This window comes from Vicia villosa, unplaced genomic scaffold, assembly GCF_029867415.1.
Source record: "Vicia villosa cultivar HV-30 ecotype Madison, WI unplaced genomic scaffold, Vvil1.0 ctg.000677F_1_1, whole genome shotgun sequence".
In the NCBI taxonomy this organism is placed as follows: domain Eukaryota; kingdom Viridiplantae; phylum Streptophyta; class Magnoliopsida; order Fabales; family Fabaceae; genus Vicia; species Vicia villosa.
The window spans coordinates 196,804-268,892 of record NW_026705301.1 but is presented as its reverse complement, the minus strand read 5'-3'; the positions used below and the strand labels follow the sequence as shown (position 1 = coordinate 268,892).

At 30.7% G+C, this 72,089-nt stretch overlaps 3 protein-coding genes and 1 non-coding gene across 4 annotated transcripts; all 4 read left to right on the top strand.

Annotated features, from left to right (window-relative positions):
• The first annotated feature begins 16,628 nt into the window (after positions 1–16,628).
• On the top strand, positions 16,629–17,697 carry LOC131630391 (large ribosomal subunit protein P1-like). Its single transcript, XM_058901176.1, has 3 exons — positions 16,629–16,786; positions 16,879–17,091; positions 17,463–17,697. Exons 1-3 carry the CDS (start codon positions 16,718–16,720, stop codon positions 17,514–17,516), a joined length of 336 nt encoding a protein of 111 aa, XP_058757159.1. The 5' UTR covers positions 16,629–16,717; the 3' UTR covers positions 17,517–17,697.
• Positions 17,698–21,669: 3,972 nt separating this feature from the next.
• LOC131630380 (protein EMBRYO SAC DEVELOPMENT ARREST 30-like) lies at positions 21,670–29,326 on the top strand. Its single transcript, XM_058901167.1, has 11 exons — positions 21,670–22,120; positions 22,259–22,488; positions 22,570–22,654; positions 23,470–23,540; positions 23,633–23,721; positions 24,111–24,354; positions 24,636–24,748; positions 25,218–25,308; positions 25,520–25,648; positions 27,252–27,805; positions 28,501–29,326. The coding sequence occupies exons 2-11, from the start codon at positions 22,321–22,323 to the stop codon at positions 28,943–28,945; spliced, it is 1,989 nt and encodes a 662-aa protein (XP_058757150.1). The 5' UTR covers positions 21,670–22,120; positions 22,259–22,320; the 3' UTR covers positions 28,946–29,326.
• Positions 29,327–30,111: 785 nt separating this feature from the next.
• TRNAY-GUA (transfer RNA tyrosine (anticodon GUA)) lies at positions 30,112–30,202 on the top strand. Its single transcript is given in 2 exon segments — positions 30,112–30,148; positions 30,167–30,202. It is a non-coding gene; the product is annotated as a tRNA-Tyr (tRNA).
• Positions 30,203–53,294: 23,092 nt separating this feature from the next.
• Positions 53,295–53,849, top strand: LOC131630386 (putative protein FAR1-RELATED SEQUENCE 10). The gene has a single exon (XM_058901171.1). It carries the CDS (start codon positions 53,295–53,297, stop codon positions 53,847–53,849), a length of 555 nt encoding a protein of 184 aa, XP_058757154.1.
• Positions 53,850–72,089: the final 18,240 nt, after the last annotated feature.

The window sequence follows — 72,089 nt, the reverse complement described above, 5'->3', positions numbered from 1 at the left end:
CCGTTAATAATCATTATTTTGATCAATAACTTCGTGTTCCCGTTAATATTCTAAATTTGTTCCCGTTAATATTCAAAAAAATTATCAGTAACTTTGTGTTCTCGTTAATATTCAATATTTTGTCAATAACTCCGCGTTCCTGTTAATATTTATTATTTTGATCAGTAACTTTGTGTTCCCGTTAATATTCAAAATTTGTTTCTGTTAATATTCAAATATTAGATCATTAACTTAATGTTTCCGATAATATTCAAATTTTTTATCAGTAACTTCGTACTCCCGTAAATATTCAATATTTTAATTAATAACTCTATGCTTTTGTTAATGTTTAATATTTTGAATATTAACGGGATACTCGTGCATTCGCACGGGTACCAGTGTAGTACGCCCATTTGTTTTAAATAATTTATTTTACATAGAAAATTAAATAGGATAGTTAAATAAAAATTATATGAAAAAATAAATATGAAGATATGAAGGAAAAATGATACGCTCATTTGTTCAAAAAATAGAATAAAAATAAAATGGGATTTTTTAAAAGATATGATAAATCGGTGCCTATAATTCTTTCATTATATAAAAATATTTGAATCAATAATATATATATATATATACATATATATATATATATATATATATATATATATATATATATATATATATATATATAAATATTATTTTTGTTTTGGAATTATTGTCAAAAATATTTAAACCAATAGTAAAGTTGTTCTATTATTATTCAATATTTTTATGAAAAGCTAAAAAATAACAAATTTTTTCGTATTTGAATTCATACATTTTTAAAATATTTTTATTATTTTAAATTTTACAAAGAAAATATAATAAATCGTGGATTCAAATTCCGATCTAGATACTCGTGCGTTCGTATGGGTACTGAGATGATTCTAAATTGTACAAAAAAACAGAATAACCAGTCAGTTTGCATGAATTTTAATATGAATATCCGTGTGTTTGTAGGAGTATTATTGGTGTGTTCGTTCTATTATTATTTGTGTTTAAGTTCATGTAATTCATTTAATTTATAAAGTATATATTATTATAAAATTCACACAATAATGAAATAAAATATATCACATAAAATATATCACACAAATTCACACCGAATTATTATGAATTGTTTTATTTTTAATGGTCATAAAATAATTATGAATTATTTATATTAGTATATAATTATAATGTTATTTAACTAATATATTACTTATGTGTGTTTTTCTAGTATTTTTTACTTATAAATATTTGTTTCATTTATTTCTATATTAGTAACATAAATAATGATAAAAAAATTAAAACATTTTACCCGTGCTACATTTAAATAAATTTATTTTTAAACTTCAAAAGAAGAGAAAAACTCGTTGATAGCGGTAATATATATATATATATATATATATATATATATATATATATATATATATATATATATATATATATATATATATATATATATATATATATATATATATATATATATATATATATATATATATATATATATATATATATATATTAAAATTGCATGTTACAACTTACAAGATTATGTAAAGAAAATATACATAAAATATTATACTACTAAAGATTGAGATTGATATTTAATAGGGTTAAATAAGTGTTTAGTCCCTATAAATATGACAACTTTCAATTTTAGTCCCTGCAAAATTTTTCTTCAAACAATGATCCTCGCAACATTTTCCGTCCCTATTTTTAGTCTCTCCCGTTAAATTTCACTAACGGAGGCTTACGTGGCACGCCACGTGTAACGCCACGTCAATTAAATTCAATACGAATTAAAAATAGATAGATTGCGGGGGTTTTAAACCCCCTTTAAATAACTTAAAAAACCAAAAAAGATTTAGGAGCAATTAATCAAATTTTCATGTCTTATATTTCAGCTTGATTGCATTTCTACTTAAATTTTATTAAGGGTTTAGGCAAGGCACGGAGAATTGATGAAGCTTTTCAATTGCTTGAATCTGTTGAAAATGGTACTGCTGTGGGAAGTCCAAAGTTGTCAGCACCATTGGTCTTTGGTTTGCTAAATGCGTTAATAGAAGCAGGTGAGTCGGACATTTCATTCTCACTGGTACTTGCCCCAGTTGAGTGGTACTAGAGTTGTTTTTAATGTTTTAAGATATTAGAAGGTCTTCTTTTATGAGTTCTCTGGCCTTGCAACATATATCTTTCTTTTGATTTTGTCGTGATCTTTTTTTGCATTTGCATGCATGATTTTACATGCAAAAATGTATAAAGTAACTGAAATTTATTAAAAATTTATTAAAAATTCACGTTGACTGGTGATGTTTTACTTGCAATGTTATAGTGCAGTAGACTTGCGTCGTGCAAATGGCCTTCTTGCCTGTTATGGTTTTGTGCTTCGTAAAGGCGAATATTTTTCAGTCTCAATATACAACATACTAATGAACCACATATCAAGTGCGCAGTTGAACCACATATCAAGTTAAAACATTTGGTATATGGGTGTTGCACAAAAAGAACGATGTTAAACATAATAAAAGAATGCAAATCTACTGTTATGAATTTCAATAACTATTTCATTTTTTAAAGAAGCTTGAATAGATACTATTAGTATTTTTATTTAATAACTACTCTATTAGTGCATATACCACTGAATGAATTAAACTTGTTATTGATTTTTATGTGGTGTTTGGAGATCTGGATCTCTAAAAGCTTTATATACATGGGATATACCTAAAAAAGGAAACAGAATAATATGTAAGAATTTTAGCAGATAACTCTTAGTCTTCAATAGTCATATGTTCATAAATAGTATAAAAGAAATCAACAAAATTAAGTATAGATACAATATCATCTTGGTTAGGAAATTGGTTATTTAATATTCAAGAATGAGGGTAACGAATATTTCTCTACCAATTGTTTGATTAATTACTTGTGAAAAATTATTGTTTTTAAAGTTATTTAAAGGGGGTTTAAAACCCTCGCAACATGTCTCTTTTTTATTAGTATTTACTTTAACTAACGTGGCGTGCCACCTAAGTCCCCGTTAGTGGAATCTAACAGGAGGGACCAAAAATAGGGACGGAAAATATTGCGAGGACCATTATTTGAAGAAAAATTTTGTAGGGACGAAAACCGAAAATCACTATATTTATAGGGACTTCAAGCATATTTAACCCTATTTTATATATATATATATATATATATATATATATATATATATATATATATATATATATATATATATATATATATATATATATATATATATATATATATATATATATATATATAGAGAGAGAGAGAGAGAGAGAGAGAGAGAGGAGGGTTATATTTACTCCACATCTTGACCATTTATTCTTTTTAATCTAATGGTTAAAAATAATAAGGAATAGTTTTCTCTCTCCACATTTAATTATTTATTATTTTTAACCATTAGATTTAAAATAATAAATGGTCAAGATGTGGAGTAAGTTATAATAACTTACTCTTGGAGTAAATATAACCCTCCTCATATATATACATATATATATATATATATATATATATATATATATATATATATATATATATATATATATATATATAATTATATTGAGTTAATAATCATAATTAAGTGATCATTTTAAAATCAAATGACAAATGATCATTTTATTTTATGTTTATTAAAATGTATTGATATTTTACCCAAAAATTTATAATAATAAATAGAAAATAATTTGATAGATTTAAAATTAATTTTATTAAAAATATATGGCTTAATATTTATAAATTTAATTATTTTATTTAAAGCTATTAAATTGATTTAAACTACTATATTAAAATTTAACAAAAAGAGCACAATGAATATTTTAGATCATGCGTGTCCCTTACTTTTAGAACTATTCTATAGAATAAGTATTTACATAAATTCAAATTTCATCATTAATTTAAATTTAAATATTATATTATAAGTTATATGTAATGTGTAATAAAAATATCCATAATTGTAGTTAATTTATAATATATTTTTAAATCATTTTAATAAATATCAATAAGTTATTCATCTATAAGGTTTAATCATTTTTATTACATTTTAATGGACTTGATTTCATCATTTTTGTAAATATAACAACCAATAAAATTTTCAAACTTGTCATTATTTCAAAATGCATTAATTTAAATTTTAATATTATAAATTATATTCAATGTATAATAAAAATATTCATAATTGTAGTTAATGTGTAATATATTTTTAAATCATTTTAGCAAATATCAATAAGTTATTCAAAGTTTAATCATTTTTATTACATTTTAATGTACTTGATTTCATCATTTTTTTAAATATAACAACCAATAAATTAATAGTATTAATAAGCAATGTTATTGAAATTGTTGAGTATTTTTATATAATTTTTTTATATTATAAAAAAAATCATTGAGACTTATATTCAACTTCTTAGTTTTTTAAAAAAATTATTGTAATATGTCATTAAATCATTTTGACTTTAATTCAAACTTTAAAATTTTAGCGATATTATAATCATTGAAGGAAAAGAGAAAGATAAATATAATCTTATAAAGAATATTAAAATTTATCAATATTATAATAATCACCGTATAGTATAAAGGATCCAAAATAATAAAACATAAATTTAAAACTTAATAAAAATTATTATATTTTAATAAGTAATAAGTAGTATTTATAATAGTGGTTTAATAAGTAATAGGTATAATTATATTCCCAACAACGGATAAAATAAAATAAATATATATTGTATTTTGTTGATGTTATTTGTACAATTTTATCTATTAGTGGTTACATATGGTTTACTATTAGCTTTATTACAAGACTATTATCACTGACATGTCTGAGGCCTTTCACTTCTGTCAGCCACTTTTTTTCACGTGTCCTTCTGGCATTCGAGCAAAGATCATTATTACTCCTCGTCTTTCCAGCAAAAATCATTATTACTCCCCGTCTCTCTTCTCAGGCTACATATGTGTTGCCTCCTTATTGGTCTTCTTCATATTCTCACTTATTTATCCTCATTTAACCAAAAAATATATAATAGAGAACAAAAACTTACCGTACCATAAACATTCCTAAGATAAACATTCCCGCATAAAATAAAAGAATTTTTTAACAGTTCATAATAAATAAAATGAGTATAAATCAAATCACAAATTTTGGACCTGTTATTGCCTTCAAATCTAAAATGTCATCCACAATATTTTCTAAATCTGAAGAAGAAAATAAAAGACAAACAAATACATGAGATTCAATCTATGAAATAACAAACTAATTTAAAATTTTGAAAGGAAAAGATATAGAAATTAGTAAGAAATCCTATAAATAGAAACTTTTAACAACACTAAAGAAGATAAAGTTGTAACACTTAAAGTGTTGAAGAAACGCTAAATCAGATCTATCTTCAACCTGAAAAACAAAGGGGAAAATATGTTAAAAACATGAGAAACTTTGAGATTTGAAATGAAACATTAACAATGTTAAATATGCAAAAAGAATATAAAACCTTAATTAAAACACAAAAAAAACCAAAACCTGAATTAAAACACAAAATACCAAAACTAAAATCACAAAACAAAACACCGCCAACAATAACCATTACGAAGAAGAATATAAAATACAAAAAAAAGGAAGAAGAATAAGAGGTAGTGAGATTTTTATAGCAGATAATAAACCGTTCTTCGAAACCGTCATAGAAGGAGAACGATGCACAAATTTATAACCTTTGTGGAATTGGGAGCAATTGGAATAAGAATATGCTAATAGATGAAAGAGAGAGAAAGAAAGGAAGAATAAAAAAATGAAACGTTTCAAAACAAAATGGTGGAATGTTAGGCTGTATACCTCAAGGGTGCTAGACGTCATCCTATCCACTGGGTTGTGACCCAGCTTTGATATACTACTTCATACTTATTTTGTTATATTAGCACATAACCTTGTTCTACCAATAAAGCTTTAACAGAATTCCTCCAAAGTCCAACCTCAACATCATCATCAGTTCTTACCAATAACCTTGTTCATTCTCAAATCAAAAGGTTAATTCTTAAACCAAATACACATACTGAGAAAACAACATAACACACCCACAAGTAGGGGTGGAAAACGGACATGCCTGCCCCGTTTAGGTCCACCACACAAAAGCCCATAAGAAGGGGACAGAACGAAGCAGTCATAGTTAAGGGTGCAGGTCTAAAACTTTATACCTCCCTGCAAAAAAGTGAGGACAGGGCGAGCTAAGCTTGCGGGCACTACACGTTTTAAGCCTAAAAATGCAAAATTTATGTAAATCCTTGTGCCCGCAAAAGCCCATATAAAAAACAGGGCGGACGGAGATATCACCTAGGAGGTGAGGGCCTAAAATCTTAGCCTACCCCGCACAAAAGTGCAGGCAAAATGGGAATGCCCAACGAGCCGAGCCCGTTTTGCCACCGCTACCCACAAGTAGATTTCTCATTCTATCTTATTCACATAACAAATAATACAATATCATAATAAACATTCATTCCCCTCTTGATTCTTAATCTTCCATAAAACAAACACAACAACAAACAAGTGTGAGATTGCAACAAACACTACAATACAAAAAAAAAAAAAGGAAATGGGAATGTCAAAGCGAATCAGGCGACGATGGTGGATACGGTCGATTGTTTGGACAGTGGAGTGCCATGTGGACGTCCAAGTTGCACACAATAAGGTATCTTTAGTGAAATAGTGCGTTTGGGGGTCTTATTGTCGTAATCTTAACATTACAAGGGGGATCTAAATTTTCTTTACTGAGATTAAATCAAAACTTGTTAATATTACAGTGGATTTGTTTATTTAACCCTATTTATAATAATTTAATCTTTGTTATTCATACAAAATATTGATTTTATTTCTTTAAGTAAAGAACATGAATAAAAAAAATATTTTTAAAATGTATAATACAAAGTCAAGAAAAAAAATTATGTGAACTAAAAGAATAAAAAATAGTAAATTTGTAAAGAATAGTTACATATTTATTTTAACAGTTTAAATATGAAGTTGGTTTCTGCAAATATATATTTTTTATTTTGTATTTTTGTAACTGTTTTTATTTTGTTTGGTTTTTTTCAAATATTTTTCTATTTTACTTTCACTTTTATTAAAATTAAAATTAACTTTTGTATTTTGTATTATGTAAAATATTTGATTTTTATCCATCTAATATTTGTGAGATAAAACTAAAATTAATTTCATTCCCCCTCTTGATTATATTTTGTTTTTAATGATGAATTATAGTGAAATTAAAAGAGAAATAGAGAGGATGGAGAGGCAAATATTAAAAGCAATTTTTTTCGTTGAATGGGGTATTTCAAATAAGAAGTGTTAGTTTAATTAAATGAGTTTAATATGTTGGTATATGGCTTATGTTTTTATCCTCAACATTTTTTTATATGTATGTATTAATGTAAATATGTTATTGATATTTACTAATAGTTAATTTATAAAAAACAAAATAAATAAAAGATAATGCAGGTCTAGTTAATATTTAAATTAATTTTGCTTTATGTAATTTTTTTGTATTTTTTATACAAAAGTTTATCAATTTCGACTATAAATTTGATGATCAATCTTATTTTTTAATTTGTTTTTCCAAAGGTTTTAAGTTGACAAATTTAAAACTTATTTATGAAGAATAATATTGATAACTTTTTCGAGAAAGATGAAGACTAGCAGTTATTTGGGTTTGCACGGTGATGTTGGGTGGAGAGGATGAAGGTTTAGAGCGGTGTTCATATTGTTCTTCGTAAGCATGTTAGAAAGTTAGACCGAGGAAAAAAAATAAACTGTTCACTCTTTAAAGGAATTCGATAAACTATAAGAGTAATGTAGTTAAAGAGGTAAAACTATTTTTACCTTTAGAATTGGAAGGTAGGAATTTGAAAGGTGTGTATTTTTCAACTAAGGAGATATAAATATATGATTTTCAAGAAATAAAATATAATTATTTCCAATAATCAAGGATCATAATAGATACAGGTCATCAATGAGGTGAAACCTAAACAATATAAGACATGATAGAGGGGAAGATAATGGAGTAAGACAAAATAAATAGGTTGGACCAATTGTGTTTTGATAATTGTTTTGCTAGCATAAGTTTACATCAAAGGAAACTCGTATTTAAGCATTCTTCCATTAGTTTATTTGATACAGGTTTATGGGGAGATCTTACTCACGCCACTGACGGATACAGTTGTGCCAGCTAAATATTATTAAGCGATTATTATAATAGAACTATTAGCACTAGTAACATTAATCAATTGACAAATAAATGATCATAATAGATACTTTTTATAAGATATTGTCTTATTATCAATGATATTGAGGTTAATATAACTACAGTCACTATTGAATGGAAAAAATCACCTCAATCACAATAACATATTGTTTCTTTCGTTGCTAATAGATTTTTCTGAATAATAACAAATGCATAAAACAACTAATACAAAATTATGATATGAATAAAAAAAGAGATATATTAGGATATGCACAAAACCAAACCCTTATTAGAAGCAGGAACAACAAAAAATTTGGATTAACACTGTATTAACAAATCAGTTAAGAAGTACAGACAAATAATCAAAATTATGCTATATCTAGATAGTGATTTAAACTAATATAATTATTGTGATTACATGTGATTTTGTTAACGTCAACCCTTGTGTTGTAACCAGGGACGGATCCAGACCATGCATACTGATGTGGCTAAATATAATTGAATTTATAAATTATATATTTAAAAAATAATAATATTGTTTAAAACAATACAATTATAATGAAAATTGTTTATTAAATATAAAAGATTAATAAGCATAAAAGTGAGAGAGAAATTTGAGAGGAGGTGATAGTGTTTCAAAAATTGAACTGTAACTACTAGTAGAATCGGAAATTAGAAGGGTCATTGTTCTGCTTTTTTTTATTGGATCAGATAAGCTATTAAACCAATGAGAGCCGACCAGAACCGACCAAAACTAATAAAATCCGATGAATCGATGATTTTGGAAAATCGACGAGTAGACTATGAAATTAAAATATAAGTAGAGTTTGTTTATAACTTATTTGAAACTATTTTTTCTCCTTGAAGTTAAATTTATTAGACACTTCATTTATATTATTATTTAGTTTATGTTTCAATTAGATTTGGTTCAAAATTTATTTTAATTTATATTTTGTATTATTTTTTTATGTCCGATGAATATGTTTAGAATTTGAATTTAAAGACTGGATTTATAAAATTATGATATTTTTGAAAATTTGAAATTTGTTAGGTGTCGTGATTTTTTTAGATATTGAGTTATCTGGTTTGACCAGCTTAATAACTATATAGTTTTACTATACAGACTGATTTATTCGAGTGAATTATCCAATTTATTCAATTAAGTTATTTGATTTAATATATTTTAATCATGAGGTTTAACCACTAATCTAATAATTCGATCAATTAATCAGTGACTTGTCCTCGTCAATTTAATGACCAATCTAATTTTTAAAAAAATGAAAAGATAAAAATTATATATATATATATATATATATATGAAAAGATAATTTTTTTTGGTGTGGCTATAGCCACACTATGCCTCTATGTAGGTCCGCCCTTGGTTGTAACACATGATACATATATATCAATCTCAATTTCTTGTTCTTCCTACAAACGGATCGATGGTGTGAACTAGAAATGCACTACCACAAAATACGCTTCTAACATCGGAAGTGAACTACATTTTACCTCGGCAAAAGAATCGAGGTAACGAAGGGTGTCATGAAAAGTAATGACTTAACACCTAGGTTTTTAAAACACCGGGGTAATGGTTTATTATGACAAGGGTTTGAACCCCAGTTTCTACACTTTTATTATTTACAAAAACTAGTGTCCTTTTTATCTCAGTTTATCATAAAAACCGATGGGTCATTAGTTTTTTTTTAATAAATCTCGTTACAATGTTTACCATAATATTAAATTTATTTAATAAAACTAGTTACAGTGTTTACAAAGAATATTACATTAATTGTCCATGAAGATCATATGTTGAATCTTCAATTCCTTGATATTCTGGGAAACTCTTTCATGTACGGATCTTGCAAGTAATTGATTATGGTGAAAAAAAATGGTAAGATAATTAAAATCTAAAATCTAAAATATTTTTGGTACAAATAAAAATTTAATAGAACAAACCTTGAACCCATATGATTTTCTGCTCTTGCAATCCATCGAAGGGAACTTTTCCAGCTTTCCTTAGGTTTCATATGTTTCATTTAGATTTCTAAAATTGTAAGAGAACTTATATAATGGGAGTCCCTTAGGTTCCACGCGAATCACTAATGGTGGATTCATAAGCATTGATAACCTTTAAATGGACGACAAAGAATTGTTTAAGGCTTAACTTCTAAGCTCCTAGCTACTGAAGGCCCAACTTTTGAATATTCTTCATAAACTTATATATCTGCAAAACTTTCAACTAACTCTGACATTTTATAGTCATACTCTTTTTCATCAAATTTTACATGTATATACTCCTCAAACATTCTGGTTTCAAAGTTATACACTATGTATGCTTTAGAACGTTCAGAATATCCTATAAGTATACATTTCTGAGCCTTAACATCAAATTTCTTTAGATATACTTTATTATTTAGAATGTAACAAGTACAACTAAATAGATGAAAATAAGATATGATGATTGGCTTTCTTCCTTTAAATAACTCATATGATGTTTTGTTCAGAATTGGTCTGATATAAATTTTGTTCTGAACATAGCATGAAGTATTAACAACTTTTGCACATAAGTACTTTAGAATATGTTTCTCATGGATCATGGTTATGGACATTTCTTACAAAGATATGTTCTTTCTCTCTACAACTCTATTTTGTTGTGGAGTTCTAGGAGAGGAGAACTCGTGGATAATTCCATGTTTTTCACAAAAGGTTTAAAATGGATCGTTTATAAATTCTCCACCATGATCATTTCTGACTTTTAAAATCTTTAATTCCTTTTCAGACTGTACTCATGTACAAAAGGTGTTGAATATTCCATATGATTCATTTTTAAATCTAAGGAATTTAACCCAAGTCCATCTCATATAATCAACAACAATGACTAAACCATATTTCTTTCCATTGATTAAAGTAGTCCCAACAGGACAATGTGAAGTAATTCTAAGGGTTTAGAGGTAGAGACAAAAAATTTAGATTTCAAAGAGATTTTTTTTTAATATTTCCTACTTGACATGCTCCACAAAGAGCATCTGAGTGATAATCAAGATTTAGAAGCCCTTTAACGAGTTTCTGCTTGCAAAGTTTAGAGATTAGTCTTGAGTTAACATTACCTAACCTTTAGTGCCAGGCCCATTTCTCATCATTCACAAACATTAGGCAACCTACCTTTTGATCAGTCAGTTCAGAAAGATTTATTTTATAAATATTTCTATTCCTCTTCCCTTTGAATAAGACATATTTGTCACATTTATTGATGACTGAGCATATGTTCTTATGAAACAAAACATCATAACCACTTTCATAAAATTGACTGTTGCTCACCAGATTATATTTGAGTCCATCCACTAACCAAACATTGTTGATAGAGATTAGATAATGACCAATACTACGTAGACCAATTATCTTCCCTTTATGTCATCCTCTAAACCCCACACTTTTTTCCTCTTTCAGAGTTAGGGTTCAGAACATATGCATTTCTCCGGTCATATGTCGTGAGCAGCCATTGTCCAAGTACCATGATTGCTTCTTTGTTTCTCCCTTTAGGTATATCTGCAACAAACACAATCTCATATTTAGGTACTCTTATGGGTCCTATTGTGTTATTTATAACATGTTTTTTCTTGTTTTATCCTTTTGCCTAATACTAATTCCTAGGCTTAATCCATACTTTTTGTTTATAAGAGTTTTGTCTTGGATGAGTCTTGACTTTTGTTTCAGATCCCTTAAGAACCTTTAGTCCATAGGTCATTGGTTTTAGTTTCTTCAAAACCTTTGACCTATAAACCTTAGTATTTGTTCTGATTTGAACCTTCAATTATTAAATCTTAGGACTTTGAAGTCTTAGGTGCTGATTTGTTCAGATCCTTTGATTTAGTTATCTTGGGTTCTGACTGTGTTAGATTCCTTGCTTAAACACTCAGTATGAGACTTTACAACTTCTAAAGAAAATGTTTAGGATTTACAACAACATGTACTTGATATACGATCAAAGGTACGAAGAGCACTATACAAACAAAGACCTTATTACTTGAGATTTCAAAGATATACAAGTGTAAGAAATCTCAAGTATGTGTGCAATACAACAACTATATACAAAAGCCCGGTGATCAAATCAATTCTAATTTGTTGTTGTAGTTTCTTGTTTTCTGACGGTGTATCTTCCTTTGAATATTCAGCTCCTTATACAGAGGTAACAAAAGAGTCATTGGAGGATAACTTGCCCAAGTATATTTGCTGAAGAAGTAGTTTTCAAGAGAGAGACACATTGAGAGTTGGCACGATTAGGATTTTCAAACAAAAAAAATATAGAAAAAAAAAAAATAATAATAATGTTTTCCCCTCGGTTAATATTACAAACCTAGGTAAAAATATTGTTCTATTACCTCAGTTTTATTTTTAACAAAGAGCAAATATTGGGCGTGCCATCCTGATTTAAAAATAATAAAAATGTATTTGTTGGGGATCAAACCCATGTGTAGAAAAATTTACCCCTCGATTAATCAAAAACTGGAGGGAAAGTGGCGAGTTTTCATGACGCCTTTCGTTACCTCATTTGTGTAACCGATGTTAAACCGCCTCCGCACTCGAGGTTAAATGTGTTTTTTGTAGTAGTGCAAGCTTGAGAAAAATTGAAATTTTATAAAAAAAATAAAACAAGACTCGTTGCGAAAGGGTAATATCAACATCATTACATAGATTTTGATCAAACATATGCCCATGTAGCTAGATTAGAAGCTATAAGAAAGTTTTCAGTTTTTGTTATGCATTTTAAATTTCAAACTCTTCCAAACGGATGTAAATAGTGTGTTTTTGAACAAATGCGTCCAAGAGGAAATGCATGTTGATCAATCTCCTAGGTTTCTAAACTTCTCTTTTTCTAATCACGTGTTCGAGATAAAAAAGGATTTATATGATCTGAATTAAGCCCATAGAGCCTTGTATGAACTTTCAAGCAATTTTTTTGCTTGAAAACAATTTTCAAAGAGGGAATGTTGATACAATATTTTCTATTAAGAAAACCAAACATGACATTTTACTTATGTAAATATAGGTTTATTATATTATATTTGGTGCTACTAATAAGTCCTTATGCAATAATTTTCTAATATGTGTAGAATGAAATGTCTATGATGGGAGAGCTTCAGTACTTTCTCGAGTTACAAATTCCTCAATCAAAGGAAGGCACCTTCATTAATCAATCTCAACATTTTAAAGAGCTATGAAAAATATTTGACATGGAAAAACCAAAGCCAAACTCAACCCTAATGGATATTTCATATATTTAGATAAAGATGAAGAAGAAAAATCAGTTAAAGAAAGAAAATATTGAGTTATGACATGTTCTCTTCTTTATCTTACTGCATCTTATCCCAATATTATGTTTGTCTATTGTTAGTGAGCTCATTTTCAAGAAAACCCCAAAGAATCAAACCTCTATGTGGTAAAATGCATTGTCAGGTGTCTCACTAGCACACCTTTTATGGGTTGATGATATCCCAAATGGACAAATTATACTTTAGTTGGGCAACCTGACTTTGATTTCTTTGATTGTAGATTGCATAGAAAAGTATCAGCTATACATGTTATTTGCTTGGAAATTTTCTTTTATCGAAGCATAGCAGGAAACAAGTAAGTGTTGCATTATCCAAAACCGAAGCAAAATACGTCAATGTAAGTAGTTATCGTGCACAAGTTATCTGGATGAAACACTAGTTAAGTGATTATAGAGTTAATCCTAGAGCTGTCTCGGTAAAACACGATAGCACTAGAGACAAATATAACTAAAAATCCCGAATTTCAACTCGGATTAAACACATTGATCTTGAGTACCATTTCATTGGGGATCATGTCGAAAAAGAGGAATGTGTTTGAGTTTGTTTCTTTATCTAATTAACTGAATTTTCTTTTTATAAAACCTTTTCATAAACAAAATTTCTTTTATTTTTAGATGAATCGGTCAGGAATCTTAAATCACCATTTATGGATAAAATAATGAAGTGTTTAATCTTATTCTTCTCATTCTCTTTCCTAACACAATATATATGTTCTATGCGTTTGTTACTTTTCTCCTCCTCTTTTTACTGCCTTTTTATTTATGTCAAGGGGGGAGAGTATACTATTAAAGGGAAAAGTATACTCTCATTGGAAGTAAAAAATACTCTCTTTATCTACGAAGGAGGTTTAGATACTCCAATTATTTTATTATCTTTTTTTGTTTTAGCACCTCCCTGATAGACATATTTTTATCATAAAGAAGGGACTAAGTATAGTTCTTTGTGCAGTGCATGTGACATATTCAGATGGTTTTGATGATGGGAACTCTTTAAATGGTTCTTGATGAGGACATATAAAGAAAGAAGGAGGTATCTCAAGTATCATCAGACAAATGGTTCAAGTCATAGTTGAAAGTACGAGATGAGGTTTAAACAAGCAAAGAGACTTGAAGACGTGAAGTTGTTATCTTGAAGTTATGAACTTGGAGATGTAAAAATGTGAAAGCTCTTTTGATTATATGCTTATCATTTTATCTTATTTTGTATAGGTTAGTTGAAAATGAAACATGAGAAAATCTCAAAGTACTAAGGCAATGAGCTCTCTCACATAGACAAAAAGTATTTCAAACTTCTCGTCCTTTTTACCAAACTTCTTAAAACCAAGTTGGACAAGTGCTTAAAATACTAAGAAGTTTGTTTAATCAATTAGCAAGACAAAGTGCACAAATTAATCGATTGAAACTTTCTTATAATTGATTAACACAAAGTTGAACACCTCTTAATCGATTAAAAAGGCCTGAAATCAATTAAGTGAAGTTAAAATTCTATGTTTCCTTTTTTGGTTAAGTTAATAGATTAAAACATGGGCTTAATCGATTTACGTATTTAGAATCCCGTGGATAATTATATTTTTGAGCCAAATTTTTTCTAGTATTTTTCCTTATTTATTCTTTTATAAAGTTATTTGCCACTAGACTTGCCTTAGTGCCAAGAGAATCAAAAGTTTCATTTGAGAGTTGTGTTGTAATGGTGTTGTGATATAATTGTTTATTCAAGAGTGAAACTCTCTTATGATCTCTTTGTAATAGGCAAGCTAAATTGTAAAATGTCGGGTAAATGTTATTGAGTTAAGCCTATGTAAAAGCTATAATTATTTAAGGTTATTGAGCTAAGTTTGTGTAAAATAATATGATTGTTTCTGAAAGATATTTGGGTTGATCCAGTGCAAAAGGTCAAGTTGTTTTGTAAGGTTATTTGGTTGATCATATGAAAAAACTAAAGATTCTTTTAGTGTAAATATCAATTGGAAACTCTTGGGGATTGAAGTAGGTCAAGTGGTTTAGGTCAAACCAAGAGAAATCTTCGACGTGCTATTTCATTTCCAGTCTTTTTTTGTTATTTATTTTTATCCTGCTGCTTATTTCTCTATCTTTTATCTTTACTATTATATCAGTGCATCATCTTTGTTTTCTTCTATTCTCTATCATTAATCATTTTAGTTATAAACTGATTTTTGAAATCTGAATATCACAATTCACCCTCATCTTGTGTTTGGAGTCACTTGGTCGAAAACTATGTTGCAGTACCTCTATCTGAGTTAGGACCTGAGAGGGAATCTTATATTGACTCTCTTTGAGGCAGAGGTGTTTGATGTTAAAGAGGCACGCATTTTATTGTCGTACCAGGTTGTAGATGTTCATAATGAGTTTGTTAGTGCAAAATAATCGTTGTTTGGCTTAGAATTAATGAACATTATATGGTCATTCTGGTCTAGAGAATCAAATTTGTGGTGGGGGAGGATTCTGATGTTGATATTGTGGTGGTTGAAGCTAAAATTGATGTTGGAACGGGGGAACAAGGAAATATTCTTGAGCAATCGGTTGAGAAGTTGGAATATGATGTGCATCTATGATCGACAAAGTTATTACAATCAAATCATGTAGTTCTCGTTGTTGAGGAGATTCTTTTATTGCGAGAGTGAGAACAAGTGTCACATTATTTTGAAGCGTCGACGATATGCTAGGAACATGAACAATTGTTATATTGAGTCATTGATCGAGTTGCTATAGACATGCCTAAACGGTATACGGAGATACATCACTGGATTATTTTTTTTTCAAAATTTAGTGAAACTAAAAAATGATAAACTTATCGTAGTTTTGAATACGTTCGTAGATACATCTCTAAACACTCTAATGAAAAAAATTAAATTTTCATGAAATGCTTCAATAAAGATGGAAAGAGTATTTCTCTAAAATAAAATGTTATATAAGGATGATTTGGTGTGAATGTAACGCGGGCCTAAATTATTTGAGTGAAAAACCCAACTTTCCTAAAGCCCAAATAATGAAGACCCAAATTGAAGAAACCCTAACTCCATGGCACAACACTATATATCATATTTTGCGACAATTCCAGGCAGCCGTGTCTTCGAAAACCCTAGCATTTTTCTGTGCCACAAAATCGTGATTCAACCTATAAGCCACAATGAGTTCCGGTGAGTTGGGTTGCATCTACGCCACCTTGATTCTCCACGACGACGGAATCCCAATCACCGTTAGTACATCATCTCTCAACAATTCCGTTTCTCTTCGATTATCCCCAAATTGTACCCAGATCTCACATTTCTCTGTTATTCTTTTTTGTAGGCGGAGAAGATCAGCACCATCTTGAAGGCAGCTGATGTCACCGTCGAATCCTACTGGCCAAGCCTATTCGCTAAGCTTGCTCAGAGCAAGAACGTTGACGATCTTGTTTTGAACGCTGGCGCAGCAGGTGGAGCCGCCGTTGTTTCAGCCGGAGGAGCCGCACCCGCCGCTGGTGGAGCTGCAGCAGCAGAGGCACCTGTCGAGGCAAAGAAGGTACATATTTTATTCCTCTTAATGGGGATTATGGTTTTAATGGGGATTATGGTTTTAACCGATAGATGTTTAACCTTATAGTATTGAAATTGATTATGATACACATTTTAATATATTGTCTATTTAATTTCTCAACAGTTAGTATAGAGCTTGATTAGTTTTATTTAGATTGGAGAATTGAGCTATCTTTTTTAGCATAACCTTTTTTTACTCTTAGGTTTTAATTGACTATTTCATACCATGATTGAAAGTTTATTTAGTATATTAGCCTGATCCAGTTAATTGTCAGTAGTGCAAATTCATTGCTTATTGATTGAATCAGTGTTGAACAAACTAAACTTATTCAGCTTCTTATTTTGTTGTTTTTGCAGGAAGAAGCCAAGGAAGAAAGTGATGATGACATGGGCTTTAGTTTGTTTGATTAGGTTTCTCTTTATAGTTTCTTGTAGCCAGATACTCCTTCTTTCAAGGTGTGGCTGGATCCAAAACTTGTTTTGCTTTATAAATTGTTTATCAAGTGAGTTTTAGCAATCTACTATCACATTTTGTTGTTAAATTTTGGTGATTTTTTTTGAATATCTGAATGATATGTTTATTTCCTGGTTATATTGAATATATACTAAGTGTTCAATAGGCACAAAGTGTCACCGTTCAACCCTGATGTGCTATTCTAATGTAAAACACAATGAATTTTGTCAAAAAAAAAGAAGATATAGTATGACTTGCAATTTTTCAGGCTATTGAGCACATATGGATAATACATTTAACCTACACAGAAGTACATCCTTTCATGTTGATCATATAATATGAAAAACAGCAAAGGTTTTGAAATAATAGTATTGTGTCATTCCATTACTATGCTAGATTTTGGTTTTCTGATCGTATAACCTCTTTTTACATTGACTTTGAAATAGAACAATTAAAACAGGGATAGTTTTGGCTTGAGACATGGTGATCATTTGCTCACTGTCTTTGTTTTGTACATGGTAAAACATTACATGTTTATGTCAAAAAACTTACTAGATAATGGTCATGTGTATTGTGTTGTGCCTATATGGTGTAAAAATGTTCCAAAGTAATTATATTTGACTTAGTTAAATGGTTCTCATTGGGTTGATTATTGGCATAACATTGAAATATCATTTGATTATCTTTAAAAGTGAGTTTTCGATAGAGTGAAATAAAATGAGAAATACATATTCTTATAATTTTAACTGACTTGTGTACGCTGGCAAAATGGTCTATGTTAATTGATTACCACGGACTTAGAAAATTCTCCCATATAAAAATGTCACCTTTTGTTGTCTTTGGTATCTTGAAAAACAATAAAAAAACTACCAATTTTTCTCACCTTTTTGATATTTTAGAAAAGAAAAAGAGTAAGATTCAAAGAAGTATAATAATATGAAGGAAATGATATTAAGATAAAAAAAATTATCTTCAAAGAAGTATAATAATATGAAGTCAAAGTTGATATTAAAGTTTATGCTTCTTCAAAATATATTTCATCAATGAAACTTTTGGATCTACCATATAATTAACAATATTTTGGTATTTAGTTTTCTTTGGGTCTTCTTGCGTTAGATCCTTCTCTCAATACCATTAAGAATACCTTAATTTCTTAGAGATTTAAAATAGTTTTCTTGTTTTAAATTTTTTCTAATAGTTTTCTTGTTAAATTTTTTCTAGAGAAAAATTCATTATGTAATTCATTAAAAGCATTTTGTAATTTATCATATGAAGGTCTATCATCTATTTCAGAATCACTAACATCATGTTCTTCATCACTTGAATGATGTGATGCCATCAATGTCTTGTTTGCATGATCTTCATATGAAGAGGGACTTATTTCATTGTCATCCCTTACTACATATGCTTTCTTTAGCCTTTTGTCATTCTTGCTCTTGAATTTATTCTTCTTTTGAAGTGTATAGGATATTCACATTTTAACATGTCCTTTTTCTCCACATTCAAAGCATGTAACCTTACTTATTGCTCTCATGATTTTTTACTTTAGTATTTAAGGCAAGACTTTTTTATTCTTTCATATTTATGCATTTGTAGTTTTTTCAAGTTATATCTCGTGCTCCTTGAGTATTTTTTGAATTATGCTACATACGTCATTTTGGGCAGACTCTTCTTCTCAGATATTGACGCCACTTTCGGTTGGCATGCCCCGGTTAAAAATCTAAGAATTTTAAGATTAAGTTTATCATTAAAAATTTTATTACCAATTGTCGCTAAGTGATTTGTCAAGTTTGAAAATCTTTTTTGCAAGTCAAGAATATATTCTTCGCACTGCATCTTGAACATTTCATACTCTTGAGATAATGTGTTCAATTTTGATCTTTTCACTTCCACGGTTTTTTCATGAGTGATTTCTAATGTATCCCATATTTTCTTCGTTGTTGTGCATTGAAAAATACGAAAGAATTCATCCATGCTTAACACTACTTGAAGTAGATTCTTTACTTTGTTGTCATAGATTTTTTTCCTCATCAACATCAATCCACAAACGATTGATCTTTGTTGTACCAATACCATTGACAACACTTATGGGAACGAACATACCATTTCCTACATACCATTTCCTACAACACTTGTGCTTTAAGATGTGCTTGCATTCTTCCAAAAATCACAAGATTCACCTCAGAATAAAGGAGGCTTATAATTGCTACGATCATCTTGAAAATTGAATTTGTAGAAGCTGTCTTTTGGATCTTAGGAGCAAGTTACCTTAACAGGCTCAGATGCTGAATCTAAGTATAGAGTGTGAAACCTAAGAGGGGAGGGATGAATTAGGTTTGACAAATTTTTAGACATTTCAATCACTTTTCTGTTTTTTTTATAATTTTCCAGAATTATGAACAGGTGAATGAACAAGTAACAAAAAAGTAAAGTGCAGTAGAGTAAATAACACCGAGATATCTTAGTTCCTCTTTCCCAACAAGAGTACTTCAGTCCCCTCGCACCCCGTAAGAGATTTCAATATTGTCAGGTATTTATACAAGTCTACTATTAAGACTTCTCTTATAATCTTCTAACAATAACAAGAAGTACATAAATTCCTTATTTTCCAAACACTAACAATTATGATGGATTTTGAATCGCCCTGATTCAAAAGACTTTTCCAACAAATAGAAAAACAACATTTCCTATTTGCAAAAATCTGTAATAAGTACAACACTTTCTTATAGATAAAGAATCATCGTACAATTGATCAAATATACAACAATTTATATGAAAAATATTGTAGACAAACTTCTTTGAATTTTTCCGCTTTTTAGATATATGAAAATTTAATCTTCTCATTCAATGAACAAATCAAGATAATATAGAGATTTAAATGCTCAAGTGTTTCTATAAACTTTTTCACATTAAAATGAAAATTATGCAAGAAAAAATTTTTTTGTTAAAATGATACAGAAACTTAAAAAACGTTCATGAAAAAAAGTATATTTGAATTAGAAATATTCTTCTATTTATAGATAACCATGCACTTCTTGATTTTCAAAAAAAATTGATGGAAAATGCTTATGAACAATTGTCATGATTATGAAAATGTTTGGAGATGACTAAGGCTATGTTTGGATTCAATAAAAAGAAAGGAGCGGAATGGAGTAGAGCGGGATGGAATAGAGCGGAACGGAGTGGAATGGAATAAATACGTCATTCTATTGTTTGGATACTTCATGATGGAATAGAGTAATTTTTTCATTCCGCCCAAATCGGAGGGTACAAAAAATGGTGGAAAGTGATGGAATGTATTCCATCCGATACCACTCAATTCCATCTGTTTTTAACCGATCCAAACAATGGAACATAAACTTATTTCATTCCATTCCACTCCATTCCATCCTATTCCATCAATCCAAACATACCCTAAAAGGTAATCAATTATCCTTGCTTTTAACGTTCAAAAAGAAGTGAAATTTAGAATGAATAATCGATTAACTTGACCTTCTTACTAGGATTAATTAGCCTATTTAAAAAATCAAGATTTCTTCAATTAGAAGGCACGTTAATCTATTAAACCAAGGAGGGTTAATTGGTTACCTCAATGTGGACTTAGAAAAATTTCATAGATAAAAATGCCACTTTTTGCCATTTTGAAAATCAAGAATAAAATAATTTTTTAAACTTTTTCTTTTTGCATCTAATCTAATGTCTATAACCATTGATTTAAATATTGTAACTTTGTTTATGATTCAATAGCATTAAAGTTTAATTTTAACACAAACTTCATATTTGATTTAATCTTTTCCTTCTTTGATCTTTCTTTTTAAGACAATCTTTTGTATTCATCAAAATCAAATTAAAAAGGATGAACATACCAACTTCACATTAACATGTTAGTCAGATCTATTTGAATTTTAATAATATCATGACATCTTTAAGATTGTTGTAAAAATAATAGTATTTTTTTTGAAATGAAAATAAATATAATAATGTACTCAATTATCATTAATATACAAATAAAAGTATCACCATTTATCATCTTATGTAAATAATCAATTTCCAAATATGTTTTTTTTTTTTAAATCCTAAATATGCTTATCGTTTGTAACAAAAAAAAAAAAAAGCTTATTGGCTTTAGATTCGGTTCATTCATCCATCGACATTTCCCAATACTGGAGTGCGAATATTGAAGTCGATGAGGGAAGAGTGTAGTTGAATAAAGAAAAGATCCATGTGATTGCGATTGTGATTTACCTCCGGAAAGCCAAAAGCAACCGCGTCCGTGAAACGTGGTTTTGAAACTTCGATCCAACCAAAAACAACCCGCATTCACACCATCACCACCATCCAAATCCATCATTATCATAATCATAATCATTTTCCACAATCCAAACACTCCTTTGCCCCATTCCTGGGACTGGGAGGAACAACACTGAACAACACAATCTCGTTCGCAAAGAGATCCAATCGAAAATCGCTTAATTGATTGAGTTTCCAGCTGACACGCCAAACGCTTCTCGCTGGCTGGGTGCTTTACCCTCAAAACTGCACCCTTCCAGAGGAACCCTAGGTGTTTCTTATTATTTATTTTCATACCAATTCAATTCCCTAGTTTTTCTATTGTTATATGCCATTGGCACTGCGTAGATGAATAATCGGAAAACGGATTACTCTAATTCTGTTTCTAACTTTATTTGTTTTCTTGTAGATGTTGCAGATAAGATCAAAGTCGGCCGTTCGGCATTGGTGATGTAGAGTCACGGAGCCAATATGGCATTCGTAACTAAGATCAAATGGGTTGTTCTTTCTGTAATCACTTTATCTGTGGCGTCTATCATCATTCATCTCTCTTTGGCAAAGTTGTGGACGGTTAATATAGTGCCTTATAGAGCAATTGCGAGTTTTTCTGCTGATTTTTCTCCTGGATTGGGAAGGCAGGTTGGTTCTTATTATACATGTATCAGTTGCTTGTGTATGGTCAAATCTTTGGATGGAGCTTATTTGCTTGAATTGTGACAGGTTGTGAAGAATAAGAAGCTATGGGGCTCCATAAAGTCTTTGGAAGCACTGCAACCTAGTTCCAATGCTAGAAGCAATTATAGTGGTAATAAATTTTAACTTAAGTTTCTTAGCTTTTATTAGGGAGACATGTGTGATGTGACAATCAAAAGTGGGCAATTTTTGGCTTGTAATATAGTGGCTACGGCATAAAACTTTGTGGAAGTGTTCCTGTTTTACATCTTGGCGATTAACCTTGTGTTTTCTTTTACACTTATAAGTTCCATTTTAAATGAAGTCATGTATTAATTTACAATTGCCAAGATATTAACTAGCAACCAGATTCTAGATTGTTAAAATATTGCTTCCTTGCTATCACAGAGATGATTAACAGAAGCTATTAATTTGTGTATTGAATTACAAATTGAGTGGAATCATGTATATTGTATAATAACGCTAAACAACATTCAAGACGGATGTTGTATTCATGTCTGTTTAGCATGCAATTCATAGTATTCATTCTTATTTGAATGTGAATGATAAACAAGAGGAGAAACTCTTTGAAAACATAGACAAATGGAAGTTTATTTTTTCCATTGAAATTACTTTCACACTTAAAATGATTTTTAAATGAATTTTTTATTATTATATTATCGAATTTAGATGTTTTTTTCATTGACGAGTGTAACTAAGGTGGCAAACTAAAGATTTGTGTCATATCATTTAGTTGGCTATAACTGTTGAGTTTTCTCTAGTTTGACTAAGAATGTACATAACTGAGCTGGCTATTATTTGGTGATCTTGATGTTTGTCAAATTTTAACAATGAGTAAACCTTATTGAATATTATGTATATATCCTCATTGTGGCATTTTCATCCTTTAAATTTTCCACTTCAAGCCTGTGTTTCTTTCCTTTCCAGATCCAAAGGACCGGAGCAATGGTTTCATCTATGCAAAAGTTTTTGGTGGATTTGAGAAGATAAGATCATCGGTATGATGCACTTGATGGGAAGAAGTCACTTATTTTTGTGAAGTCATTCCTATTTCTTTTGCAAATTAACAACACCTTTCTTGATTTTATAGATCTGTGATCTGGTCGCTATATCTAGGCTTTTAAATGCCACTCTCATCATTCCAGAAATTCAAGAGAGTATTCGCTCAAAAGGAATAAGGTATGTGCTGGAAGTTTTATGCGGTCACTAGCAGGCCAATGTGCTTTATGCTACTACCTCCGGTCCTTATTATAATTTTTTTTTTTGGAGTTTTCTTGGTCCCATTTATAAGAAATTGTCAAGCTTTTTAAAGTGTATTTATTGTGAGATAAACTTTTCTAGCCATCATTTAATATTTGTCTTATTAATATAAGTGGATGTATTTAGTACTTCACAATTTTCCAAGAATGAATATTTGTAAAATTACTCAAAAAGCTATCACAACTAATAATTACATTGGTTTGAGGTTTTTGGTTTTTCTTCTTATATTAAGGAGCAGAGGGATTATTAATAATTTCTTTTTGTGATGCATTTATATATTTATTCTTGTTTTTAAAATTTTTATTCAGCTCAAAGTTCAAGAGTTTCTCCTATCTTTATGACGAGGATCAGTTCATCACATATCTAAAACACGATGTAATTATTGCAAAGACCCTGCCTGAAAGTTTGATGGAAAGGAGAAAAAGGAATGAATTTCCTACATTTAGGCCCACAAGTTCAGCTTCTCCAAACTTCTACATTCAAGAACTTTTACCAAAGCTAAAGAAATCCAAGGTTATTGGGTTAATTATCTCCAATGGTGGAGCACTGCAGGTATTTAAGTATCCTGAGATTGTTAGCTAATGCTATTGTTGTAAATTACCATCCCGTAGACGATGTTGTCTGCTTCAGGAAGCATTGATCTTCTGTTTTGTGTGGATATGGGATTTTATTCGCTTTTTTTTTGTTGCCCTCCTTGATTTTTTGTTCAAATCTTTGAAAACTGAAAACCAGTGAAAAACTGACAGATTTGTAATTACAAGTGAAAGCAGAAAATATTTTCTGAAACTAATCAGGCCTTAGAATTTCCATTCTTACACTTTTTCTTTATGCAGTCCGTACTCCCACCTACCATGGCAGAGATTCAGAGGCTAAGATGCAGGGTTTCTTTCCAGGCCCTTCAATTTCGTCCAGAAATTCAAATGCTTGGCCATCGTATGGTTAACAAGTATGAAAGCCTTTCATGTAAACTAATTGATGTGCACATGCTTTACTATCACAGAGTACTTCCTTGTTTTTAGGAACTGCTGTTTTTTTAGGGGGTCTTTAAAATGCATAATTTAGTGTGTTTCTGTTATCGAAATTCCAATATAATAAAATGAAAAATTAGTTTGTTAGAAGTTATGGGGGGCTTTTATTAAGACAGAAAAGAAAATAAATGTGGCTAAGTCAGAGTACTTAGCTAGTTAGTTAGAGGGAATTAGTTACCTAATAAATTGGAAGATATAAGGGTATAGAGGAAACCTTTAGATTTATTTTTATTGAATAAACAGTCATGGATCAGTTGTAAGGGGAAACCCTTGGCCGAGTGATCTTTCTCTGTTCTGCACATTTGTCCGCCAAGAAATAAATAATTCCTCTCTTTCTTTTTCTGGAGTTGATGACTTTATGTAAAAGAAATTTATGCTGTTTTATAGGTTGAGATCATTGGGGCAGCCCTTCTTAGTATATCATCCTGGCCTTCTGAGAGAAACCTTGGCCTACAATGGTTGTGCAGAGCTTTTTCAGGTTTGTTGTGTTTCTCTTCCCTACCACTGCTAATGAGATACTGTTCTACTTCTGCTGTACATAAACCTTTCTGGGGTACACCACTTCTGATTTCTTGTAAGTAGCAATGGGTAAATTAGAAACTTGTAACATTTGAATTGGCAGACGATGTACATCCTTAGCCCTGCCTTTTTTTCCCTCATTTATTTTGTTAAGATTTTATTTTTGTTAGGATGTACACACTGAACTGATACAACATCGAAGGGCTCAAATGATAAAGGATAAAATTCTTAACGAGGATTTGAATGTGGATTCACACTTGCAAAGAGATAAAGGTCTATGTCCCCTCATGCCTGAAGAGGTATGCTAAATTTTCCTGTAGGATTTCATGGTTTTTGTCCTGTTTTCGGTTAGAATTGATGTCACTTTTAAAACTTTTCTTAAAAATAACCTTTTGTACTCGAAGACAATGACCAATGTAAACCCTAACTCCATTCGATTCTGTTCCTGGACGGGTACCAAGCTTATATGTCAAGTGTTACCATTGTATATAATATTTTAGAATTTGCATGTTTTCACTCAGGTACATGTACTTTATTCTCTTGATTTTATGACCTACAATTTTACATAATTTAGAAGAAGTTGTGAATCATTCTATAAAAAGCATAAATGTATTTGACTCGTTTGAAGAACTTTTAGCATTTGCTTAACTGCTTTCAATTTTATGCTGTTTGTACCAAAATGTGATAAAAGTTGAGTTATCCTTATAAATTTTCTCTGAGTTATCCTTATAAATTTGCTTATATATATGATTGAACTAAAATATTTGATGAACAAATTAATTAATGATATGATAAAGTTGAAATAATTTTGGGAAAGAGAGAATTGAAGGTTTCAGGGGTAGTAGTGCTAATCAACCATGATGTAATAACAATAATTAGGATTTTCTCAATCAAACCAAAGGTGACCCGTGACCTCAAATCACATGGTATGAAGCCTAAGGAAGGGTTGGACCCACTATTGGTATGTACTCTGTAGTAGGTTAGGGGAAAATATTGTTTCTGCAACTTGAACACATGACTGTGCACTGGCTTTCCTTTGTGTAAGTTGGAACATTAATACCTTTAAACTAGTGCACTTTTGCACATCCTTCCCTTGATGCGCTAACTTTGTGGTTGGACTATGCAAATTAGGAACTCAACAATACTTTAAAAGGGTAAACTTGTGCTATCAAGCTTCTGCAATGTGAAGATCTTAGGGAAAACTCAAATGCATTACAATTGCAGATATATTTTAGTTATCCTAGCTTTGTATTTGCCAGAGGCTGATTCCATAGCGCAACCTTGTGACCTCCTTGTCATACGACAATAACTCCAACCATTTAACTATGCCTCGCCCCACTTAACATTTTAAAACTTTGAGTAAAATTTGGAAATTGAGGTATTGAAATCAAATTAAGGTATCCTAGCCTAAATTGAGGGAAATCAAGCTCCTGCAATGGGAAGATCTAGGGAAAGATCGAATCCATTACAGTTGCGGATATATTTTAGGTATCCTAGCCTTGTATTTGCAAGAGGCAGATTCCATCGCCCAACCTTTGTGACATCCTAGCAATACGGCAATAACTCCAACCATTTCAGTATGCCTCGCCCCACACAACACCTAAAAACTTTGACTGAGTAAAATTTGGAAATTGAGGTATTAAAATCAATAATTTTAAAACTTAAAATAAAAAAATCATTTTGCACCCGAAATATATGCAGAGCAACTCTAAGATGCTAATGGCCTCCCAATTGTGCATTCAAAATTTTAGCCTGAGCTCGACCTGTTTTACCATTGAAATGAAGTAATGTTGCCTTTGGGAACATTGCTTCCATTTTTGTGGATAAATATGGATTGTCTTTTGGAATTTTAAATTTTTACTATACAGGAATTACATTTGTTATTCTGTTTAACTTTTGCAGGTTGGCATTCTCTTGCGAGTAATGGGTTATCCTTCCAAAACAATTATTTACCTTGCTGGCTCTGAAATATTTGGAGGTCAACGTGTTTTAATTCCTTTGCGGTCCATGTTTATCAATACACTGGATCGCACTTCCTTGTGCAGTGAGAAAGAATTGTCTGACTTGGTTGGACCTGAAACGCCTCTTCCTCAAAACATTTTTAGGTCACCTCCTGGAAAAAGCGAGAAAGAACTTAAAGAAGAATGGAAGAGGGCTGGTCCTCGGCCTCGACCTCTTCCTCCACCTCCAAATAGACCAATTTACCAGCATGAAAAAGAAGGATGGTATGGTTGGATCAATGAGACCCCTTTAGAACCCGATCCTTCACCTATGGATCTGAGAATGAAAGCGCATAGGTTACTTTGGGATGCACTAGATTACATTGTTTCTTTGGAAGCAGATGCCTTCTTTCCTGGATTTAACAATGATGAAAGTGGATGGCCAGATTTTTCAAGCCTTGTCATGGGACATCGTCTGTATGAGACTGCTTCTTCTAGAACATACCGACCGAACAGGTAAATGCTCTTTGGGGTTGGTCTCAATTTATTGATGTTCGTTAAGGAAGTGTGATATAAAAAGGTTTCATAAAAGTAATCAAATTCCCTTATTCTAGTAGGGCACTAGATTTGCCAAGTTACCGAGTTTAAAGAACGATAAAAGATAGCATTATTCCCTGACCTCTTTCTTTTTGGGCTGGAGCTAGGCGTAGGGAAGGGGTCATGTTCTAGAGAAGACAGGCCATATTATGTCTTCTACTCTTCTTAAATAACCAATAATGCTTCTTACAGTGATGCCATGTTGTGTCTTGACTGTTGACTTAGTATTTATCTAGCGACCGTTATTGCAACTTTCTTCTGTCCTGCTTCAGACATCCATACCTGTCAGTATTTAAACAAATGCTAGACAAGACAATCCTCTTGTAGCAAGTCACAGACAAGCCTAGAGCTTATCTTTGGTATTCTGGATAACTTTTATGCATATCTGCTTTTAAAATGTGGAATTTTTTTAGTGATTGTCTTGATGCCTTGAGAATTGCATGTATCTGAATTCTGAAGTGATCAGTAAATGAACTTCTGTTTCTGCACTCAGACTTGCCATTTTAAGTCTTTGAAGATCATGTTATTTGTGGTTTTGGTTAGTTGTAATTTTTCTATTGAAATTTCCCAAGTTTTACATTTTATTGTGACACTATTACCCTCTTTTCTGACAGGAAAGTTGTTGCGGAACTTTTCAATATGACCCGTGAGAATATGTACCATCCAAAACATAATTGGACAGTTTTAGTGCGAGAGCACCTTAACAAAAGTATGTCCGAAGAAGGCCTCATAAGGCAGTCTCTCTTGTCAAAACCAGCAATGTTCCTTTCACATCCACTTCCAGAATGCTCTTGTAGAGTAGCTTCAGCCAACGTTGCTAATCGTGTCAGAGGTGAAGATGGTCAACTTCTATATGGAGGAGAAGACATTTGCCCCAAATGGATGCAGCATGCTAAAAAGCCAAGTTCAGGGAAAGAAGGGGTCAAATCCGAAGATGATGGGCTGCCAGATTATGAAAGTAATGATTTTGTTGATGAATCTGAGTCTGAAAAAAATGGTGGCAAAACCGATCAGACTCTACTCTGGGATCAAGATGAGGAAATGGATCCAAATGACTAAAAATGGAAGCGCATATCAGTTCATAACTACAGTCTATAGTCATACAGCATCCAATTTTTCCAAAATTTGAGAGGTATAGGTTATAAAGTGCTAAAGCAACATACATGTCTCAATGCTATCTTTGCTGAGAGCATATGGGTATTCAAATATATTCTTTCATTAATTTTTGGGTTATTTCCATAGACAAATATAACTTTTTTTCCTTTTGTTTTTTACTTTGCCACTTTGAACCGAATTTTTGTTGTAACATACACATCACCAAAAGAAGGAAAAAAAATATCACCTGTCCGTATAATTGGAGAACACCAGCTGAAGTTAGAAGCAGATTTTGTGTTTAGAGTTTATAAGATATTTTAATGTATGGCAGCTGTCCTTTTCTTTTTGTACAATGTCACATTTATTCTTTCTTTATTACTCATTTCTCCCGTTTTCAGTTCTGAGGATGTATTAACTGCGATCTTGGATTCTTGATATCTGGACAACAAATTGAAATCTTGGACTCTTATAGGCAATTAATTACCCCCAAAAAGACTTGCAAGCTAGGAAACAAATAAAATCAAGAAAAAAAATAAGCTTCAGATTCCCATGAAATCTTGACATAAGAAACATTGGAAGCATTAACAAGTGATTGGGAAACAATAACTCTATAAAATGTTGAATTGTGCTTGAATTTCAAAAAAATACTTGTCAATTTCAATATCAGAAGTGCATAAGTCAATTTCAATTTCAGAAGTGCATAAGTCATTTTCACTTGCAATATAATCAAGCTTCTTATTTCTTAATTATTTGGCCTCTTCATTATCATTAAAATAAGAAATATGTTCACCAAATATAATTTCAACTAATTATATGTTTAGTAGGGGGTTAAGTTTACTTATTTTACACTAAAATTAGTTGCTCACAGATGAGTTGGAACCCACAAAAATAAAAACCACACATTAATTGTAGTTGTGTATTGGTTAACACTTAACAGTACAACTCAACTTAAAATAAAACTTTAAAATACTAAGGACTTAATAAAAGTAATAAAAAAAACCTCCTAAGACAAATGATTGAGAAGAATATTATATATAGTAGCTTATTAGAATAAACAAAATATATGCTCAATGTCTCTTTTATTAAAAGCCATATAATATATAGTGTTATAACATGTTTTCAACCACAAACCGACCTTAGCTCAGTTGGTAGAGCGGAGGACTGTAGTTGGTATTGCAAGCTGTCATCCTTAGGTCACTGGTTCAAATCCGGTAGGTTGGATTTTATACGTTGCTTTTTATCATTTATTACTTGGGTTTGACACGGTACATTTGTGTGTAAATCAGCAAAATGTTAGGTCACTGGTTCAAATCCGGTAGGTCGGATTTTATACGTTGCTTTTTATCATTTATTACTTGGGTTTGACACGGTACATTTGTGTGTAAATCAGCAAAATGTTTGGCCGTTTTTAGCAATATTTATGAATGTTTATTTTGCAATTTCGGATTTTTACAAAAGAAACAATTGTTTATGAAGGATTCTCAGCATTTATCCAAAAGGATCTATCGTTAAATGGATTAGAATCTGACACAGAATTTTTCGATTACACCCCTTTTATATGAAAACTAGATATATGGCCCGTGCGCTGTACGGGTTTGATTAGCATTTTTACCTTAATATTTTTTAAATGAAAAATTTTAACATTATGAAAATATTTAATGATTTATATATAAAAAAATTCAATTATGTTTTTTAAATTTGAAAGATAAGTCATATTTACGTGAATAATGCAATATTTTAAAACAGTGTTATATTAAATTATTTGTATATATTATTTGTCATTAATCATTAAATTTAAAATACGTATAAAAGTAGATCAATTTAAATTTCAATTATTCAATTATAACATTATATTTAATTCAATAGACACATGGTAATTTCTCTGGCGATTTCCGGCGATAAGTGATTTCCGGCGCATTTGTAGCTTCGACTCCGGTGGTCCTAAATTAGGGTTCGGTCGTCTCTCTGATTTTGGTTTAAACTCCTGATCTTAGGGTCAGGGACCTTGTTGGGGAGCGATTGCAAGCTATGGTTTAGGGTTCAAGGGGTAATTGCTATGGGGAAGGGACGTGGTCGACCTAAGAAGATTCCGGTGGCTGCGACACCTCCAGCGGCGCAGAGGGGTTCCACACCACAATCAGGTTTACGAGGTTCATTACTGGATAAGCTAACGGACACGCTTGGGACAACTGGAGAATCAAACTCACCGAAAGCGGCGAAACTTCCACCGATTATAGAGGTGCAACAGATTGAAACAGAAAAGACTGCTAAGGATACAGCTTGGGTGGATGTTATCAAGGGTAACAGACTCCCAACTAACGGAATTGGACTAGATTACACGCCACCAATGGTTGTTAATGGTGACATTGAAGTGGTGATAGAGGCTGAAGATGTAGCTTCAGAAATGATCTATTGGGAAAATGCACTCATTATGTATGTTCTTGGAGGAAATCTCACTATGAATGGAGTTAAGAACTTTATGATGAGGGTGTGGAATTTTGCAGCTCTCCCTGAACTCTACTATAATGAAGAGGGATTCTTTATTATACGATTCCAATCAAAAGAGGCTGAAGATGTAGCTTCAGAAACGATCTATTGGGAAAATGCACTCATTATGTATGTTCTTGGAGGAAATCTCACTATGAATGGAGTTAAGAACTTTATGATGAGGGTGTGGAATTTTGCAGCTCTCCCTGAACTCTACTATAATGAAGAGGGATTCTTTATTATACGATTCCAATCAAAAGAGGACAAAGAGTCTGTACTGAAAAGGGGTCCTTACTCAATTTTTCGCCGACCTATGTTCCTTCATGAATGGAGTCCTAACTTCTCTCTGAGTGAAGATGCCATTAGGTTAGTGCCTATTTGGGTCATGTTGCCACAACTTCCGCTTACGTTCTGGGGTGAAAAAAGTATCGGGAAGATAGGTAGTGCCTTAGGGACGCCTTTGATGGCTGATGAATGTACAGCAAAGAAGCTGCGTATTTCGTATGCTCGATTACTAGTGGAGATAGACATCACTGTTCCATTGAAGGATTCTATAATCATCAAGGGACCGGATGGTGTGAGGTTCACTCAACAGGTACACTATGAATGGCAACCTGTATACTGCATGAAATGTAGTAAATTGGGTCATGATTGTGAGAAACAGAAAAAGCCTAATGTGCAGGGGAAGAAGATTTGGGCACCGAAACCTCCGCAACAAAAGACTAATAATAACCCAGAGACTACGGGTGTTCAGCAGGATCCTATTGTGGTTGCAGTGGAAAGCCCTTGGACAATAGTTGGAGCTTCTAGGCATAGAGGCAAAAGCATTGTGGAGGATGAGTCTAAGGGACCCAATGTGGAAGTTATTGGTACAAGTAAGAATGGATTTGAAGTCCTAGGACAGGATACTCACCTAATGGGTGATCCATGTTAGTGGTGTGGAACATTAGGGGCTTGAATAAAGTTTCGAGGCACACTGAGATTAAAGCCCATCTCAGATTCTTAAATGTGCCTTGGATTGCTTTATTAAAAACTCGGGTTAAACAGAATAAGGCTGACAAGATTCGGAAATTGTTTGGTAATTCCTGGTCTTGGGTGGATAATTACAGGGACCATCCTAATGGGAGAATATGGATTCTTTGGAAACATGATGAGATTAAATTCAACTTGCTAGACACTTCTGAGCAGCATATCCATGGTGAGCTTTGTAACATGTCTGGGCAGAGGATTAGCTGGATTAGTGTAGTCTATGCTCATAACCATCTCATTCAAAGGAGGCGACTTTGGAATGATATTGAGAAGCTGGCTGGTATGATTAATGGGCCATGGGCACTAATAGGTGACTATAACAATGTCATAAATTTCACTGATAGGATCGGTGGCACCCCGGTTCACCAAACTGAAGTTGCAGACTTGGAATTGATGATGAAAAATACGCAACTGTCTGAGCACGATACGAGGGGTCATTACTACACGTGGTCAAATCATCATATCAATGGACTTATTTACTCGAGAATTGACCATGTTTTATGTAATATGGATTGGTTTGTTGGATTCCCGGATAGTATCGTGGATGTGTTAAATAGTCACGTTTCGGATCACTCGCCGCTACTTATAAACATCAAAGGAGCACCTACGGTGAAACTGAGACAGCAACCGAGATTTAAATTTCTGAACAGTGTGGTGAAGCATAAAGACTATACGCAGACGGTTATGAATAGCTGGAACCCGAGTGTTGCTGGTAAACCAATGTATGCTGTGTGGAGAAAATTGAAGAGGCTGCAGCCCCTGTTAAGAGGATTGACTAGGAATATGACAGCTGATATTCATAAGTTGAAAAGCTATAGAACTCAACTGGACATTGCATAAAGTCAACTAGCAGGTGACCTTTTTAATACTGAGCTAGCTGCCGAGGTTAAGGATCTCACAGATAAACTCCTTGTGGCTACTGAGGAAGAGGAAAAAAGCTTGAGACAAAGAGCCAAAATCGATTGGTTAAAGTTGGGTGATAGTAACAACGCTTACTTCCACGCCATTATTCGGGGTAAGCATAAACAAACCAGTCTCCATAATCTTGAGGACTCTTGTGGGAAGAAGCTTACTGATATGGCTGAGATCGAGACTGAGATTCTCCAATTTTATAGAAGCATCGTTGGAACAAAAAGAGATATTATTAGACATGTGGATGTGGATGCTATGCGGAAAGGACCTCAGCTTAGTGAGACACATAAACAAAGTTTGATCCTTCCTGTAACAGAGGCGGAAATATGGAGAGCTGTGAAAAATATTGGGGAAAATAAGGCTCCGGGCATGGACGGATACACCTCCAAATTTTTCAAAAGCACCTGGAGTGTGATTAAAAAAGATGTTGTTGCCGCTGTCCAAGATTTTTTTGCTCGGAACCGGCTGTTTTCTGCTGTAAATTGTGCAGTGGTTACTCTTATTCCGAAGTCGCCTAACGCCAAGATGGTAAAAGACATGAGGCCCATTGCTTGCTGCAGCACTTTGTACAAAATTATTTCTAAGATTTTGACAACAAGACTGAGCAAGGTTATATCCGAAGTCACGGATGAGAGTCAGTCGGCGTTTATTCCTGGTCGAGTGATTCATGACAACATTATGTTGGCTCAGGAACTCATGAAAGGCTATAATAGGAAACAAATCTCTCCCCGGTGTGCAATCCAAATGGACATTCAAAAGGCGTATGATACCGTTGAGTGGGATGCTTTGGATCAAGTAATGAGAGAAATGAATTTCCCTGAGAAGTTTGTTGGCTGGATTATGACGTGCGTTAGAACTGTTTCATACAGATTTTCCATAAATGGCTACATGACTGCAGAGTTAAAAGCACAACGAGGCTTGCGACAGGGAGACCCAATTTCGCCGTTACTTTTTGTGCTCATCATGGAGTATTTACATAGATGTTTACAAAAGCTAAAGGAGAATCACAACTTCAACTTTCATCCCAGGTGCGAGAAGCTGGGTATTATCAATATTTGCTTTGCGGATGATCTTATCCTTTTCCTGCGAGGGGATGAGAGTTCAGTTAAGTTACTTATGGAGAAGTTCCAAATTTTTTCTGACTCGACTGGTTTGGTGGCTCACCCTCAGAAGTGCAAGCTGTATTTTGGTGGTGTCACCAACCATACCCAAGAGGTGATTTGTGGCTGGACAGGTTTTGCTAGAGGTGCCCTCCCTTTCAAATACCTGGGAGTGCCGTTAGCTAGTAAAAGAGTCACGGTACAGCAGTTTCAGCCATTGATTGAGAAGATTATGATGCGGATTCGTCACTGGACAGCCAATCTTTTGAGCTATGCGGGCCGGTTCCAATTGATCAAAAGCATCTTATCTGTTACCTCTTATTGGATGCAAATCTTCCCAATTCCGCAAAAGGTTCTGAATCATATAGAGGCGTTGTGTCGAGGTTTTCTCTGGAGTGGTAAAAGTGGTAGCACGAGGAAAGCTCCCGTTGCATGGGATACGGTTTGTCGACCGACGAGAGCTGGAGGCCTCAATCTTATATCTCTGAAAGCTTGGAATCTTGATATTATTGTAGCTAGAGGTATTAAGAATAGTAAGATTAGATCTCACATTGATGTGAGTACTAATAGAATTATTAGATAGCCGGGATCCTTGCGATCGGCGTGTACTTCATTGTTTTTGGTTTTAATAAAGATATGCTTTTTGACCAAAAAACATTATATTTAATTTTATTTTGCAATTTTATTTTCTGTAAATAATTATATAATTTAAAAAGATATATAGAGATAGTTAATAATTATTATCATATTAATAACAATAGTATAATAATAATAATAATAATAATAATAATAATTATAATAATAATATAATTTATACAATTCAATTGATGTGTAAAATAAAATAGAAATTATACCTATTAAACTAAAAAAAATTCTTAAATTTTCAATGTTATTACAATATTTTATCCTTTATATGCAATTAAATGTATTTTTTAGTATATTAATATAATAAATATTTGAAATAGTCAGTAATATGCTTTATCAAAGAAAAGAGCACTGCAATAAAAATTATGTAAATTAAATATATGTCATAAATATTAATAGACTATTAAGTTGGAAGTGTGAAAATTAAAGAGTTTATAATGAATATTTAATGTAATAACCGTTTTCTCTTTAATGAATTTTTAATATTGTTAGAAAATGAAGATTCTTTTAATTAATTTTTAGCACACTAAGTTAGAAATTAAAGACTGTTTTACGGAATTTTTAATCTTAAATTTTTCATTATTTTAATTGTGAAACACTCAAAATTAATTCAATATAAATTTTTAAATAAGAAATGATTATATTCTAAAATTATATATTAAATTTAGATTTTTATAAACTCTATTTTTATTTTATTAGATACCCTTAATAATTGGAATAGGAATGTAAACATTTTTATAAGTTTTATTTTTCTAATTTATATTTATAATTGGAATAGAAATATATCAATAATAATAATTGTTATTATTCATAACTCATAACTCAATTATAATACATAAAATTAATAATAATAATTAAGATATTTATTAATATTTATTCATTATTTATTATAATAAATTAAAAATTTAATTTACTAAACTATATATTTGAAAAAATATTTTTATTATATTTCATAATTAAAATTTTAATTATATTAAATTAAATATATTATTTAGTCACTAATAAAATTGTAACAAAATCTTCTTATAATTTTTATAACTTATCATGATTTTATATTTTTTATTGGTATTTATTATTTTGAAAAACTAAGTAATTCAAAATTTATATAAAAATATGAATAAGGTAGTAAATAATTTTATTCTTATTTAATTTCTTTTATTTTATATTTTTGATGAATAATAATCATTAATGTATTTTTGATGAAATAAAATTTTAGTGATTGTTAAAATAAAATTCATTAAAAAAAATTTTATATTTGTAATTTGTATTTATTATTTTAAAAAACCAAGTAATTCAAAATATATATTAAAATATGAATAAGGTAATAAATAATTTATTTTTATTTAATTTCTTTTATTTTATATTTTTTATGAATAATAATCATTAATGTATTTAATTTTGTATGTTTTACTTTTTATATTATCATAATTGCAGTGTATTATTAGAATAAAATTTTAGTGATTATTAAAATAAAATTTATTAAATATTTTATTTTTTGAATTAAAATAAAAATAATAAAGAGTTTTATGAATTTTATTATTTTTAAATATAATTGGAATTGAATTAAAAATATGAATAGTATTATTATCATTATTATTATTATTATCCATAACTCATAAATTATATCAATATTAAGAAATTATAATTATATCAATTTATTAAATTTTTTTTAGTATATTGATATTAAGTACATTGAAAATATGTGAGGTTAACATATAAACATATTACTAATATTTTATAAATTGTTATTAAGAAGCATATTGTCATGTGTAATTTTTCATTGTTTATGATATCTTCAATTCTAATGTTTTCAATTCTAATATTATAATTTGTAATTTATAAATTTTTCATAAAGAATAATAAATAAATTGACAAATCTTATTAAAGTAAATCCGGTGACCGCCTTAGTTTAGGTCCTAAGCTTAGACCACATATAGCTAACCTTTTAATGCTTTAATTTAGATTTGTTTCTCTTGTCTTTTGAGGGCTGGATCCTAGCGATCGCCTTGTACCTTTCCTGTTTTTGAATTAATACAATTTTGATTAAAAAAAAACTGATGATTATGAAAAAAAATACATAGATAGAAGAAAATACTATGATATAATAAAAAAAATTAAGATGATGTATTAGTTGGTCATTGTCATGTATACATTCAATCATTTATATAGTGATAAAAACATTTTACTTGAATTGGTAGTAGAATTTACTTCTATTTGAAATAAGCTTTTATAATATCTGTTTAGACCTTCATATTATAGTGATCATAGATCAAGAAAACTCACAAATTGAGTTAGAGAAAAAAGTTATCATTCAATGAAAATATAATACTAATCATTATAAAAGTATAAAAATATATCTTTGCAAACATAATTAGTGCTCATGAATTTTATATTCTAAATATTTTAAATTAAGTTGTACAAAACTATTGACAAAATTAATAAAAATGTAAGAAAAAACACACGTCATCTGTAAAAAGAACAAAAACAATAAATATAAGTATTCTTTAGATGAAGAGTATAATATTGGTAATAAATGATGTATTATCTAAAAAAATCCTCTACATATCTATTGTAATTATAAAGATGAATGGAAATATACAATTGATTATTATGAAGTGCATAATAAAAGAGAGCATAGAACAAATATATGCTTTCACAAAGAAGAATGAAAGAAACTGGTGTGGTGCAAATGGGTCAATATAGTTGTTATCACTTCTACGCGACTACTTATATAAGATTATGAGAAAATAGAAAATAGAAACGTTTACACATATAGAAAACATTCAATGAATTGAATTAGATATTATCAACAATTATCAATATTTAATTGAATTAAATATATTATGCACAATTATTAGTGTACGGTTACAACTTTATTTTAATTTAACAGTTACAAATTTTTATTAATTTAAAAGTTACAAATTTAACTTGACTCTTACAAATATTTTCAAATAATTAATTATCCAAATTTATTATATCAATATTTATTTAAAAAATAATCTTAAATTAATTTTTTTAAATCAATTTATAAATTAAAATTTATCATTAATATAATGGGTAAATGCATGATCATAGTTAGAAAGAAGATGAAATAGTAGTTAAAAGAATGTTGATATAAAAAAGAAAATACTAAAAACATGTAATAGAAAAAAGAAATTACTTTAATAAATGAAATATATTTAGGTTTCTTATATTTAAAAGAAATTACTCTAAAAACATGATATAAAAAGAAATTACTTTAATAAATGAAATATATTTAGGTTTCTTATACCTGCAAAATTATAGGCAAATACAATTTATCTCATAAATTTATTAGATATTTTATATTTGACAAAGAAAGTATTAGTTATCTCACGCTTAAAATATTTTTTTACTTTTTATTTTTATTGAAATTAATATTAAATTTAATTGCATTGCAATAATTAATAAATAATTATAATTTAGATAAATCATACTATTTTTAATAGTGATTGCTAGATATTATGTTATTATTATTATTTTATTTTATTATTATGATTAGCTAAATATGAAATTATTATTTATTACTTTTTTATTATTATATTGTATTATTAATACAATGTTATTAAGTTGTGATAGTATTATTATTATTAATAGTAGTGGTTGAATATTATATTATTATTATTATTATTTTATTATTATTATGATAATTATTATTAATTTTCAAATATATAATTTATCCCAAATTTATTATATCAATATTGTATTTAAATAATAAACTTAAATTAATTTTTTAAAATCAATTTATAAATTAAAATTTAACATTAATATAATGGGTAAATGCATGATCATAGTTAGAAAGTAGATGAAATAGTAGTTAAAAGGATGTTGATATAAAAAATAAAATACTAAAAAATATAATATTAAAGTAATGGACAAAATTACCAAAATTAATAGTTTTAATAAATAAAAAATTACTTGGTTGAATATTATTTTATTATTATTATTATTGTTATTATTTTATTATTATTATTATTATTATGATATTAGTTATATAAAATTACTTGGTTGAATATTATTTTATTATTATTATTATTGTTATTATTTTATTATTATTATGATATTAGTTATATATTATATTATTATTATTACTATTATTAGTGATGGTTTAGTTTTATTATTATTATAATTATATTTATTTTATTATTTATTTTAATATATAGTTTGTATAATTAGAATTTGTATTTAAAATTATTACCAAATGACATGTGGCGAAGAATGTTACCAAGATGACATGTGGTTAGGGTTGCCATCATGACTTCTTTGGATTTATATTAAGTAGATATCTACTATTTTTTATATAGTTTTAATTCATTATATTTTTCTAACTTCTTTAGTCTTTCTTCCTCTCATTTTATTTTTAATCTTTTTCTTCATCTCATTTTTAACCTGTTTCTATTTTATTATAGTGAATTACATATAAACTCAAGTTAATTTAATTTTGATTGATGGCAAAAAAAATAATATTAATAATAACGAATAAAAAACCCAAACATAATACAAAATAACAAACAAATAGTTCAATATGTACTAAAAGCTAAAGCAGAAAAACAAAAAACAAAAAACAATTGTTTATGAAGCGATTTCGGATGTAGCGATATTTATGAATCTTTTTTTGCAATTTCGAATCTTTACAAAAGAAACAATTGTTTATGAAGCGATTCTCAGCATTTATTCCAAAAAAAATCAGATGAAGAAAAAACTATAGGGCCAAAAATAAGGAACACGCTAAATTTCAAGCCAAATTTACCACCAACGAATCAAAGACCATCAAAGAAAGAAGAAAAAAGACATAAACACTGAAAACTAGACCATAATCTCGATATGCTATTGGTTAGTCTAAATAATAGGGCTATGAAGTCATTCTGATAAAGGTGTAAGAGTTCTCCAAGGATCTACTCAAAAACCATTCAAAGCCAAAAAAACACGTTTTTCCTCCACTTCTTTCATATTTGTCGAAGAACCAAAAAAGACTTCACATTTGTCGAGGAACCAAAAAAGACTATCATTTTGCGCCCTCTAAATGATCCTGATAGAAAAACCACCCCTAGACTTCACCCTACTACCTAAAAAAATGAAACTCTCAAAGAGAAGATTAGGTTTTCAAAAAGTATGATAAGTAGAGGACACCGATAAAGTACCATCCATAGCAAACTTTCGATTCCATTTGACTTTATCCAAAGAAAAAACATGTGCTTGAATGACCGAAAGGAAATTAGCAACAACAGATTCCTAAGGAACCTTTCCCACACCCCCTTCAAGATAATCAATGATTACACAACCTCCATGTACAATGAGTGTAGAGGCGAAATGTTATGAGTAAGAGGTATTGTTTATAAATTGAACAAGGAGTGTAGGGGTAAAGTGCTTTGATTAAGAGGTATTGGCCGATGCCTAAAACCTTGATCCTCCGGGCAAAAAAGTGCGTACAAAATGCGCACGCACAATGGGCTAGACCCGTTTTACCACCCTTGGTCACAATGAATCATTCTCGTAAGAAAATATACATCAGATTGATGTTTATAGAGTGATCCAATATATTATTTGGGTGATTTTCTCTCTCCTCTCACTCGTTCACTATATAAATTTAAGTGTGTGTCTATATATATATATATATATATATATATATATATATATATATATATATATATATATATAATATATATATATATATATATATATATATATATATATATATATATATATATATATATATATATATATATATGCAAATTGGTCCGCTATTGTAAAATGTAAGGGATGAAGTGATAATTGTTAGTGTGTCATGGAAATATTTCATTTGTGGTTGTTATTATTGGACAACAAAGTAGTATTTCAATATGATGAGTTTTCATAAGAAACACGTTACAAAGTATAATAATCATGCATCATTGAATGATACATTTGATTCAAATAAAATTATTATTATTGTTATTTATCATTTTCTTTTACAAAGTATAATAATCATGCATCATTGAATGATACATTTGATTCAAATAAAATTATTATTATTGTTATTTATCATTTTCTTTCCTGCTAAATAAAATGGAACAAAGTGATAAACAATCTTATTTTATTTTTAATTTGATTCTTAATATTGAAATACATTGGTTTGTAACTTAGATTATGAAAAGAAAAAAAATTGATACAATGTAAATACATTTAATATATGTATGGTTCCTTTTTACATAGCGCATCCTTACTGTCGTGTCATTACAGTACCTTATTTGTCTTTGTAAGATTATATGTAAGATCTTAAAATTGAAAAGTCATTATTATAGAATGTATTTAGGGTTTTATGAATTATCTTACTTTGTAAATTATAGAAAAAGAATATAGTAAATTCTTATTAGCGTTTAAAAGGCCATAAATATAATAAGTATAAGATCCTCAACATGTCTAGAAATTCAATGTGCACCAAAATTCATCTATCATTATTGCCTTGTGATGAAATTTCTTTATGTAAGTCCAAATTGCTTATAAACCGACTCTTCTTTAGGTTGTTTTGTTCAAGGTCTCTTATTTGATCGTATCCCTATGAAAATAAAATTAACATTGCATAACCCCATGTACAACGAGTGTAGAGGCGAAGTGTTATGAATAGGAGGTATTGGTTGTACATTGTACAAGGAGTGTAGGGGTAAAGTGCTTTGATTAACAGGGCCGGATTTGGGCCCGTGCAACCTGGCCCGTTGGACAGGGCCTCCAAAATATGGGGGGCCTCAATTTTTTTTATAAACTATTAACATGAAATAATTATATATATATATACTATTTGATGTACGACATGTAGATGATACCTTATGCAGCATAACGGTTCCTTTTTCTACTTTATATACATGATGTCTATGGTTCGATCCAAGCTGCAATCAAATTTTACAATTGATCTGTATTATTTTTGCAAAAAGTGACAAAACTGTTTACACCAGATTGGAACCCACTCACGTAATATGTGCATAGTTGAAACTGATATATCATTGGAATAGGCATGAACTTAGCAATTAAATGAGAAACTGGATTTATATTATAAATTAAAATTGATAAACCCATCAACCGTTTAGTTTACCAAGTAATTTTTAAAATAAAATTTAAATAATATTGATATATTATGATAAAATAATTAAAGATCTTTTAAATAATATATTATTAAAATATTTATAATTTTTTTTTATGTTATTTATAATTTTAATAAAATATGAGTTTTTTCTTTTATATTTTTTATTAGAGTCAATGTTGAAAATTAGAACAGGGCCTCTAAATTTTCCGAGACAACCCTTTTGATTAAGAGGTATTGGGCAAGACCTAAAACCTTGACCCTCCGAAAAATAAAGTGCGTGCAAAATGCACACGCACAATAGGTTAGACCCGTTTTACCACCCTTAGTGACGATGAATCATTCTCGTAAGAAAATATACATCAAATTGATATTTATAGAGTGTTCTAATATGTTATTCGGGTGATTTTCTCTCTCCTCTCACTCGTTCACTATATAATTTTAAATAAATGAGAAAAAACTATTTTTAAGAGTTTAAGTATATATATATATATATATATATATATATATATATATATATATATATATATATATATATATATATATATATATATATATATATATATATAGTTAGCGTGTCATGGAAATATTTCATTGTTATCATTGGACATCAAAATAGTATTTCAATGTGATGAGTTTTTATAAGAAACTCGTTACATAGTATACTAATAATAACGCATCGTTAAATAATATTATTGATACAAATAAAATTATTATTGTTGGCATTTATGATTTTCTTTCCTGCTAAATAAAATGGGACAAAGTGATAATATTCTTGCATTGTCATAAAAATTTTGAAACAATCGTATTTCAATTTTTATTTGATTCTTAATATTTAAATACATTGGTTTGTAACTTAGTTTATAAAAAAAATTAACTCATACACAGTGGCGGAGCTAAAAAACTTTTGTTGGGGGACCATACAGAGTAGTTAAATAAATAACAATCCTTTCTTTTATTTTAACCAAGTATCTTGTAGTGTAGCTGGTTAGCGTATGAAAGATTTTACCTAAGTGTGAGACTCACTTTTTGAAATAAATTCATAAAATTACAAAATTGTCTTCTATGGATCGAACACGAGAGCTCTGATTAGCAAAATAAAAACCTAACTGATGTGTTAGTATTACTATATGATAATTTACATGTAACAAAACAAATATATTTAATTAACTTATAATAATTTATATCACTAAAAAAATTGAAAATTTTGAAATGTTCGAGGTGGCCATGGCCACCCGTAGTCCTGCTATAGCTCCGCCTCTGCTCATACAATGTAAATACATTTAATACATGTATGGTTCCTTTATACATAACGCATCCTTAGTGTCATATCATAATAATGCCTTATTTGTCGTTGTAAGATAATATGTAAGAATTTAAAATTGAAAAGTCATTATTAGGTTATGAATTTAGGGTTTTATAAATTATCTTACTCCGTAAATTAAAGAAAATGATTATAGTAACCTTTTATTAGAGTTTAAAAGACCACAAGGTTGAGCCCATTTTATCACCTATAGTCACAATGAAGCATTCTCGTACAAAACTATACACCATGTTTATATATATAGTGTTCTAAAATGTAATTTGGGGTGATTTTCTCTCTTCTCTCACTTGTTCACTATATAAATTTTAAAAAAAAATCAAGATTTTATGAGTTTATATATATATATATATATATATATATATATATATATATATATATATATATATATATATATATATATATATATATATATATATATATATATATATATATATATATATATATATATATATATATATATATATCCATTGTTGTAAAACGTAAGGGATCAAGTTATAATAGTTACGGTGTAATATAAAATTTTCATTTGTGGTTGTTATTATCGGACCGTAAAATAGAATTTTAATGTGATACATTTTTATTAGAAACATGCTACATAGTATAATGACCCTGCATCATTGAATGATACATTTGATACAAATAAAATTATTATTGTTATCTATCTATTTTGTTCATGCTAAATAAAACGGGACAAAATGATAATATTCTTGCATTACGATGAAAATTTTTGGAAATATTTTTATTTTATTCTTAATATTGAAGTACAATGATTTGTAACTTAGATTAAAATTTTAATTCATACAATGTAATTGCATTTGATACTGTGAACATGCAAGCCATGCACGCAAATAAAAGTGGCGGCCATTGTTAACTTAGCCATAAGCATGGATGCATGTGATGAGAAAGAAGGTGAATCTAGAAAGAAAAAGTATATTCAATCTCAGTTTGTTACCGCAGTTACAAAGTTTTATATAGCTGGCATTGAATGGAGAAAACTAACTAACTAACTTTGTGATGTAACTAACTAATAGAGTAACTAACTTCTAAGTTCTATTGTATGCTTCTTCACTTTTGTTATCACATGTATTATCATTCACAGCCCCCCTCAAGCTGGAATGAATGTCAATCAATCCAAGTTTGGAGGTCAAATGATAGAAAGGACCAGGATGTAAGGACTTTGTGAAGATGTCCGCAACTTGTTCTTGAGTGGTGACTGGCATGAGATGAACTGTTCCATTCAAGACTCTTTCACGAACCACATGACAATCAATTTCAATATGCTTGGTCCTTTCGTGAAATGTCGGATTAGCAACAATGTGCATTGCTGATTTGTTGTCACAATATAAGATGATAGGCAAGGCAATGGAAAGTTGGAAATCGTTAGGGAGAGACAACAACCAAACACCTTCACAAGAGGCATGAGCTAAGGCCCGATACTCAGCTTCAGAAGAGGATCTGGAAATCATAGCTTGCTTCTTACTTTTCCAACTGATTAAGGAATCACCAAGAAAGAAACAAGTGCCAGAAATGGATCTTCGAGTGTCAGGGCAAGCACCCCTGTCTGAATAAGAGAATCCAGTCAGTTTAAGTGAAGAGGTGGATTTGAAAAGAAGTCCTTGGCCAGGGTTGTTTTTGAGATATTTCAAGATGTGAATGGCAGCCAACATATGCTTGTCTGTAGAAGCATCAAGGAATTGGGAAAGTTTGCTTACAGCATAAGCAATCTCAAGTCGAGTATGAGTTGGGTAAAGTAAGCGACCTAGAAGTCTCCTATATGCAGTTGGTTCAGAGAGTGGATTTCCAAAGGATTTGTGCAACTGCAAGTGAGGTTGCATAGGTGTGGAACAAGGTTTGGCCCCACGAAGTCCTGAATCATTGATCAAATCAAGGGCATACTTTCTTTGACAAATGGAAATGCCATGACTACTTCGAGCAACTTCAAAACCAAGGAAATATTTCAAAGTGCCCGGGTCTTTAATGCTAAACTTGGTATCCAAAAGAGCTTTGATGTGTTGGATTTGGTGATGATCAGTACGACCAAGTACAAGATCATCCACATAAACCAAGATGATTGTAAAACCATGAGTAGTGTGCTTAGTGAAGAGAGAGTAATCTGAGTTAGATTGCAAGAAACCAGAGTTTATAAGAGTATCTAACAATTTGGTATTCCATTGCCTGCTAGCCTGCTTCAAACCATAAAGAGATCTCTACAATTTGCAAACAAGGTTTAGGTGAGGTAAATCCAGACCTGGAGGAACCTTCATATATACTTCTTCATGGAGGTCACCATGAAGAAATGTTGTATTTACATCTAAGTGAAACAAGGGTCAGTTCTGAATAGCTGCAATGGCCAAAAGGACCCTGATGGTAGTCATCTTTACCACTGGACTGAAAGTATCAGTGTAGTCCAAGCCTTCAGTTTGAGTAAAACCTTTGGCTACCAATCATGCCTTGTACCTTTCCACAGTGCCATTATCATGTAATTTCACCTTGAATACCCACTTGCATCCAATAACTTTCTTTTATGGAGGTAATGTCACAAGATCCCAAGTCTTGGTTTTAATCAGAGCATCTAACTCAGCTCTAATAGCCTTCTTCCAGTTATCATCACAAATAGCCTGCTCATAGTTGGGAGGTTCATGTATGGATGAAAGATGCAAAATGAAATGCTTATGGTCAAAAGATACGAGATCATAATTAAGGACAGAAGATAAAGGGTACTTACAGGTTGAAGAAGATGAGGCATCGGCTGAATTGGTGAACGTGTTTGACATGAGATTACAATGGTAGTCTTTGAGGTAAGAAGGGGGTTTGATATGTCTAGAGGATTGTCTGACTGCGCCAGGTGGATGAGATTGAGTAGGTGGTAAGGCTGAGCTAGTGTCAAGGATAGGGCTGGTACTTGGTAAGACACGAGGATCAGGTAAATGGCTGGAACTGATGTGAGAAGTATTAGGAGAATTGGACTCAATCATAAACTCAAGTAATATGGTGGAACTAGATTGAGATGTATTAGGTAGGGTAGGCTCAGTCAGGAAGATTTGATCAAAAGTATCATCAAGGGATTGAGTGGAATGAGAGGGATTTTGCTGTGTCTTATGAATATAGGACTGATTATTGTTATGACTAGAGGACTAGCTATGGCTATAGGGAAAATGATTTTCAAAGAAGCTAACATCCCTAGAGATGAATTTTGCCTTGCAGTGCAAGTCAAAAAGTATATGACCCTTGACACCTGGTTTGTATCCTAGGTAAATACATTTTCTGGACCTCGGATCCAATTTCTTCCTATTTGATTTCAGTGTGCTAGCATAACACAAAGAACCAAAGACCTTGATATGTGACATGTCAAGTCAGGTGTTATGAAGGACTTGATAAGGTGATTTATGTTTGAGGAAAAGTGTAGGTAGTCTATTTTTGATGTGAACAGAATAACCAACGGCATGAGCCCAAAAAATAGAAGGTAATTTAGCTTGAAAAATAAGATCTCTAGTGGTGCCAAGGATGTGTTGATGTTTCCTCTCAATAATTCCATTTTGTTGAGGGGTGCCAACACATGAAGTTTGATGTAAAATTCCATATTTCTAATAAAATGCAGTTAATTTGAACTCATGTTCATTGTCAGATCTGACACATTTAACTTGGCTATTGAATTGAGTTCTAACCATAGTGACAAAGGATTGTACTAAATAAGAGGTTTCTGATTTATGCCTCATGAGATAAATCCATGTAAATATGCTTTTATTATCAATAATGGTAAGAAAATACCTAAATCCTAACATGGAGGGAGTGGCTAGATGTAGGGGACGACATGGTGATGAAAACAGAATCAAAGAAAGGAGGAAGGAACAATGAAACAAAGAATCAGAGGGAGATTGAACTCTAGCTATGCACAACGAAAAAAATAGGATCACAAGGACAATGATACCATGTGAACATGCAAGCCATGCACGCAAATAAGAGTTGCAGTTATTGTTGACTTAGCCATAAGCATGGATGCATGTGATGAGAAAGAAGATGAAGCTAGAAAGAAGAAGTACATTCAATCTCATTTTGTTACAGCAGTTACAAAGTGTTTATATAGCTAGCATTGAATGGAGAAAACTAACTAACTAACTTTGTGATGTAACTAACTAATTGAGTAACTAACTTCTAAGTCCTATTGTATGCTTATTCACTTTTGTTATCACATGTATTATCATTCACAGATACACATATGATTCCTTTTTACATGACGCATCCTTACTGTTGTGTCATTACAATGTCTTACTTGTCTTTATAAGATCATGTGTAAGATCTTAAAATTAAAAATTAATTATTATGTTATGAATTTCGGAGTTCTTGAATAGTCTTACTTTGCAAATTAAAGAAAATTATCATAGTATATTTTTATTAGAGTTTAAAAGGCCACAAATATAACAAGTATAAGATATTCAACATGTCCAAAAAAACCAATCTATACCAAAACCCATCGATCATTATTGTCTTATGGCATAATCTCTTTATTTAGGCCCAAATTTCTTATAGCCCGATTCTTCAATAGGTTGTCCTTTTCGAGGTTTGATATCCCTATGAAAATAAAATTAACATTACACAACCCCATGTACAATGAGCGTAGAGGCGAAGTGTTATGAATAAGAGGTATTGTCTATATATTGTACAAGGAGTGTGGGGGTAATGTGCTTTGATTAAGAGATATAGGGATACCAAACCTCGAAAAGGACAACCTAAAGAAGAGTCGGTCTACAAGCAAATTGGGCCTAAATAAAGAGATTATTCCATAAGACAATAACGATCAATGGGTTTTGGTATAGATTGGTTTTTTTGGACATGTTGAATATGTTATACTTGTCATATTTGTGGAATTTTAAACTCTAATAAATTTATACTATGGTCATTTTCTTTAATTTAAAAAGTAATATTATTCAAAAATTCTGAAATTCATAACATAATAATGACTTTATAATTTTATAAGGTTTTTTCTTCGTTGCCTTGAAAAAAGGATGGGTAATTTACCCAAGTGATGTGGCATCCATTTTTTTTATAAATCATTATTAATAATATATGTTTTTAAATTTTTACTGTTATATTTTTCTAAAAGACTTTTATATCCTTTTCTCTCCTCTGCATCTTCATCTCTTTCTTCTAGGTTTCTACCATCTGTATTTCTTCATCATATTTATATATTTATTTGACAAGAAAGAGTTATACTCTTTGATAATTTCTTTCTTTTAAATTTTTAGAAGGATCAACATCATTTTAGGTTCAAAAACTTTTGAATGTTACTTCAACAAAATCTGGAGATAAGAAGATTTTGACCAATTTGTGAAATTACTCAAAATTTTAAGGTAATTGTTAAATTCTGAATGAATTTTGTATTTATTTATACTACAATCTGAGTTGTTATAATGTAATACCCGATATTATATTTATTCAATCTTTATATTTGCTAATATGATTAGTATGAAATAAGATGGATGAATATGATATATGTTTCTACTAATTGGTTTATGGTGTTAACTAAACCTATTAGTGGCAATAGGAGGGGCATAATAGTATTTTCACCCTTAAATATAACTTGGGACATGTTTGGTTGATCATTCTCTTCTTTCCAAAAACCAGAATTTTGTTTAGTAGAGGAAGAAGAAACAAAACGTGGGAAGGGAAAGGAGGAGGAGAAAGACCCAAACTTGGTTCAAAGCTCTTGCATGCAACAGATTTTGATCCAATCCTTGCTTCTACCTTCTAGCTTCAGCATCTTCATCATCACCATCTTCTTTCTTCTTTGAGGCGAGTCCTTTAGATAGAAACTTTGGGTTTGCATGTGAGGGTTCTTATTTGGGGAAATTGGGAATGTGAGTAATATATATGAATCAAATGCTAATACTTGTTGGATTCTGATTAATTCCTCATCTACTGCTGATTTTAATTGTGGTTGTGTACCCTAAATTCGTTGGAACTGAGTTGGTAGTGTAGGGATTATTTTAGAAGCTCTTTTGGGGACTGTCTTGGACTGTATAAAACTCAGAAAAATGGTTCTGGTTCAGTGTAACCGGTTACGGGTTTTGGTGTAACCGGTTACGCTGTTAAAAATCAGACAATCTGGGCATTTTGCGTGACCGTAACCGGTTACGGGTCCTGGTGTAACCGGTTACACTGGGCGCAGAGGTAAAAATTCAGTAACTTGGGAAATTCATATCTCCCGCTTCGTACGTCCGATTGACGCGTGCCATATACCGTTAGAAAGCTAAATGAGTGTACTATCTAGGAAAATTAGTATCGGTGTTGGAATATTATTTTCCGGTGTATCTGACATACCTTCAGTTAAAGTGCGACACTGATGCTATGCAACTTGCGTATAATTAGACTGAATTAGTTCATTGTTTCTGACTACCATGCTATGCTGAAATAAGAATGCTATATTATGATGAATTATGATCATTCTATTAATGCCCATTGTTTCGGTTAAACAATCGGGTTTGTGTGATTGTATGCTTTAGTGCTTGTTTATGTACGTGTGCTGAATCGAAGTAGACCAGGTACTAAGTTACGATTCGGACCACGGGTCCTTGAGTTGTCTGTGGGACTGCCCTGATCTTGGATCCCAGAGGCACATACCTGAACTACCGTTGCAGTGTGCTTGTGAGGGCCTGGAGGCGTTTTACTCACTTGCTGTATACACACTCGCGTGCTCGGTATGATGGTGTTATGCGGCTAAGTAAGCCTACGCATAACAGGTAAACCATCTCTAATGATGCCATGTAGGCTACATCATTAGGTTCCTACCCGGATGGGCTCATGCGTCGAGACGGCGTGTTACACTTGCTGTTAACACCACGTGCGTACAGATGGTTAATGGGACGGTGTCGCCTCTTAGGCAAGGTCACCTCGCAGCCTCGTAGGCTTGTGCGAACCCGTTTAACCATTCTTGCAGGGTGCTTGTGTAAGTCTCTCGACATATAGGCATGGGTGAACCCACCGAGGGTGTGTTAGTAACTTAGTCTAGTGGTATTAACGTACTTCTGGATTCCCCGTTATGGATGCGGGTTTTGCATACTTGGTTGCTATACAATGTGTATTTGCTTGAGACAAGTCCAATGGTGGACGAGTCGCTTGTTTACTCCGTGCTTGTACCGGAAGTGAGAGTAACCCCGAATCCATGGTGGATTCGTGTATTTTTGTATGTTCCCTTTAGATCCGAGTGGACTAATAGGATAGGCGGACTCACTGAGATTTAGTAATCTCATCCCATTCCAATTATTTATTTTTCAGGTGGTTCGAGGCAAGATCGCGGTAAGGGAAAGATGGATTAGATCTCTTGGCGATGCTTGGATGTTTCTTTTAGTTCTTATCGTGCTTGCTAGTTTATGTATTTTGGACATGTACCATTATGATGTACTTGTATTTTGGCCATGATACATTCGGCTTTTGTATTCGTACACTTCTACTTTCCGCTGCAAAACATTATGTATTTGTTGTCTTATGAACCATATATGATACTTTATGCATATTATTCTAGACAAATATGTGTGGGGTGTTACATATAAGAAATTGAATTCTCACAGAAATTTTTGTTAAAATTTATACGAATATTCCTGGAACAGAGTTCTAATGTGAATTTGTTAAAGTTCAAACAATTTTGCTGGATGAATTCACGGGCATCTGGATTTTTTTCATTAGGTTTTTGATCATGAGTTCTATACTTATGTTTGTAATTCTCCGCAATATTAAATGTTAACTGTTGAAGCAACTAGTTCCTTTCAACACTATTTTTATGGTCAATTGTTTGAAAGTAATAGCTTTTTTGGCACTATTTCATTGACCTTTGATCAAACTTTTTTGAAGATACCATCGGTATCCAACACAAGTAATTGTTATACACAGGGTGTGAGTGTCGTAAACCCCGATTCCTACTGATAAAGAAAAACTCTTTTCCAAATAACGTTGGTACATAAGTGTTCTGGCAGACATGTGCCAATGTTTGAAACAAAATTTTTCCTGCAAATAGTTCAATCTTTAAGTACTTATTTCAAATTAGAAAAAATAGAATAATGGATTGTTTGTCTATCAAATTCAAAATTAATCTGCTTCTACTTCTTTATTATCAGTAAATAACCTCACAATTCACAAGTTCAACCTTTACATTTAGAAATAGTAAAGACATAAAGTATACAAAATTAATAAGTAATTCTTCAAGTATATGAATTTTACCAAATTAGTCTATAAAGTATATTAAATTTATCAATTTAAGTCCCTAGATTCATATTCCAGAGATGTGTTTTTCGGTTAAGTTCTAGCTATATGTACCCGAGGATTAAAATTATAAGGATCAATACACACGTTTCAATTAGATCTTGAATGATTACATGAGGAAAATATTCTTTTGAGTTAATTATTATATATTAAGGTTTGTCTTTGGCTTTTCTATTTCAATGTTTGTCTTTGGCTTTTTTAATTAAGATTTGTCTTTGAGCTAATTATTATTTTGATTGGAATTTTTATCATTGATGTCATCTGCTTAAATTGTATAAGAATTTTAATTAAGAAAAATTGTTTTGCTGAAACTATAATGTAAATGTAGAAAATCAGCTTCTTCCTTCTTTGTTGCCTAAGAATTTTAATTAAGAAAAATTGTTTTGCTGAAACTATAATGTAAATGTAGAAAATCAGCTTCTTCCTTTTTGTTGCCTATGACGCGAGGAAGGTACTGCAATTTCTGTATGCAAGACTCATGAAATTGCAAACGTATATGTATCAGGTATGAATGTTAACTTATCCATATTTATTTAACTTGACTTTGTGTCTCATGCCCCTTATATATGAAGAAATGATATACAATCGAAAATGTTATTTTATAAGAAAAAAATAGGGGAGGGGAAATATTATTATTATCTATTTAGAAAGAAGTGTTATATGTTATCGACAAGGAGTGTGTTTATTGAATGGGGAGATACATCTAGGTATTGAAATTGCATTTATCTTGATTCAAGGTAAATAATGCAGTCTAATTACTATGGGTTAATCATTGTTTTATTCATTAAATTGTGTAGATATCGGGTAATTTGGTTTTAAAATTATCAGAATCTTGAAATGATTTGTGCAGTTTAAAGTATAAAAACATGTTAATATTTTTTATTTTTGATAGATCAATTTAGTCTTGCAATTATCCTTGAAGATTAATGTGATTGGTGATTTTTAATTATAGAGATCATTCATTCTTATTAAGATGGAATTACTTATTTAACTCATTTAGTTATATTATATAAACTTTACATGACAATTTATGAAATCAAATTATATTAAATCGTTATTATGTAAATAACTTATATATAATTAGTTATATGATTCTGTCACCTTAACTAAAATGTATGTTTACTCAAATAGAGTATAAATTGGCATCTGCTATGTTAATCTTTTGGTTCTATAAACTTAGTTTTAAAATTGTTTTAAGAAACACTGTAATTTCTAGAGATCACTTTTTTAGATTCTTTATAATATCCAAAAACTAAAGTGGTGATTCATTCATTCATTCATTTGTTATCTATAATCCTCAATGGTGATTGAACAGAACTTTAGTTGATTTTAAGTATTTAGATAGATGGCTTAAATTTTAGTGTTGCTTTTTGATTTATTATATATTAAAACATGAAAAATATAAATTGATATTAGTGTTTTGTGTTATACTATGATTTATGTATGAAACAATGTTGTTTTATCCTCTCTTATTTCAGGATTTATTTTAAAATGTCTACATACAGTGAATCAACTTTGCATCTCGATAGTGACGGTGAAGAGGTGGAATTCACCAGTGTTAACGGTGATGGTAGTGATAGAGATACGTTAGAGAAAGAGGATTGTAATGGTCATAAATGTTTAAGTGAAGTTACAGATGAAGATATAAGAGCTATGGAATTTAGCACAGAGGAAGAAGCGATACAATTTTACATAACATATGCGCATTTCCATGGATTTGCGGTAAGGAAAGATGATGTTGTACGCGATCATGAAAGGAAAATTGTTGTCCGTCAATTACTTTGCAATAAAGAAGGAAAGAGTGAAAGAAAAAATAAGAAGAATGAGGATAAATATCGGCAAACTATGCGAACTGGCTGTCTTGCTAGATTTCGAGTAGCCTATGATTATGTTCGTAAGGTTTGGAGAGTTACTAAATTTGAGTCATCTCATAACCATGAATTAACTCCTGCACGTTTTATTCATTTGATTCCCAATTATCGTAAATTAAGTGAAGCGGATAAACAAGTTGTCAATGGTTTGCATTTGTCATACCCTAATTTTTGACCCCCCTGAGATGGCATATCTTCAGGATTTTTCATCAGGTCAAGACAAGTTCCCAGAGCAGTCACTTCTCCATCTGGTATCCAATCGAGGATGCTCAAAGACAAGAAAGCTCAGGCAAAGGATCAATCAATACAAGGATTAGTCCCTAATACAATCATGAGGCTCAAAGACTTCACTTTTCTCATCTATGATTGATTAGACATCCAGTCATATGAGTACAGGTTTACTCAGGTCACCAGACTAGGGTTTTGAGCCTATCGAGGACTAAAATCAGGGATCACTTTTGGGAAACCCTAAAAAGCCTCAGGGAACCATTCAAAGACATCAATCATCTTCAAATAACTCATATTACAAGATCTACTGGACATCACACTTCAATTCAAAGTCTACAGTCATTATTTTCACATGGTCGACAAATTAGGGTTTTGACCTAATTCACCAAGATAGTTGACTTTTAATCAGGGCATGAATCCAAAACTCAAGACATGATTCAAGAATCTCTACTACCTCAATATAATCCATTTACATCATTCATTTGAGGAAAAGATCTTGTTTCTACACAAAAGCCCAAAAATTCACTTTGTCAGGAAAAAGTCAACTGTGAAGGATCATCATTGACTTTTAAGGTTTTTGGTCAAAAAATGACTTTCAAAGATCAATATCATCAATATATGGATGTCAAAGTCATTTTACCAAAGAAATTCAAAGAAATTCATCAAGGAGCGAAAAGTCGGGAATTAGGGTTTTTGAAGGCATGGTGAGAACTCAAAATTTCACCTACACAACTCAAAAAACTTCCAACATGAAAGTTGTAGATCTTGCAAAATAAAACAACATCTTACAAAGGAACTTTTTTCAAAAGATCAACCATTTATGAAGTTTTGGAAATTTTGAAGTTTAGGTCATAAACACTTAGAAATTTTTCTAAGTGTTTTAACCTAGTTTTCATCCAACTTTGGGCTCATTTTTCACAAATTTCCCAAATGATTCTGAAGAAGACATAAACTAATGATTTGAAGTAGATGTTTAGGGCTTTCCAAATTGTGTTCAACCTTCTCCAAATTCAATTTGAGCTAGGAGTTATGCTTGTTCAAAGTTGGCCTCATGAAGTGAAATTATAGGTCATGTACAATTTGAAACTTTGCAATTTTGTGCATTTTGCTTCACTAAATGATGCTACACGACCTCTAATACATCTGAAGACATGCCATACATTCAAATTCATCATTGCATAAGGATTAGAGAAGATTCCCAAAAACAAAGGCATGTGATTATGTAATGATTGCATTTTTGAATTTATGGCAAATGGTGAATCATCAAGGAATCTTGCTCTAAGCCAATTAGAACTCTCCTCTGAATCAGAAATGTTCCCTAAGATCATGCAAGTTCAATGGTTGGGGAAGCTAGCCCGAAAATGCATCATTGCATTTGGGATATTTTCAAACTTTCTTCATGGCTAAGAAACCAAACTCACCTCATTAAGCAAGCTTACTATGATCAATTACTCTGAACCAATTTCCTATAAATAGAGGCCTCATTCTCATTCAGAAACCACACCAAAGCAACTCAATTCCTTGCTTTCTCTTTCTCTTCTCATGCTTATTGTTTTTCAAAGTTCTTTGGCAAGAAGAATCGTTTTCTTCAAACCAGAGCTCATCTTTGGAAAGTAAGCATTCTAACATCTCAAGGGAGGTCATTTGAGGTGATCCAAGCACCTGGATCACTTCTGTAAGTGGAGGAACACCATTGTTGCTCTCACTTTGGAGCATTTGCAGTTGGAGGTCCATGGAGTAATTCAGGAGGTTCTGAGCCAAGCCAATCATCCAGGCACATTCCTCAGGTCATAGTGAAGCTAACCAGATGGCTGCAGCTCATCTGTAACTCAAGAATCAACACCCTCCATGTTCACTTGAAGCTGAAATCGAGGGAGGACCATAGAGCAATTCAGGAGGATTCAAGCTCCAACAAGCATTCAGTTAGCATCATTGAGTCTCAGGGAAGCTATTGAGATCATTCATTCAAGCCCAGGTGCTCTCAATCATCCTCACGACCTCCATTTTCAGAGGTAAGTTCCTGAACCTCACTTCTCTAATTTAAGTACTCTTTGTGAAATAGCTCTATTCTATCTTGTTCAGCATCATCAGAGGATTGAAAACCCTCTATCATCATCCATTTATCTTGCAGTATAGTCATTTAATTTGATTTTGAAATTTTAGGGTTCTTCACGATTTCTGGTAAATTAGTTAGATGTAGTTAATATTAATTCATGTTAGTTACATATTTAGAATCGTGAGTGAATTTAGAGCAAGTTTCATGTTTACATCATTGCAAATGGTTGAGAGTTGAGAGAGTTCAGAAATTTGAATTGATGGAGCTTGAGGTTGAAGACGAAGATGGAGGGTGGCGCCATTTTTCAAATCTCTGAGCAAAGTTTATTTTATTTTTAATGATAGGCATTCCCTTAACGACTGAACAAACTTGCCCTAGTGGCCTCCCATACGCCCTTAGTATCATCATGCCTCAAGTCTGGGGTTCGAGTCCCCCTCGCCCCAGACTTTTTGATTCTTTTATTTTTCAAGGATTTGCAACTTGTTTTGAAACATAACCAAATGAAGGCAAGTCACTATCACCACACGCGCGTTGGCTCAGTGGTGTTTGTTTTGAGTGTGTGGCCTAGAGGGCGTGGGTTCAAACCCTCCAAAGGCCAAAACTATTTTTTTAACACACAATTTCTTTCATTTTCTCACAAACTTCACATATTTATTTAACCTATCAAATTAATTTATTTTCACTTCATTTTTCACACACTTATCATTTAATATACCTATTTTGTGAATAATCAAAAAAATCATAAAAATATTATTTATTTCATATATTTTTATTAGGTTTAAAATAGTATGTTTTAAGTGTTTTCTTAAATACTTTAAATACATATATTCACTTTGTTTCAACCCAATCATTTTGTAAATAAAGTTTATGATAAAACCCTAATTGTTTAGGTCTTAATTAAGTAAAAAATCTTTATTTTTACTTTAATTAAGTTGACTTTTGTCAATTCTCAAAACTGTTTTCAAATCTCCAAATAAATCAAATGATTAGGGTTTTCAAACAACAAAAACCTTGTATCATTCAAAATCATTTTCAATTGCTTTTACCCCAGTACTGTAAAGTACTGGGCCTCTAATAGAGTGTAAGTCCCAAAAACCTTCTCTTCTTAGCTTGTTTTCAAAACTGTATTTTCAAAATCTTCTTTCTGTTTTCAAAACATTCTTCTGGTATTTGAAGGGCATTATTCCCGGTGAAACTCTTCAGATACCTATGTGACCTTTGTCCATCTTCACTTCTTCTGTTTTCAAAAACCATTAACTGTTTATCATATATATATTCAACTGTTATCCATCAATTACTGGTAAGGCTCTATACATACTTCTTCAAAGGCCTCCACTCCATCCAGGTTAGGCTTTACAAGCTTTCAATTTACAGTCTTTATTTAAATTACTGTCAAATATAAACTGTACATATATTTGTTTAGAACTACGTTTGAGTATAAACCTTAGGACAGTTAAACTATATATATATTATAGGAATATGGCCTAGGATTGAGAATGTCTTCCCGGTGAAGGCTCTTTCCTAATTAGAGATCTGTAGTTCAAACCCCCAAGATGAATTATTCCCGGTGAAACATCTTGGCAAAAACCTTAGAATCCAAATAATAGGACACATCCACCCAAAGAGGAATTATTCCCGGTGAAACCTCTTACCCATTTGCTTAGAGCCAAAATAAGTTCAAAACTACATAGCTTTCTCTTGTGCTATAACAAGGACCCTCGATTAGCCTCCTCTTGGGCTTTGTACAAGGACCCACAGGCTTCTTAAAAGCATTTCCAGCTTCCTCTTGAGCTTGTATACAAGGACCCATCAGGTTTCTTATAAACATAGGAACAGGTCTTTAGTCACCTTTTAGCCTACCCTGGTGAGTTTCTTCCAATTTAAACCAGACTTTGAACAAGCTAAGTTTGTCTCAATTTTGCATTGAGTACACCTTTTGGAATGAGAGACATGGACAGTCTCTGTCACCCTTATCTTCATCAATCTTCCTTAGCAGAGTCTAGGATCCATGTTTGATCATCCTCAGTATTGAGTCAGCCTTCATCTTGGGCTTTAAACAAGAAGTCTCCACTAGATAATCTTTCTGCCATCCATTTCAATAAACCCCTGGAAAGGGTTAGCCTCCAACATCTGTCTAAAATAAAATCCCTGGAAAGGGTTAGCTTCCACACATTCCTTCATTTTAAACCCCTGGAAAGGGTTAGCCTCCAAAGTCAATTAATAAAAAGTCAAAAAAATAAAGATTCATTTCTCTTAGGAGATAATTTCCCCAAAAGAGTCAAAACCCCTGGAAAGGGTCAGCCTCCAAAAACATGATAAAAGTCAGTCTTTTAATAGACAAATTCACCAGCTGAGTCAAAATCCCTGGAAAGGGTTAGCTTCCAAAGAAAAACAGTCTTTTTAATCTCCAGTAGAGTTAAAACCAACAAAAACAGTTAGCCTCAACCTTGGGCTTCATACAAGGCACCAAACAATAAAACTCCCCTGTCAAGAGTCAGCCTCAACCTTGGGCATTGTACAAGGCAGATAATAGAGTCTCCCCAGTGAGTTCTTCATCATTCAGTAGCCACAACCTTGGGCTTTGTACAAGGCAGATAAACCATACTTTCATGTGTCAAGGATTCCTAACACTTAGGATCTTTCCCCATATAGTCATCCATACTCAATTCATTTATTTAAGAGTCCGCCACAACCTTGGGCTTTGTACAAGGCAGAAAATAATGTTTTTCATAGCTAGAGTCAGCCACAACCTTGGGCTTTGTACAAGGCACATAAATAGAGTCTCCCTCAGTAGAGTCAGCCTCAATTCTGGGCTTTGTACAGAACACCAAATAAAATCCATCAAAATAAAGACTCTCCAAGTAAAGTCAGCCTCAATTCTGGGCTTTGTACAGAACACTAAAATACCCTGTAATTAATCCTCAATGGAGTCATCTCCCAGAGTCAATAATATTAATTAATCAATCAAAAAGCCTCAAGCTTGGGCCTCATACAAGCCAGCTAAATTCAAATCTTTTATACAGTAGATAGACATAGCTTATCTCTATAGAGAGATATTTTTACTACTCTACCACATTCAAACAAACAAGCATTTCAATTTCAATTTCAATCAAAGTCTCCCATTTAGGACTCTGAAAGACATGCTCTGGCACATCCCCAGACTTGTACACTTTCCCTAATTTGGACGAGCATCTTTCTTTCATTTAAGAGGCATCTGACTGGCATACTTGCACACACACAAGTAAGGTCCCCCTCTTGAATGAAATGAATTCAGTTATTCTGTCACTCTTTCAAAATGTTTGTGGTAGAATAGTACAAATACCTCTCTGTAGAGATGATTTCATGTCTCTTTACTGTAAACAGAGATTTAATTCCAAGCTTCAACCTTGAGCTTCAAGCAAGGCACCAAAAAAAAAAACAACAATTATTTTCCCTAGTTAGTTCCCCGAACTACATTAAGCTCTGACTTCCACTAGGGATATGTAGGCATGAGGTTCACAAGGAATCTCAGCGAGCTAATAAAATACCAAAAATAGTCTGTCTGTCTGTCTGTCTTTTCAAATCAAATCAATTCCTTCTCCTAACACAAAGGAGAAACTTTCCCAATCATTAGCAGCAAACACAATCACAATGACACAGAGAAGGTTCCTGTAGAGTACTACAGATATGTAGGGTGTTTAAACACTTCCCTATGTATAACCGACCTCCCGGACTCCAGAATTTCTAGTCTAGGTGAAATCCCCACACTTAGCAAACTCCTAGGGTTTAGTTGAGATCTTTTTTCCCCTTTCCTACTCGTAGGACAAATAAGAAAGTTCGTGTGATATCGTAGGAAGAACTGAAATAAAATTCATCCCACCACGGGCGCATTCTCCTTCCAAATTTCGCGTGAAGGGTTTAGCGTGCCGTCCTCCCAAGTGAAACGGGGAGGTAAAAGAAAACGACACCACAGCATTCACAAGGCGTTAGAACTTGTCATATATTGGGCTTTTTGATGGGGCAAAAAGGAGGTCATGAAAGTCTTGGATGTATTAAAAAAGACCTATACAACTATACTCATCATCAAGGAAGGGTAAGAATTGAAGGTGGTGATACTTTTGCCACTTTGAGTTATTTTCAAGGAAAAGCTGATAGTGATTCAACCTTTTTTTCGGAGTTTACCTTTACAGATGACGGGCGGTTAGAAAATATTTTCTGGGCCAATTCTACCAGCAGATTTGATTATGAATGCTTTAGCGATGTGGTTGTATTTGACACAACTTATAAAAAGAATCGATATGACAAGCCACTTGTAATATTTTGTGGATTTAATCACCATGGAGAAACGACCATTTTTGCATCGGCTTTACTTTGCGATGAAACAACAGAGACATATAAATGGGTTTTAGATATGTTTGTAAAGGCCATGTATGGAAAACATCCCAAAGCCGTTGTTACTGATGGGGATAAATCAATGAGAGAAGCTATTAGAGTTATATTTCCAAATTCAACACATCGTCTTTGTTCATGGCATCTATATTAAAATGCTATTAAACATGTGCAGAATGCAAGGTTCTTAAAAGAGTTCAAGACACTGATGTATTCTAGTTATACACCTGAAAAGTTTGAATCTGAATGGAAAAGGGTTATTGATGATTGTGGTGTATCAAAGAATAAGTGGGTAATCAAAACATATGAATTGAAACAAATGTGGGCAAGTTTATACATGCGAGACCATTTTGTGTGTGGATTTAGAACGACATCGATGTGTGAAGGTGTGAATTCATTTATCAAGAAATATGTTCAACACAAAAATAGCCTTGTTGTTTTCTTGCATAATTTTGAGCGTGCTTTGAAAGAATACAGGCATAATGAATTAAAGTCAGATTTTAATTCGTTTTATTATCAGCATGTTTTGACGACTCCCTTGCCAGAATTAGAGCTTGAAGCTTCAAAGATATTCACTGCTAAAAAGTTCAAAGAAGTAAAAAATTGCGATAGAGGGTGTTGCTGCGTTATCTGTCACTGAACGGGTTGATGTTGGAAATAGTCTAATTTTCAAAGTAAATGTATACCGCAACAAAGATGAAATTTTTTGGGTTTATCTTGATAAGGCACAAAATAAATTTTTATGTGATTGTAGAAGATTTGAACGCAGAGGACTTCCATGTACCCACATTATTTCTGTCATGAAGTATGAGGACATGGATGCTTTTCCTAAAAGTTTGATTTTCAAAAGATGGTCTAAAACAGCAAAGAATGATTACATCACATCATTTACCTCCGAAGAAGTTAATAATGAGGAAAAAATGATCATGTTTCGTCGAGGGGCACTTGCTGCTGCATTCAATAGGCTATGTGAGGTTTCGTGTAAGAGTGCTGATGATTATAAAAAGGCTTTGGAAGGTATGAATAGTTTATGTGAGAAAAGAAACAAAATTAATGAAGTAAATATAAATGGAAAGAGTAAGGCAAATGATTATATTGTCGGCGATCCAATTACTGTGAAGACCAAAGGTGCCCCTAAAAACAAAAAAATCCTACATGAAGCCTTAAAAACATTATTCTTATTGTAGAAAGCCCGGTCACACAAGAAGGAGGTGTCCAGTACTTTCTGGAATTGACTTCACAATTGGAGATGAGGGGGAGGATTCGCATGTCGAATCTGATTATGAATCAAGTCGTTTAAAAGTAAGTTGTATATATTATATAAATATTCAATCTTGTAATTGATACTTATATTATGTTTGCATTATGTTCAGGAGTCTATAAGCCACGAGATGAATGAAGAAACTTATTATAGTTCGATATCAAATAGTAGATATAATACTGATGATAACATTGGTATTAAACGCAATAGAGAAAAAGGGCACACAACGGGTTTTTCAACACAAGATTCTGGGAACCAAAAAACCTCAAGTCTAGATAGAAAGACCGAAAATGTAATGACTTATTTGTATTACATTGTTGAAAGTTCTTATGATTTAAAATGTTATACTATGTTAATTTGATTTGGTTCATTGTTATGTTTTGATTGTTGTAGAATGGTACACCACGCGGTTTTGGGTATGGTGTTAGTTCCTCCGTCAAACATGCAAGTCAAAGTTCAAGATGGAATCACGGCGTTGGGTATGCTAGTAACTATTTTCCCATGTACAGTGGCATTCCGACTTTGGGTGGATCAATGTTTCCACAATTCCCTTCGACAAGCATTCCTACATTCCATTCTAACAACACTGTCTTGGGTTCAGAAACAAATGATGCTCCTTCTAATGGATCGGTGATTATATTAATACTAAATATTTAGATTTTATTAATTTGTGTTTACATCTAATTACTCATTAATACAAAAAAAAAAAATCACATTCTCCATGAAATAGCAAAAAAATAGCACACGTTCTCCATATATTATTTTGTACAAATTTATTTATATTAATAATAATTTTCCAAATAACAAAAATCATATTCTCTATAGCAAAGAAAAAGCACATTCTCCATGAAATACCAAAAAAATAGCACACGTTTAATCCACTATATCTCACAAACTCTTTTAATTAAGTAAAAAATTAATATTTGTTTTATAATTATTTATTTTCAAATATAAATAATTAATTATTATTTATTATTATTTATCCTAATATGTTAAAAATAGCTAACTAAATAGAATTAGTCAAATTTTAAAAACAAACGTAGCAATGTTTTTAATAAATAATTTCAATTTTATAAGAAAATATAAAATAGCAAAAATTAAAATTAGTCAAACTTTAAAAAATAAACTTAGCCATTTTTATCAATTCAAAAAATAGGTGGTTTTGTTTTTATAATTTTTTACTGTATAACACCCACCCTCAAAAGTAATTTGTTGGATATTTTTCGTTATATATATAAAATAAATTTTTTAAAATAAAATATTATAACTTTATAAGTGCAAAACATTCCCTTTCCAAAATAAATTGTTGACTATTTCAATTCAAAATTATTTAAGTTGGTTATTATATTCCTCACTTAAAATAAGCAAAATTATAACAAACTTCAATTTAAATGTTTAGTCTATTAATATTTGATATAACAATCTTTTTTCTTACCTATTATTTCCTACATATTAACAAGAAAGTTTCTCATATTTTTATTTCTAATAACATATTTTATTCTATCAACTATTAATTATATATACCCAAATAAAACAATTTATTATTATTATTATTATTAATCATATATATCCAATTAAAACAATTTATTATTATTATTATTACTGTATTATTTTTATTTTATGGTTTTCACCCATGTCCTCTTTCATGATGTCACGTTTTTTTAAACAAAATTAAGTGGTGGAGTTTTGTAACTACACACCCATGATAACACTTTCTTGCTAAAAAAAATAATATTTTAAAAATAAAATAAAAAATTGTACAACACACACAATTGTGTTGTGTTCACTTAGTATTTCAACTTCCCACTAACACGACAATATAACTCTCCAAACACATAAAAAAATAGTTTCTTGATTGAAACATTACACTTTTCTATTTTTCTATCTAGATGGAAAACAATAGTAAAAGAAAACGGAAGAATGGTGAAGAAGATTCCGAACTGTCAATTACATCTCCAGTATCTACTAAAAAAGTTGATCATAAGCATCCGACCACCAAAAAACCTGCAAATTTTACAAATTTGACATCAGAAAGGTATGTATTGTGTGAGCATATTTTCATCTTCTTATTACGAAAATAAATTTTGTATGTATTGTATGAACATATTTTCACCTCTTTTTATGCAACTTAATTCATAGCAATCAACAACATGATCAACCATCTAAGGCAAATACGGAATATGATTGGGATCCTAACTTATTCAATCCTACAAAAGATTGTCATTATGATGATAATGAGGTAAAAATTTTGCAATTTACATTTTATTAGAACTTCGTATATTTCTTTGTAGAAGCTTTTTTTTTATAATTTGGTTTATGTAATATTTAAATGTCAGGAATTAACTCAAAGGGTAACAAGTTTGGAGACAGTACTTCAAACCATAATAATATCAATAGAGGAATTGAAGGAGATGGTAAAGACAAAATCTTGTATGCACAATACACCTTCATCCGACATTCCATCTAACAAAACTTTGGAGGAAATTTAAAAAAAAAAATGTGTGAAGAAAGAATCATGCCACTTAAAGACGACAAAGAACATGAGAAAACCATCCCTGTGAGAAGTGTTCGAAAAGTGTTCCCTACAAAATCTAAAGAAAAAAAAGATAACACACCTCCTATTGTCGTAGCCAAGACGTCAACAGGGTACACTTTCCCATCAAAAAAGAAAATAAAATCACAATTCAATTTAGTTGGGTCTTCTATTCCAAAGGTATTAATCTGTTGTCATTGATGTGTATTTAATTTGTATATTCATAAATTTATGACTATTTTATATTCATGTTTCTTTTTTAATTTACTGTTTGCATACCAGTGGTTGGCTTTAATGTTTCGACCAAAGAAAAAAATGGAGTTAAATGAAGAAGAATGTAACTTAGCAATTTACATCTTCGGTTGTCCGCTTAATGAAAAAATGGATAAGTTAGTCCTTTTTTTATTGTTCTATTTTATTAAATAATCTTCTTAATGTTTAAGTTGTATATTTATTCATATACATTTTTTTTTGTAGGAATGAGATTATGGTTGATGCATCATGGTACCATGCAACAAGGAGTTTGCTATTAGATTTGAAGCCCAATCAAATAATTTACCAAGATGTAAAAATAAATATGATAATATATTAAGTTATTAACTATATTTGTTAAAGATTATAATGTTAAGAAAATTTTGTTTCAGATAATAGACTTGGTTGCGTGCATGCTGACTTATGATGCGAGAAAGGAAATGCGTCATCCAGAAAATTGGTTTCTGCCATCTTATATAGCGGTAATTATTTTATGCTAACTATTTATTAAAAAATTATGTCCCTGTGTTCTTATTCTTGTTTAAACTTTTCTATCTATATGTATTTAGCAATATGTGCTATCATGGAGTTCACCAATACAAAAAATAATGAAGAACTATAGGAAACAATTTATGGGGAATGCTGACATGCTTTCAAAGGTATTTGTATATATATATATATATATATATATATATATATATATATATATATATATATATATATATATATATATATATATATATATATGTATATATATATATATATAAATAATTTTTTATTTATTATTTACATGATTATGAAATTAATATTTGAAAATGATCAGATATTTATGCCGATCCATGATATGGATAGTCTTCATTGGTTCTTGTTGGTAATTAATTTTGAGACTCGAGAATTAATATATCTGGACTCCTCTTGCCAAAGCTCTTCCACTGTTAATAGCAGGATGCTTAGCATCAAAACATTGGTAACAAAACTCTTCACACTATAGTAAGTTATAATGTAACATATTCAACTATGGTAGAAAACCACTAACAAATTTATGTATGGTTCAGTCTATTTTTATGGAAGAACTGTTGATGGATTCTACATTCTATGATACCAAACCAAACTATGGCAATAAGATAATAGAGTTTAAATTAGTCACTTTAAAAGGTTTGGGAAGTCAACGGGAAGGATCGTAAGTTACAACTCTATATTATTTAATTAATGTTTTCTTATAAATTTTTGTTTACTTTATTGTATCTCTTATCGGATAATTTTTTTCTTAGGAATGATTGCGCAATTTAGGTGATTCATTGGATGATGCAACAAGGAAAGAATGATTATAAGATTGAAGTATGAAAAACTTATATAACACTAAATTTTTTTAATTTCCTTACATTATTATGTGAATATTTTAACAACGACTTTTGCAACATTATGCTAACAGGTGGATGAAGGGTCGAGGATAAAAATTGCATTACAACTGACACTACATCGATCCTTTTAACAGCAAAAGAGATTTAATGTTACAAAATTCATTGACACACAAACAAGACTTCATGAAAGGAACCGGTGCTAAGGAGAATAATTGAAATTATCTGTAGTCCTTAAAGATTCTTAAATGATTATTTTTTACAATTATATTTTCACTCTGTTATTGATTGCTGTGAACAATATTTAATTTATGAAATTATAATTTTGTTTGATTATCTATTATGTCCTTAATTTTTTAGACAAAGCTTTTTTGATTTCGACATAAGAAGTACTATTGGAACTAGTTAAATACCCGTGCGTCCGCACACGTTAAAATTATTTTGTACGACATATATGTTAAGAAGTATGCAGCTTCGAGATGAAACGATAAACGAATAGATGAAGTTGTGATAAAAAACAAAGGCGATACGGCGGCGATACGCTTTCGATACTCTCCGATAGTGACTTTTCAATTTTTTTTCATATTTTTCTAATCACTCTTATTAATGCTTTTTAACTCTCATTACAGCAAGTGTTAGATTGTTTCTCACCAATTCCTACTTTCCAAAAACTGTTTCATATCCCCGTAATTTTTTTCAATTCTCAATATTTCCCATTTATTAATAAAAATTCAAGGATACTGGAGTGTTCATCTTATTTTATACTTAAAAAATATTTTTATCAATCTATTTTATTAATTATTTAATAATTTTCCATCTAATTACTCATTAATACCAAAAAAACAAATCAAAATCACATTCTCCCTAACAAAAAAATAGCACACGTTCTCCATATATTATTTTGTACAAATTTATTTATATTAATAATAATTTTTCAAATAACAATAATCATATTCTCTATAGCATTGAAAAAGCACATTCTCCATGAAATACCAAAAAAATAGCACACGTTTAATCCATTATATCTCACAAAATCTTTTAATTAAGTAATAATTTAATATTTGTTTTATAATTATTTATTTTCAAATATAAATAATTAATTATTATTTATTATTATTTATTCTAATATATTGAAAATAGCTAACTAAAGAACAAATTAATAAATAAAGTTGCAAATATACAAGTGTGGGGGATAGTTTTAAATCAACAACTGTAGTTTTTAAAAAAACAAGTAGTGCTCAATAGCTTCAAATACTGAATGAAAAAGAAGGGAAACACTAAAATCATATTTTCCCCTAAAACAAATAACTTCAAAGAAGAATGAAAAGAAATGCTTTTAATCTAGAATTTTTAAGTATATATTGTAAAACTTACCGAGAGAGTATATATTGTATAAATTTTTAAGTCTATATTGTATAAATTTTAATTCAAACATTAGATGTTTAAAAATGTATTCAATAAAAAGTTATTGACTAGGATATGAGTGTGCACAAGTGTGTTTGTGGAGCTACCCATTCAAAATTACCCAGAGCCAGTTCCATAGAATGAATATTTATTTACGCTACCCATTTGGGTATTTTTTTTAGCAGATACCCAATGAATGTGGGTCCAATCATCATTCCTAACAAAATAACTGCTGAAAGCTATTGTATAATTGAAGTTTAAATTTTACTTCCGTTGAAAATGGATTCAGAATCATACCGGTTCAGTTTGCTTGTGAAATGCCTCCAGTCTTGACTTAAGAACAGCTGCAGTGTCATCCTTGCGCTGAATAAGTGGTTGACCAGTAACCTGTAAAAGATGAATTTTGAGTATGAAAGTAGTCACAGAGCTTAACTTAAAATAGCACGCTTGTAGTTTGATTCTATGAATTAATCGTTAAAATAGGGAAATCGAAAAAACAGACAGCAACTAAAACTAGCAGTTCCCTCAAAATTAAATTCATTTCCCTACAAAAAATTTTAACAATATATTTTTGCACCTTATTTCATTCATTATTTACAATCAAATCCTAAAGACACTTTTAAAGAAGTCTTGCAAATGCTTAAGTCTCTATAAGTAAAAATCATACTTGGATCGAGTTTGGATAAGCTTCTAGCAGTACTCATCCTTAATGATTGGCGACTGGGTGCCTTTTCCAGATCCAGGTGGGCCTGCATTAACATTGTTAAGTTATACTCTACTTGGATTTCGGAATCAAATATGTTTTAACAAATGGATTCTCAAAGCATGCATATTAAATATGCTGACGAAGATGCATATGAAGAACAACCTACCAGAAAAATATAACAACTCAATAAGTGTAAGAACATTGGTGCAAGATATATGATGGAAAACTAAATTAAAATGATGCTATGGCACGATTTGAAAATATAGGAACAAACTATGAACACATTAAAATTTTCGTCTTAACTCTTATTTTGCAATGTAAACAGGTCAGATTTGAAAGTTTAAAACACTAGACTCTAAGACAGAAAAGGGTTGGAATCGGGTGTGTGGATCACACAAACCCAGGATCCAGTGCTTTTCCTCTGAGAATCAATCGCACCGCCATCTTCCACGATCTTTGAAATGATCTAACACAGAGAACAATTGCAGGCGTGCAAGATCGTACAATCTCAGCAGTTATATCACGATTCTAACAAACATGATCACAACCATTCACGAATAAGTCAACAGTTGATATTCCAACACATGTGCGATTGTTTATGCATACGTACTTAACATCGATCATTGGTTAATTCACTGTTTTGAGATCAATTATTTTATCCTAGTTATAGAGGAACCAAATCCAAAACAGATACTCATTAAAATAGTAATGGTAAACTAAAATAACCAACAAAAGTGGAAATAAAAACCCAGAAAAATAGACCAAAAACCACAAAATATTTAAATAAGCAACACTCATAATGAGAAACCCAGAAAAACAGATACTCATTAAAATAGTAATGGTAAACTAAAATAACCAACAAAAGTGGAAATAAAAACCCAGAAAAACAGAACAAAAACAACAAAATATATATCTAGAAACTTCAGCATGCTTTAAATGAACACAAGCAACACTCGTAAGTAAAACTCGCGTATCCTCACGGTTATCATCACAAATAAAAAAAGCATAACAATTATAAAAATAAAAGTAGAATTAAAGGTAGTTCAAATCTATCATATAAGAAAATCGATTGTTCTTGAAAAACCAATTTTGCCCTTCTTTGCATTCTAAACTGCCACGTGGCTAGCCTCTTCAACGGGAAACCAAATTTGAACTTTTTCTTTCCTACTTCTATGCTTCTTTTCCTACATTTTCTATGCTACTTTTTTGCAAAACTACTTTCTGCAAAACTACTTTTTCTTTTCCTTTTTTTATCGAAAACAAATTTTTTTTCCCATCCTTTCCCATCAAATGACTACCTAGCAGACCTACCTACTTTACTTGCAATTTTGGTTTTCCTTGCTTCCATACAACCCATTTGTTCTTTCAATACAACTATAGCTACTTCTTGATGCACAACCTTTCACGATACTTTTCTTTTCAATTGAAGTTGATTGTTTTCTTAAGCTTTTTTGTTTTCTCTCTTCCTGTTCTTCTTAATTCTATCTTCATATATCTCTCCTTCTTCTTTATTCTGCTTCCTCTCTCTGCTTATTCTTCTTCTTTCTTCCCTCTTTTTTTTTCTTCAACAAAAAATGTTACTTTTATCCTTCTCTTTTTAGATCTATGAAACGTTGACGATTATGTTGTTGTTGATATTTTTGTTGTTGTTGCACGTTTCGAGAAATTATATCTGGTTGATTTAAACGGCTTGATCAACGGGTTGTTTAGAAGCTACATGGGTTAAGAAAATCCTGCAGATCTGAAGAAAAGCGCTTATGGATTGGGAATTCCTTTTGGTTAGAAATTTCTTAAACTTTTTTATTATGATGATTTATCTTTTCATATATATGTTACCTCATGTATTTTTTTTTTTGTTTTTGTGTTTCTCATAGATTTAGAAATCCCAATCTTAGAAAAAAATTCTCCAGATCTTATCAAAAGCAGATCTGAAAAAAAAATAGATGAGGAAAAAGTGAAATCTTTTTTGTTTTCGAAATGATCTCTTGGTTTGACAAATCTCAAAATTTAATCTTGTGATAATTTGAAAATTTGAAGTTTTTAGTTCTACAAATGTTATCAAAAGCAGATTTGGAAAAAAAATATTGGAAAAATCGAAATCTTTTCTTGATTCAAAATGATCTTTTGATTTGAAATTTTTCAAAATTTAATCTTATGATATTTTGAAAACCCCAAGTTTTTGTTCTCTCTCACTGTTGGTATTTTGTCATAAAGTTATGTTGCTTTTAAAATCTTCATTATTGTGTTTTCTTATTGATTATGAAGATACACGGTGATGGTGTTTTATTGGAAGGAAGAAGTCATTTCTCTATTTATGACACTAAAGAAGAAAGAAAAATTAACACAATTAACATTCAAAATATATTTTTGTCTGGATTTGCTCATAATTTTATTTAGAATTTTTATTATTTAATTCTCTTTGTTGCTATTACATAGTTATAATATAGATGATGTTTTTGTGTTTCTTTCATTGAATGTTGATATATTTTCACATTTTCTATGCACTGATAGTGGGGAGATAGAAATTATGAAAATGTTAAATATTGTGTTTCTTTTTCTTAATATTAATTTGATCTTTTTTATTTATTGAGTTTTTTTTCATTTTAAATGTTGTTTATGGTGACAGGCAAATTTGCAAATAAAGCTAAAAAGAATATGTTGGGGAAGATCATGTTTAATATCGCGACACGTCAACTCAAATTTCAAATACCCATCCTCATTTGAAACCCAATCAATTTCTATCTTCTCAGTGCAACCATTTGAACACAATATATATAACTTTTTTATATTAAATATCATGTTTTCAATATTTTAACATATTTAATTTAATGTATTGAAAGTTGTATCTAAAAGCAGCCTTTGTACAAAATCAACCTTTGTATTTTTTACTCCTACTAAAATTCTTTATATTACTTTTAATATAAAGACTATGACTGATTTCACAATTCTGTCACATCTAATTATATCAAGTGGTAATAGGTGATATTATGACCACAAACATATCTTTAGGCATACACTTCCCAATGTTTAAAAGACATAGAAAGTTGGTCCAACCCTTCCAACTTGCATAAAAATATTATTATAGGATTAAAAATATTTTAAACCAACCAATGGTATATTGAGTATTCTTCAACTTTACATCATAATTATTTTGTTTGAAAAATTAACACATAATCACCATACATATAAATACAATAAATATATAATTATGTAATTTATATCAGGTCATAATTATAAAAATTAAATTTTAAAAATTGAATAATAAATAAAAATACAAATTAAAAATAAATTAAAAGTAAACAAAATTATATTCAATTTATGTTAATATAATTTTCTACCATTTATACCATGAAATTGTTATTACACTATTAATAAATTTTATTATTCTTTATAACATTAATTATCTTTTTAGATAAATTTATAATTTAATTACATTAATTTCTTTCTTTCTAACAAATAGTTAAGAGTGTTATTTATAAAACAATAATATCCTTGTGTTTTATTTGGAAAGAGAAAAATAAATAAGGGTATGATAGGAAAAGTAACTCTAACAATTAATTATCTTGGTTGAAAAGCTTTTTGGTAAAATGACACTTAAAAAGGAACAGAGGGAGTAATTATTTAAATATTTTATTTTTTTAACAAAAAAATAATTAGAAAAAAAAGAGAAAATATATATTTCAATAAAGAAATTTTATATAAAATAACATATTTCTTCAATTGTTTATGACTTTTCATTCTTTTTTAGTTTTTCAGATTGTAGATCAATTGAAGATGAAGATGTTTTAATAATAATTGTTTATTTTGTTTCTACACAATTGATTTAACAATTTGAAAAAGGGTTGAAACATGTGTAAAGGTTCATATATCAACAATAATGACAATATCAAAGCATATCTCTTTATATCAACAAAAAAATCTCACATTAAATATTTGAGTTACTTTGAATTTCATATTTTTTAAAATAATGGTGGACAATAAATCAACTAAAATTATTATATTTCATTTCACTTTTATCTATTTTTTATACTAGACTAAAATGTAAATATTCTTTAGTAGTGAGATTATAATATTATATTAATTACATTCATTTATCTCTCTTTAACAAATAATTAAGAATGATATTTCTAAAATATAATTAACATTGCATTAAATTTTAAAATTGTTAATAATAAAAATAAAACGTAATATATTTCAGATTAAAATGTTTTGTTTTAAAAGTTAAAACGGTTTATTTTACCTTCTACAA

What these genes read in the sequence shown, in the direction of transcription:
- LOC131630391 (XM_058901176.1), top strand. Translation starts at nt 16,718, where the DNA reads ATGAGTTCCGGTGAGTTGGGTTGCATCTACGCCACCTTGATTCTCCAC. An exon ending in ACGACGGAATCCCAATCACC is followed by an intron (nt 16,787 to 16,878) that starts GTTAGTACATCA and finishes TCTTTTTTGTAG; the next exon opens with GCGGAGAAGATCAGCACCAT. An exon ending in CACCTGTCGAGGCAAAGAAG is followed by an intron (nt 17,092 to 17,462) that starts GTACATATTTTA and finishes TTGTTTTTGCAG; the next exon opens with GAAGAAGCCAAGGAAGAAAG.
- LOC131630380 (XM_058901167.1), top strand. Translation starts at nt 22,321, where the DNA reads ATGGCATTCGTAACTAAGATCAAATGGGTTGTTCTTTCTGTAATCACT. An exon ending in ATTCGCTCAAAAGGAATAAG is followed by an intron (nt 23,722 to 24,110) that starts GTATGTGCTGGA and finishes ATTTTTATTCAG; the next exon opens with CTCAAAGTTCAAGAGTTTCT. An exon ending in AGAACATACCGACCGAACAG is followed by an intron (nt 27,806 to 28,500) that starts GTAAATGCTCTT and finishes CTTTTCTGACAG; the next exon opens with GAAAGTTGTTGCGGAACTTT.
- LOC131630386 (XM_058901171.1), top strand. Translation starts at nt 53,295, where the DNA reads ATGTCTACATACAGTGAATCAACTTTGCATCTCGATAGTGACGGTGAA.